This window comes from Gobio gobio (genome assembly GCF_949357685.1).
Source record: "Gobio gobio genome assembly, chromosome: 24".
NCBI classification, from domain to species: Eukaryota; Metazoa; Chordata; class Actinopteri; order Cypriniformes; family Gobionidae; genus Gobio; species Gobio gobio.
In genome coordinates this window covers 37,239,458-37,300,863 of record NC_137120.1, presented here as the reverse complement: position 1 = coordinate 37,300,863, position 61,406 = coordinate 37,239,458, and the positions used below count along the sequence as shown (strand labels likewise).

General features: G+C 44.5%; 1 protein-coding gene and 2 long non-coding RNA genes across 4 annotated transcripts; all 3 read right to left on the bottom strand.

The window, feature by feature from the left end:
- Nucleotides 1-11,868: 11,868 nt before the first annotated feature.
- On the bottom strand, nucleotides 11,869-16,138 carry LOC307120451. Its single transcript, XR_013815797.1, has 3 exons — nucleotides 16,036-16,138; nucleotides 14,702-15,248; nucleotides 11,869-14,546 (listed from the first exon to the last, which is right to left on the bottom strand). It is a non-coding gene; the product is annotated as an uncharacterized lncRNA (long non-coding RNA).
- A 5,421-nt stretch (nucleotides 16,139-21,559) lies between these two features.
- LOC307121019 lies at nucleotides 21,560-25,641 on the bottom strand. 2 transcript variants are annotated; one of them, XR_013815917.1, is made up of 5 exons: nucleotides 25,560-25,641; nucleotides 24,720-24,845; nucleotides 23,824-23,930; nucleotides 23,360-23,505; nucleotides 21,560-23,200 (listed from the first exon to the last, which is right to left on the bottom strand). It is a non-coding gene; the product is annotated as an uncharacterized lncRNA (long non-coding RNA). The 2 variants fall into 2 exon arrangements; XR_013815918.1 differs by lacking the exon at nucleotides 25,560-25,641 and having other exon boundaries at nucleotides 24,720-24,868.
- Nucleotides 25,642-36,226: 10,585 nt separating this feature from the next.
- Nucleotides 36,227-44,992, bottom strand: LOC307120581 (uncharacterized protein). The gene is made up of 6 exons (XM_079807685.1): nucleotides 44,842-44,992; nucleotides 42,423-42,511; nucleotides 38,920-39,084; nucleotides 38,688-38,788; nucleotides 38,440-38,591; nucleotides 36,227-37,866 (listed from the first exon to the last, which is right to left on the bottom strand). The coding sequence occupies exons 2-5, from the start codon at nucleotides 42,463-42,465 to the stop codon at nucleotides 38,583-38,585; spliced, it is 318 nt and encodes a 105-aa protein (XP_079663811.1). The 5' UTR covers nucleotides 42,466-42,511; nucleotides 44,842-44,992; the 3' UTR covers nucleotides 36,227-37,866; nucleotides 38,440-38,582.
- Nucleotides 44,993-61,406: the final 16,414 nt, after the last annotated feature.

Here is a 61,406-nt window from a genome sequence, read left to right as displayed (position 1 = left end):
ACATCGGGTTCTCCACCCCGGTGGAAGAAGCTGCAGCGCGGGCTTCCACACGGGAAGGGAGAATATCTGAACTGTCAGCCGAAGACTGGGAAGATGCCACAGCAGTCCCAAGTCTCACTGACATGTCAATCTGTGAGCCCCATGATCTGCACCGCCACGCTGCCTTAACAGACGCAGGACCAGAACCACGGGGCTCGCAAGCCTAGCTGGCCTGATTGAATACAGCCAGCCGAGAGCGCAGAAATCTAAGCGGCAGCTTATCGCACTCGCTGAAGGCAGCCCCCTTGAGGGCTGCCCGAGCATGCTGCACACCCAGACACTGCACGCACAATTGATGTGTGTCCATGCCTGTAATAAAACGAGGACACGAGTGCACACATGGGTTGGCCAGGCTCCCAGGAACTGCATCAGCGGGGTCATTCGGACCACAGACGTACCCCGGGTGGGGCAGCGGGATGGGGGTGTCAATTCTTTACTTTAACCACATTAGGGTGCTGCTGACCTGGGTGCCAGCAGCGGAACAAAAGATTCTCCCCCGGCCCTCCACCCTGCTGCCATCTCCCGGAAAGAACTGCCTATTCCTGAACTGTCCGCGTCAGGAGTGCCACTTAGCCTGGCGTTTTTTTGTGGGCTGCTGGGCTGGAGCAGACTGGGGCACTTTCCTGCGGCGTCCTCCACGGCACGGCCCAGGTGAAGGCTGCTGCTGGGGCTGCGCGGGAGGGGCAGGAGCCGAAGGAGGGCACCCTCATTGGCGAGCAGACTGAGTTAACTGTGCCGGCGGCTGGGTGAAGGCAGCAGCTGGCCGCCAGGTCAGTGTGTGCTTGATAGCCTCAGTCTGCTTCTGGGCGGCTGAGAACTGTTGGGCAAAGCTCTCGACCGCGCTGCAGAATAGCCCATCCTGGGATATGGGGGCGTCCGAAAACCGTGTCCACTCAGTGTCCCGCATATCGGCCAGGTTGAGCCAGAGGTGTCTCTCCTGGACCACAGCAGCGGACATCACCTGGCCCAGGGAGAGTGCTGCCACCTTTGTCGCCCGGAGAGCGAGGTCGGTGGCGGCACACAGCTTATTTCTGAGTCCTGGGTCAGCTCCACCCTCGTGCATGTCGCACAGCATCCTGGCCTGGTAGGCCTGAAGGGTAGCCATGGCATGCAAAGAGGCGGCGGCCTGCCCCGCAGCTCTGTAGGATTTCGCCACCAAGGTGATTGTGAACCTACAGGCCTAGGAGGGGTGCTTTGGGTCACCACGCCAGGTTGAAGCACTCCGTGGACACAGTTGCATTGCAAAAGAATGTTCCCCAGTGTACCCTTTGGCCGCGGCCCTGTCGAGGACAACGGGGACTTCCAGGACCGCGTAACCTCCTCATGCACCTCCGGGAAGAAAGGTATTGGGGGCATGGCCTGACGGGTGTCACGCGGCACTCCCAAAAACCAATCGTCCAGCCGCGGGCGCTCAGGTCGGGGTGGAGGGTTCCACTCCAACCCGAGACTCGCGGCTGCCCGAGAAAGCATGGCTGTCAACTCCGGGTCCGACTGGGGCAATGCTACCGCACCCGAGGGTGGCAGCACAGCCAAATCATCATCCTCGGAGGACTCCAGCCCACCTTGAGATGCGGCGTTCGGCATCTCTTCGTCTTTTGCTGCGCCAAACGAAACAGTCGGGACAGCAGGAGCCAGCCCTGATGTTTCAGCCTGAACGCAAGGCGGGTGCGGTGCGCTAGAGGAGGGGTGGCCCGAGGCATGAGCGTCAGGGCTTTGTTCCACACCGTCACCTCAGGTCACCCTGGCCACCAGCCAAAGTGCCGCCTCTCGTGGAGACCGCAGATTGGGGCGTGGCTGAGGGAACTCTCGCTCCAGGACGGAGTTCAGTGAGTCTCGACCGTAGCACCGAGATGGGCATGTTCCCGCAGTGGGAACATGACTCATCCACAAGCGCTGCCTGAGCGTGCTAAAAGCCCAAGCATGTCAGGCAGTGATTGTGCCCATCAGAAGGCGGCAGAGACTGACCGCTCCCAGAAGCACACAGCCGAGACATCCTGAAAAAGACGTGCCACGTGTGAGCTCTTTTAGGAGAAGAAGCTTCGCAATCGATGCCGAAGCGCCCAGGGAAACCCATACCAGCTGGATGCAGACCACTGCACAGATCAGCAGGCAGGAAGTATGCGATCACTGGAACGCACCGTCACACCAACACCGAGTGGAAAGCTGATCATCTTGAAGAAGCTAACAATAAGAATAAGGCTTGAGGAGTGAAGGGTAGATGCTCTTGGCTCCGAAGCAGAAACATAATGCGCTATTGCCAGCGTACTTCCTTATATACCCACGCGGTGGGGCGGAGTTACGCATACAAATTCCGCATGCCCATGGCATTGGCATTGCCATTGGGCGTTTTCTAAGATCTTGAAGATGATAGGCTTCTAGGCGAAACTCCCATTCGGCAGTCACTGACGTAACTCGGAGTGACTGAACGAAAGGGAACGTTTAGTTTGGTGTTGATTTGTATGTGCTCTTGCAAACTGGATGCTCCGACCTCAAACCAGTAGAGGTGTGCCCATGTAGATGAGCTCATAAATCTGCATTTTGAGTGGCGTGGCGTCAACTTAGCGTCTTTCGGCAAGTGGCGTTATTTCAACACGTGGTGGCGTGAGACGTTAACTTAATACCTGACATCACTTATTTAATGCTGTTTTAATATTAATACGGCGATGAAAAGCATGCAAATTCTGACCCATTTGCCTTTCGATAGACAGAAGCTGCTTTCAATTTCCAATACTCACGTGTGCTTGGTGAAGAGCGCTTGCGCATGTGGCTGTGCGCGAGTTTGACTCCGTGTAGTGGACTACACATTTTATGTTACCTGTAACTCAGCTAATGTGTTATTCCTCTTACACAGAAGTGCGTTGAAACCTTTTACACTAATGTGTTATAGTTACACAACTGTCAGATATGTGTTACATGTGACTGTAGTCTGTGTATATTTGCCAGAGTTACTTCCTCTGTTTGGATGAACACTGAAACGTATCGTTAACTAGTTTGTTGTTTGTTTTGTTACCTGGATGTTTTAGACATCATGAATCTACACAGACAAGCTCTTATTGAGAATTAACAGAGGTTTAGATGTTGATTTTTCATTAAATGTTTTATTTAAGGTAACCAGAATCGTGATAGTGGCACCTTTATTTGAGCTTTTGACCCTTTACTTGTTTTTTAATTTCTCTCTGGTTGCTATAACTGTATTTTAATAAAATGCGTTCGTTATGGCTAGAGAAAATATGATCAGATGTTTCTTGATGTCATATTCAGCAAGTACTGATCGGATCAAGTTTTTGAGTATATGGATGGTGTGCATTTATTTTATTTTATGTGCTGTTAGTTATAATGGTCTTGTGAAAGTACATCATGATACCCAGCAGTGCAGAATTATTTCTTAAAAAAAAAAAATGTTTTCAGAAAGTTTTGAGCTGCAACAGAAATTAGTCAAACACAGACATCAAGAAATGATGTTTCATTAACAAAGTTCGGGAGGAGCACGTTCAAATGATCTATCCAATCATAATGTCATTCAAAACAGCTGTCAGCAATCAGTAATCAACATGTCTACCCAATCAGCACAAGTGGAGGATCATATAAAGGTTTTCAGCATCCCTCCACCACCCCGTCTTCCTCACACTCACCTGGTTACTTTCCTAACCAGAGATACGGGGGGAGTACTCTGGGTTCGGGCCAAATACTGAGCTCAGAGCCCTCTCCTCGGACAGCACGCCAAATACGCATTCCATTTATTCTATCTGACTTATTTTTAAGTGTGAACTTGTGAATCAGCACATGAATCTCAACAATGGTGACAAACGAAAAGCTTCATGCCGCAATGCATGCTGTGTGTTATGTTTTAACGCATCTCTTTTTACAGTGTATCCAGAGTTACATTTTAAAACACATTGTGTGTTAAAAATCTACACGTGTCAAAATACCATCAACACACTCTATGTGTTGTTTTTTAACACATCTCTTTTTAGTCGACTCACCCTGGCACCGTTACATCATCCAACTTTCCTTTCATAACTTTCTTCGTTATTCATAATATTGTTATTACTATCTTGAAATATTTGATGGGATTTGTAACTTGAAATTGTTCAATTGTTTGTTTAAACAAAATGTAAACTTTAACCACCTTCATGCTAGCTTTTTAGTGGTACCAAAAAGAAGAAAAAAAAAGTACAAAAGCATTTCCAAAACAAGTCAATATCTGTGGCACATGAAAATTTTCCTGAATCACATCATAAAATCTTAAATAACAATAACAACTTACCTGAAGCTAGTTTGAATTCACTTCGATGTGAGCAACTTTCAGAGTCTGCTGCACAGAGTCTATACTGTACATTCACCAAATTTTTTTCTCTTGAAAAACAAACATTCCTTCCAAACTGCTCCTCCTTATTTTATGAAAATGTAGCTGTTTATTCTTGCTCTGAAATTTATAAATGTGGGTCTGTAGTGCAAGAGGATGTGGCAGGGAATCGTACTTGGTTACTAACGTAACCTCTGTGCCCTTAGATAGCGAACGCGTACTGCGTCGTTTGTATTATTAATTAATATAGATTAATAATAAGACAAGATGCAATGCGGAAAACTCCTTTTTCTCCGATTCTGAAGACTGTATAAAATCACGCAGTGTGAACTAGGGGTGGGAGAAAAGGTCGATGCATCGCGATTCGTTATCTAACGATTCAGAATCGATTCTCAAAAATGCAGAATCGATTCTGTGTTCAATTCAAACGCCCACTTCACCACTGCGTGAGCGGTCACTGGCCAAACACAAAAACCCGTTGATAGGCGAACGTTTGAATGCTAGTGAATTGGCTTCGTTTAAGATAAAATGGACAAACTACGACGGCACAGGGGCGTCGCAACCGTGTGGTCACTTTTCCCGGTGAGAGGGTTTAACACCTGTTTTATGCAGTTTTTCCGCAGTTTTGCACAAATGCCTTACAGCAGTCGCTCCTCCGTTTCTCTGGCCGCTCTGTGTCTGCACTCGCTGCGGCTGCCTCCCCATTTCAAAAATGTATTTTGCTTATTAAATGCAAAGTTTTTCATTTCAAAAGAATTTCTAAACTAAGTTCATATTTCCAACAAACGAAATTCTGAGCCAAAATAACGAAGTGGTGCTCAAGTAGGCTATAAGGCGCTTTCCTTGCCATTAATGCTTAATAACACTCCTATCCCGGTGGCCGGGATATACATAAACCTATCAACATCCGTGGCATCATTTTTGGATGACTTATCGAATATTGCTGAACTACTGCACAATGTTTCAAACGAATGGAAAATTCTGAACAAAGACTTCGTTTTGGTGAGTGATTCGTTAAATGTCTCTAACGTGACTGTTGCAGCTCGGCAAGTTTTCTCATGTGAGATGTTATGCGCACACACTGAATTTGGCTTCTCATCGAACGTTAAAGTTGTTTTTCTTCTGCATTAGCCTATGTTTTAAAGATTTTTTTGTGCCTCTAACCAAAGTAAAAATTTTTTTGTTTTAAATACATTTTTGGTTAAAAATGTTCTAAAGAAACTGAAAAATTGTCACACTTAGTTGCAAATTGAGAACTGTTTATTCTTAATGATTGTTCTTTGCAATTGTATGGCTTACTATGTTTCATTAGAGCTTGTTAATCTTGAATATAACTTTGTTAATAAAATAAAAGTATTGAAAGAAATCTTCATAATAATTTTTAATATGGCAATACTGTCAAACAGATATTCTAACTATAAACAAAAAACATATTAGCTCCAATTTTGGTTAAAATGTAAAGTTCATGTATTTGCACAGCAGGATAATTAGTTACCAAAAATGTATGTTAAGGATCGTTTTGGGAATCGGATCGTTTATCCCAGAATCGGAATCGGATTGAATCGTTAAGTGCCTTAAGATTCCCACCCCTAGTGTGAACTACACGGCCATTGGTTTGTGAAGTTAAAGAAAACAAACCAATGATGGCGCGGAACGGCCGCAAGCTGAATGCGGTAGGTTCATGCAGAAAGGACCTGCGATTGTAGCGCAGGGACATCCAGATTTTTAAACCTGACAAATGTGGACGGTGAGGCCCAGCCGGCCGCTGCACAGATGTCGGCAATGTAAACGGCACAGGACCACGCCCACAAGGAGGCCATACCTCTCGTGGAATACACTCTCACACCTAAGGGGCATTGAAGGCCTAAGGAGGAGTAAGCGAGTGCTATAGCGTCAACTATCCATCTAGAAAGTCTGGGCTTCGTTACCGGAAGACCTTTTGTGCGGCCACCAAAGTTCTGCCTTGGTGGAGGCGGAACGGAGGCGGAACGGTCTATATAAGACTTCAGGGCTCTGACAGGACAGAGTAGGTTCAGCTCCTGTTCAAGGTGGATGGAGAAAGAGTCGAGAGAACGACCATCTGTGCCCTAAATGGGGTAGATAGGACTTTCGGGACATATCCATGTCTTGGTTTCAGAATGACTTTAGAGTCGTTAGGCCCGAACTCAAGATACAAGGGGCTCACAGGGGCTCAATCGATGCCAAGGCTAGCAGCAAGGTGGTTTTCAGCGACAGGGGTCGAAGGTCGGCAGTCTGGATTGGTTCAAAGGGAGGGCTTTTAAGGTCCCTAAGAACCACAGAAAGGTCCCAAGTAGTAACCGTGAGGGGACGAGGAGGATTCAACCTTCTGGAACCCTTAAGGAAGCGAAAAAGAAGGTTGTTTCTTCCTATCGACTGCCCCGCTATAGGAACGTGGGAAGCTGCTATAGCTGCAACGTAGACTTTAAGGGTAGAGGGACTACGGCCTCTATCCATTAAGTCTTGAAGGAATGATAATATCTGAGATATGTCACAAGTCAGTGGGTCCTTGCCCCGGGTTGTACACTAGGTGGCAAAGGCGGCCCATTTCAGAGAGTAGAGACGTCTTGTAGACAGAGCTCTGGCTTGAGAGATAGTGTTTAAGACATTCACCTGGGATGGGCTTGCTTTTTGTTTTTTATTAACAACAAAAAAGATTCTGTTTTTGACAAATATAAAGGCCCTTTCACTAGCCTGACAAGCCAGACCCACATCAAGATGTTGGGTCTGGGAACTCACCATTGGCAGGGCTCAATCCGAGGGGCGGGATAAATGGTTGTCTTTCCAATTCCCTTTGCACGCAATAGGATAGCGCCACAACCAACCAGAGCAACGAAGAAGGTGAAGCGGAGCTAGTTGATAGATTAAACTTTCGACGTATCCGGTCGGCAAAACTCCGAACACATTTTCCTTTTTTAAGAATGACCTCAGTGCCGTTCTGTTCTTTTCTCAAAGAAAAGCTGAACTCCAAGTCTTCCAGAGCCGCGCAGCCAAAGCTGATTCGATAGACCGCTCTTCGCCAGCTTCTTTGTTTTCAATTAGCATGCAACTCTGCCGTCATTATGTTATGCCCGCCAACCGACTTTATACATGATGTGATTGGTCTGATTAGAGTTTGGTTTTTCAAGCTCGCAAGCCAACGGAGAATTGCTAGACGCCCTGGCTGCAAATGACATTTGCTGCTGCTAGGGTGCGTCTAGATTTCTAGGCTACCCTTTCACACCAAAAGTGAAATGAATAAGCCTTAGGCGGAAGGAAATGCAAATTAATCCCTGTATAGTAGAGGGCGCAGTTAAAAAAAAACTTCCAGTGTTCTGCCATTCTGGATTAAAGAAGAATAGTTCAACACTTACTTCAGCAATAAAAATGTAAAGAAAAAAAATGTGATGTTTATCTAAAGTAATTTTTGCTTACTCCTCCATGAACTGCCACCTTAACGTGGTGGAGGGGTTTGAGTACCCGAATGACCCTAGGAGCTACGTTGTCCGGGGCTATATGCCCCTGGTAGGGTCTCCCAAGGCAAACAGGTCCTAGGTGACGGGTCAGACTAAGAGCAGTTCAAAAACCCTTATGATGCCAAATAAAAGGAGGACCGTGACGTCGCCCGGTATGGCGCAGCCGGGGCCCCACCCTGGAGCCAGGCCTGGGGTTGGGGCTCGTATGCGAGCGCCTGGTGGCCGGGCCTTCCCCCACGGGGTCCGGCCGGGCTCAGCCCAAAGGAGCGACGTGGGGACACCTTCCCGTGGGCCCACCACTCACGGGAGGGACCGTAAGGGGCCGGTGCAAAGTGAATCGGGCAGCAGTCGAAGGCGGGGGCCTAGACGACCCGATCCCTGGACACGGAAACTAGCTCTTGGGACATGGAATGTCACCTCACTGGCGGGGAAAGAGCCTGAGCTTGTGCGTGAGGTTGAGAGGTTCCGACTAGAGATAGTCGGAATCACCTCCACGCACGGCTTGGGCTCTGGAACCACACTTCTCGAGAGGGGATGGACTCTTCACCACTCTGGAGTTGCCCATGGGGAGAGGCGGCGGGCTGGTGTGGGTTTGCTTATAGCCCCCCAGCTCTGCCGCCATGTGTTGGAGTTTACCCCGGTGAACGAGAGGGTCGTTTCCCTGCGGCTTCGGCTCGGGGATAGGTCTCTCACTGTTGTGTGTGCCTACGGGCCAAACAGCAGTGCAGAGTACCCGACCTTCTTGGAGTCTCTGGGAGGGGTGCTGGAGTGTGCTCCGACTGGGGACTCCGTCGTTCTACTGGGGGACTTCAACGCCCACGTGGGCAATGACAGTGAAACCTGGAGGGGCGTGATTGGGAGGAACGGCCCCCCTGATCTGAACCCGAGTGGTGTTCAGTTATTGGACTTCTGTGCTAGTTACAGTTTGTCCATAACGAACACCATGTTCAAGCATAAGGGTGTCCATCAGTGCACATGGCACCAGGACACCCTAGGTCGTAGGTCAATGATCGACTTCGTGGTCGTTTCATCTGACCTGCGGCCGTATGTCTTGGACACTCGGGTGAAGAGAGGGGCGGAGCTGTCAACTGATCACCACCTGGTGGTGAGTTGGATCCGATGGCGGGGGAGGAAGCTGGATAGACTCGGTAGACCCAAACATACTGTGAGGGTCTGCTGGGAACGTTTGGCCGAGTCTCCTGTCAGAGAGATCTTCAACTCCTGCCTCCGGCAGAGCTTCGACCGGATCCCGAGGGAGGGTGGAGATATTGAGTCCGAGTGGACCATGTTCTCCACCTCCATTGTCAAAGCGGCTGCTCGGAGCTGTGGACGCAAGGTCTCCGGTGCCTGTCGAGGCGGCAATCCCCGAACCCGGTGGTGGACACCGGAAGTAAGGGGTGCCGTCAAGCTGAAGAAGGAGTCCTATCGGGTCTGGCTGGCTTGTGGGACTCCTGAGGCAGCTGACAGGTACCGGCAGGCTAAACGGACTGCAACCCGGGTGGTGGTGGAGTCAAAAACTCGGGCCTGGGAGGAGTTCGGTGAGGCCATGGAAAAGGACTATCGGCTGGCCTCGAAGAGATTCTGGCAAACCGTCCGGCGCCTCAGGAGGGGGAAGCAGTGCCCTACCAGCGCTGTTTACAGTGGCGATGGGCGGCTGTTGACCTCAACTGGGGATGTTGTCGGACGGTGGAAGGAATACTTCGAGGATCTCCTCAATCCCGCCGTCACGTCTTCCATTGAGGAAGCAGAGGCTGGGGGCTCAGAGGAGGACTCGTCCATCACCCAAGCTGAAGTCACCGAGGTGGTCAAGAAACTCCTCGGTGGCAAGGCACCGGGGGTGGATGAGATCCGCCCTGAGTACCTCAAGTCTCTGGATGTTGTGGGGCTGTCTTGGCTGACACGCCTCTGCAGCATCGCGTGGCGGTCGGGGACAGTGCCTCTGGGATGGCAGACCGGGGTGGTGGTTCCTCTTTTTAAAAAGGGGGACCGGAGGGTGTGTTCCAACTATAGGGGGATCACACTTCTCAGCCTCCCCGGGAAAGTCTATGCCAGGGTACTGGAGAGGAGAATTCGGCCGATAGTGGAACCTCGGATTCAGGAGGAACAGTGTGGTTTTCGTCCAGGTCGTGGAACACTGGACCAGCTCTATACCCTCTACAGGGTGCTGGAGGGTTCATGGGAGTTTGCCCAACCAGTCCACATTTGTTTTGTGGATTTGGAGAAGGCATTCGACTGTGTCCCTCGCGGCGTCCTGTGGAGGGTGCTGGGGGAATATGGTCTATGGAATATGGTCCTTTGCTGAGGGCTGTCCGGTCCCTGTATGACCGAAGCAGGAGTTTGGTCCGCATTGCCGGCAGTAAGTCAGACTTGTTCCCGGTGCATGTTGGACTCCGGCAGGGCTGCCCTTTGTCGCCGGTTCTGTTCATAATTTTTATGGACAGAATTTCTAGGCGCAGCCAAGGGCCGGAGGGTGTCAGGTTTGGGGACCACACGGTTTCGTCTCTGCTCTTTGCGGATGACGTTGTCGTGTTGGCCCCTTCTAACCAGGACCTTCAGCATGCACTGGGACGGTTTGCAGCCGAGTGTGAAGCGGCTGGGATGGGGATCAGCACCTCCAAATCCGAGGCCATGGTCCTCAGTCGGAAAAGGGTGGCTTGCCCACTTCAGGTTGGTGGAGAGTTCCTGCCCCAAGTGGAGGAGTTCAAGTATCTAGGGGTCTTGTTCACGAGTGAGGGGAGGAAGGAACGGGAGATTGACAGACGGATCGGTGCAGCTTCTGCAGTAATGCGGTCGATGTACCGGTCTGTCGTGGTGAAGAAAGAGCTAAGCCGTAAGGCGAAGCTCTCGATTTACCGGTCAATCTACGTTCCTACTCTCACCTATGGTCATGAGCTTTGGGTCATGACCGAAAGGACAAGATCCCGGATACAGGCGGCCGAAATGAGTTTTCTCCGCAGGGTGGCTGGGCGCTCCCTTAGAGATAGGGTGAGAAGCTCAGTCACTCGGGAGGAACTCGGAGTAGAGCCGCTGCTCCTCCACATCGAGAGGGGACAGCTGAGGTGGCTCGGGCATCTGTTCCGGATGCCTCCTGAACGCCTTCCCGGGAAGGTGTTTCGGGCATGTCCAACCGGGAGGAGGCCCCGGGGAAGACCAAGGACACGCTGGAGGGACTATGTCTCCCGGCTGGCCTTGGAACGCCTCGGTGTCCCCCCGGAAGAGCTAGAAGAAGTGTCTAGGGAGAGGGAAGTCTGGGCATCTCTGCTTAGACTGCTGCCCCCGCGACCCGGCCCCGGATAAGCGGAAGAAGATGGATGGATGGATGGAATTTTTGCTTATTAGTATGGTTGAAGTGGATCATCGAAGGTCAGCAGCAAAGACCATTGGTTAATGAAGTGAGATTAAATACATAAAGTATATTTGTGCAATTTAATATTTTTAATTATTGCAGGTTTGCGTAATATTCTAAGATTGCATTTTACTGTTTTTATTAATTTTGAGGAATACTGAATCTGTTTTTGTGCAAGTGAGATGAGTAAATGCCTGCTCACATTTATTCTAAAACTACAATCAGCGCACACAAACGCCTCCGCACTTACTCACGATTTCTCTCAACATGTGAACAGGAGAGCTGTCAGCCAATAAATGGAAAAACTAAGTAACTTGTGTTACTTATTTGAAAAAGTAACTCAGATATTATGTTGTAAATTTAAAAGCAATGTGTTACGCTACTTTAAAAAAAGTAACACTGATGAACGGCCAAAACGCATCAAATGTTGAAAATGGTGTCAAACAGGCAAACAGAGCTCTATCTCCGACCAGAAAACTTTCCCAAAACATAAGATAAAATATAATTTATCTCAGTAAGAGGTTCAGACAATATTTGTCATTATTCTCTAGTGATTAAAGATGAAGTGTAAAGTAAATTCTTTAAGTACGAATTGGTCATGTAGGCAACAGGCCTGAGTGACTCCAGTTATCAGCTGTCAGCTAGAAGAGTAAATATAGGTTTTAACAGGTGTTCTCACAGACACACAAAGAGAGAGCACATTTCAGTGAACAGACATATCATTTTATTACTAGTACATCTCATAAGCTTGATTAAGTCATTCAAATCAGTTGATATTTAGAAGGATAAATACTGAATAATAACTTGATTAACAACCACTCAAAGGATATACATTGAAGTGGCAGTGATTTCAAGAATCCATCCTGTCACCAAAACATTCTTTGGGTAACCAAAAATGGTTCTTCTATGGGTGTGTTCACACTTGTTTCGCTTGGTTTGTTTGTTCCGGATTTAAAAAACAAACAAACAATAAAACAACAATTTCTAGTCCTCGTAGCGTTCGCATTGGCATTTTAACACTGAACCTTAAGGTATGGAAATATGTTCACAACCTGATTGGTCAGCTTTTACTACGTGTATTTCACGACACAACTTACTGAACATCCAAAACAATGCTGTGTGCTACATTTGATGATATTTTGACCAGCTGAGAACTCGTGAAGATCTTTTAAAGGTCCCATGGCATGGCATTTTTCTATTATTTTATAATGTTTCCTGAGGTGTACTTATATTGTTAGTATGATTTTTACATCATAAAATGTCATAATTTAGAAATAAAAGGCATTTTTTCAATACTAATGTTTGCCCTGTGGCTGAATGCCCTGCTTCAAGAGGCGTGTCTGCTGTGAGACTTCAGTAAAAACGCCCACTGTTGTGATTGGCTGACATCTTTGCATTTGAAATGAGCGGAGGGGGCGTGGTTTAACGAGGTCTACGAGGCACGAACTGCTGCCAGAGAGATGGGTGGACCGGAGTTCACTTCACATCAGTTCTGTCAGTCTCAGTTCAGTGAACTGTTTTAGTTACAGCATATACTTCAGGTTATTAGTCTATTTCTAGTCGGAGGGGCTGTCACTCATGTCAGAAAGTTAGTAACTTTAGTAAATTATGGATCAGCGCTGACTCGAGACGCGAACCGTTTAGAACGATTCAGTCCGATTTGGTGAACTGGTTCGGTTCACTAAAAAGAACCAATTCAAAAGAATGATTGGTTCGCAAACCGGACATCACGGAGACGGAGCGATTGCTAACAAAGTTATTTATAGTAACTACTGAGTTATGAGAGCGTTGTCAGTCAGCGCGAGTATATTGTGTATCTGAGAGTTCTGAATAAACACGAGTCCCAGTCACGCCGAGTCCGTCTTCATCATTATTACCAACTTTGTAACACATGCAAAGTACCATTACAGCTGTCAAGATGAACGAATTACGAGTAAGTGTTGATAGCATTATTTTTAGATATGTTCCTATCAAGCGTCAGTGACGCGCATTGAGTACACAGCGCAAACAAAGACACAACAGCAGTAATCGAATGTAATCCAGTTTATTGTGGGGATAGCTGGCTAGCCTAGCCGGATATGCTCACGCTTACCCCCCTTCTGCTTAATCTCACGCCGCGTTTGGAGCCTCCGCTGTGGGCCAGATGCAGCCCGAGCTTCGTGTGCGTGAAGTTTATTTCTAAAGATGTTACTCTGCTGATGTTGAGCAGAAACTCACGACTGTATGCACATTTTAGAACAGATAGACGCGACGAGGACGTACAAAAACACTGACTCACAAGATAGAAAACACGAAAACACCGCTCTGTCTGGAGAGAGAGAAGCCGCTGCGTGTGCACGAATAATAAATAATTAGTTACACATCAGAAATCACTGATCACAGATCAGAAGGAACTGAAAAAAGACAAATGTTTTCATTTGTACATCCAAACACTGAGCAACTGCCAGCATTCACTCGTTCACAGCCCATGATCTCTCGAGCGTTTGCATGGGCGTGCCAGATTCTCTGGGTGGAGGAAAGAGAGGTAACCGTTCCTGCTTGGACGTCAAACCAGGAGACTTCAGGATTGGCTCGTCTGGCCTGACATTTTCTCAAAGGCAGAGAAAGACAGCCACAACTCGGGTTTACACCGATCAACATTTCTATCCATTTGGGGACAATATTCAGGCTAGGGGAACTCATATTAATGTTGAAAATCCTCATAAAATGAAAATGTCATGCCATGGGACCTTTAAAATGTGTAAAGGAGTCAAAACAACGGTAGGAATCCCTCCGTCACACACACAAATGAAGATCTGCTGCGAGGAAACGCGGTTCTATCCTTTTTAGGGTCGCATCTTGTGAAATCATGTCCCGTTTTTGGTTTATGTCTTTTGATTAATTTTACATTCAAAACACCCCAGAGTTTGTTTGGAAGTGGACCGAAACCCATCTTTTCAGGGGTCTCGGCCCGCTTTTTTGATGCGCAACAGGGTTCAGATGGCAGCGTTCACTCTTATTAAAATGAACCACACTAACAGAGCAATCGCACCATGGTTTGTTTTAATCCAACCAAACATGCCAAGTGTGAACACACCCTAAGGCATTCCTGCGAAAAACACCCTTGGAACCTTTATTTTTAAGAGTGTACATCCCTCCAAAATTCAGCTATTTATACGTTTTTAGAAAAAGCCATGAGTGGGTGAGTAGTGATGGAGACGGAGGGGCTGCTGCACTCGACATCATCCTGTCTATGTCCTCCACCGCGTCTCACTTTTCGTCCGCAGAACAACAACAGTCGACTTGGGAAGTGGTCACATTTCCCACTAATACAGCTGTCGTAAATAGTCACAACGACAAGCGACAAGGCACTGAAGACAAAGATCAAGACAAAACCTAAATACTGAAAGAAAGAAAAACACATTCGTTGAATTTGTATACATCAGATATAATTTGTCATTTTCCCTTTCCGACATATTGTGAGGTCAAGGACTAATTTAATATTTCCTTTATGATATGACAGTAACAGAATAAGCTCATCCAGTATATGATATTTACCCGAGATTGATGAATATATTTGCGAGTCAATTCTTGTAGCTCCATCTCCCTTCGTGTCCCTTCAGTGGGTTTACACCACTGTAATGTTAGCGCCTCATCAAAAACAGAAACTCCCTCCCAGTCTGTCATGGCACAGGCAACATAATCTCCATGAAGTAACAAGAAGAAAATCCACATTGCAGGTGGAATCAGACAAAATATGAAAGTTTTAGCACAGCTCGTCCGTGTATCATCTTCCACTCCTATAGGGCAATGAAACCACCCATATCTAAGAGGCCTTAGAAGGTGGAACATTATGACAAAAAAAATAAAAGAAGGTCCAATGAAGATGGACACTGCTAGCACTGTATTCTGATCATTTCTGCACGTGCATGGTAATTTGAATATAAAAATGATATACAAAAATGTGATTAAATAAACGGTCAACACAAAAGAGCCTAAAACAGCACAGCGTTTCAGAAACATTTCACTGCGTTTCTCTTGAAATATCTTGAAGGAAGGAAGTTTGATGAAGCTTTTGGCTGCTTCTTTCACTATCGACAGATTCCTTCAAAAGAAGAAGATGAGAATTATTAATCATATCAGGAGAATGAAGCATATGGTCTTGAACATTTCAATAGAACATTTCCCTCTTAAAAATACAGATCATGTATTTGCATTGATGGTTCCATGATGAAACGTTAACATTCATAGAGCTTTTCCATTGCACTAAAGGTTTTTTATATCAGAAAAAGTTCTTGACACTAAGAAAAAAATGTTCTTTGACTGGTAGGTTCTTTACCAAACTATGGCATTGCAATGAAAACCTCCTTTTGGAACTTTTTAAAGTGTACAGAACACAAATTAATAAGGTCTAATCTATAAGACGATATCCCAAATATCAAAGCTAAAATATGCCATTCCCACACCTAAAATATTTTTTTTTACAGTCACTGTTATGCAAAATGAAAACCTATACATTGCAGTCATCACAAAACTTAACATAGCACAGTTTTATTATTAGTAGACTATAAAACATTTCTATACAAGCCCCTCAGTCAAATATAATTTATGCAATGTGTCAAACCGTTAACCCAACTCGCTTGGGACTTATCTCAAAGTATTTGAGGGGATTTTTGACTTGTAATGTAATTGTACAATTGTTTGTTTAAACATAATGTAAACTTTCTACACCCTCATGCTAGCGTTTTAGTGTTACCTCAGAGAGCATAATAAAAAAACATACAAAAGCATTTCTAAGGCAAGTCGATACCTGTGGCACATGACAAGACAAAATGACTTTATGAATTTGACTTTTCCTGAATCGCATCATAAAATCTCAAATAATAACTTACCTGAAGCTAGTTTGAATTCTCTTCAATGTAAGTAACTTTCAGAGTCTGCTGTAGTGCTCTATACTGTACGTTTACCACGTTCTCTTCTCTTTGGAGAAACCACACATTTCTTCCAAACTGCTCCTCCTTTAAGTAGAACAGACAGTGCTTCAGGTTACACAAGCCCGCATGCGCACAAGTGTTTTGCAGGACCATTGGCACATGGGCATGAAAACTTTACATCCATCAATTCCTACAATACATTTACAGTAAATCTCAGTGGAACAGACGTTATAATATTTTTAGTAACACAAGGTCCCATTTGTTAATGTCAGCTGATGCATTAAGTAACATTTACTAACAATGAGCAATACATTTGTTACAGTATTAATTTGTTAGAGTTCATTAATAAACACACAACTCTCCATTGTTAGTTCGTGGTATCTCAGGTCAATAAAAGGGATAGTTCACCCAAAATTGAAAATTCTGTCTTCATTTACTCACCCTCAAGTTGTTCCACACCTGTATGAGTTTCTTTGTTCTGCTGAAGAGTGTTTGTAACCAAGAAGATAGAGCAACCATTGGCTACCATAGTAGGGAAAAAATACTGCTCTATCTGCTTGGTTACAAACATTCTTCAAAATATCTTCTTTTGTGTTCAGCAGAACAAAGAAACTCATACAGGTTTGGAACAACTTGAGGATGAGTAAATGATGAAAGAAATTAAATTTTTGGGTGAACTATCCCTTTAATTAATATTAACAGACACAGTCAACTGTTAGTAAAACAAATGTAAACGTTCACCATCCTCAACCTTTGAGAGCATAAAAAAACAACGTATGAAAATATTTCCGATTCAAGACAATACCTACAACCAGTTTGAACTCATTTCAATGTGAGCAACTTTCAGAGTCTGCAGCTCACAGCTCTATACGTGTAGCTGCATGTTCTCTTTTTTGTTGAAAATATTAAAAAACACATTCCTTACAAACTGCTCATCCTTACATTTCGCAGCATTTATATCTGTCGGAAATGATCTAAAAGCGGACATTGAGCTGAGTCTGAGCCTACACGTATCCCATCACAAGGAATGGGTGCTAGCATCAGTGACAGGTGAAGTACAGACAGCGGGTTGTTCATGTGTTAGGGCCAGGACACTGTTGTAGTCATGCAGAAGCACATTTGTAGAAGGTCAGTAAAGTAAGGACAATTAAGGACACGGAAATTGTATTGTTTATTGCATTGTGATATTATTAATTAACTAATAAATGTACTAAAATAAAATGTTTAGTGTGTGTCATTCATGTTGCAAATGTTGCTTCACAGTAACCTTCACTTAACCCTTGTGGCACCATCTGATAATTTTTTAAAAAAAATTATCATTTTGAAACCTTGCCAATGATCCGAAAAACACTTAGCCTCTTCACTAACTAGCACACAAAATACCATTGGTATACTACTTGCACCGCCTCACCGGAAGTTGTACCCACATTCTTTTTTACAGTACCGCCCCACCGAAACAGGTGGATACAAATCATTTTTAATTGAAAATGTTTTTTTCAGGTTTATACATCCAAATTGAATAGCCAATTTAAGTTGGGAAACAATATGTGGTATTTATAATGTCACCCTTACTGTTTATCTAACAGTTTAAATGTACATAAAAATAGATGGATTTTAGGAAGGCGGTCCCTCATAAAGGTTCATCATATTTGGGGGTGCTTGGCGTCATAAAGTTTGAAAACCCCTGCCTTAAGCAACCTCTGAAGGTATAGTTCGGGGAACACGCCTAGAAATGCTATACCTGTAGTTAAGTTATACCTTTAGAGTCTTCGTAGCGCGCTAAGAGACAACGTTATTGGGAAATGCAGCCCTGGTCATTAGCAGGTCTTAACAATAGGTAAATACAACCTTAGATGTACAACAACAAATTACATATTACACCATGTAATTTTTTTATGTGTATTCACAAAATATACGGATTGGCTGAACACACGAAAACGCATGGGTGTCGTTTTCAGATAATCACTTTGTGACGTGGTTTTAAAAAAATAGCGGCCAGATCCATCTGGAGGAAACGCAGATACGATACAACATTTTACGAATACAGCCAAACACACCCTATGATTCAATTGCTTGCAGAGCCACACATGAAGGAATCATTCCCATTCTTCTGTATAAGGTTGCTTCAGGTCTGTGGGCATTTGTTTATGAACAACTTGTTGTCTGTGGTCTGAATGCTCCAGACTAGCAAACTGCCAAAACGTCTTCTTTTATAGTGGTGATAACACTTTCTAATGATCAATTAATCAAAGACATTTGATTAACAGCTACTTACCCTCTTAATTCCTTTAGAAGCAGTAAGGGTGTACTTAGATTGTCACCCATGGCTTTTCAATTTTGGCTTAATTTTTGTTAAATAAATAATGACATATGTTGTTGTTCACCTGAGGTTGTATTTACCTAATTTTAAAACCTGCCATGGACCAGCTGTATTTTTATTATGTGATGATACATAAAACTACAGACAGTGTAATTTCCTTTTTACATGACTGTACAAGCAGCAGACATTACACAATACTGCAGTAACACTTTAGAATACTGTTGCGTCATTAATGAATAACAGCACAGAAACAAATGAGTAATAGACCACATCCTGCCCTTAGACATTTGGACAATGGACATATTACACATATGGACTGAGATCATCCGTAGGGGAATCACAACACATGGGCACCTAAGGGCTGACCTTCTGGGCATACACACAAGTGCTAGACCTAGTGTTGGATGCCTTTACCACGTCTGACAGCCTGACTCCATGCAGGGTTCACCATGTGGGGAACTCACCTGTGTAGCAGATAGCGCACGTATCCCGACCTTGGAGGGGAGTAGCTCTGCAAGCGAGACACCAAGCGAGTCCCCAGAGTTACTGGCTACTTGTGGCGAGTACACGGAAGGACACAGGCTCTTCTCTGAGATTATAAAACCTTGTGTTAGGTGTCGCCCAGCCCACAGCTCTACATATGTCTGTCAGCGAGGCACCTCAGTATGGATTGAGCCCTCAACCCAAGGGGGCACGGCTGGTCTTGGGCCTGATATGCCAGGAGTATGGCGTCCACTATCCAGTGGGCCAACCTCTGCGTGGAGTCAGCTTTTTCCTTCAGCAAGGGCTGGTTCTGCCTCCTCAAGGGGACCACCAAGGTGAGGTCCCAAGAGGGTACATGGCAAGGGTTGGAAGGATTTAACCTTCTCACATCCCTCAGGAACCTAATGATCAGGTCGTGGTTTCCCATGCACTTACCATTTACTGCATCACAATGTGCGGCGATAGCGGCAACATACACTCTCAGGGTGGAGGGAGAAAGCCTTCGCTCCAACCCTTCTTGCAGGAAGGAAAGGAGAGCTCTGATTGGACACTTTTGGGGGTCTTCTCAGTGAGAAGAGCACCATTCAATGAACAGGCTCCACTTCTCTCGTTGAAGTGATAGTGTCTACCACTGCAGTGCACCATACGTGGAGATTCCAGAGGTTTGGGCAAGGGTGCCATAGGATGCCCTGTCTCTGAGAAAGCAGGTCCTTCCTCAGAGGAATCAGCTAGGGAGGGGCTGTCGCAAGGAGCATTAGTTCTGGGAACCAGGTCCGGTTTGGCCAGTACAGCGCAACTAACAAGACCTGCTCCTTGTCCTCCCTGACCATGCATAATGTCTGTGTGAGAAGGCTCACTTGGGGAAACACATACTTGAATAGGCCAGTGCATACGTGCCGAGAATGCGTCTACAAATCAGCTGGACTGCCTGTCGACTGCACAATTGAGCTTGCCCAGAATGTGAACAGAGCAAAGTGACCTTAAATGCTTCTGACTCCAGAGGAGGAGATGGCAGGTAAGTTGCGACATGAGACCAGGTCCAGGGTGGTTGATGTACACAACGGCCACAGTGTTGCCTGTCTGGACCAGCACATGCTTGCCCTGTAGCAGTGATTTGAAGCGGCATAGAGCAAGTCATACTGCTAGAAACTCGAGGCAGTCGAGGTCCTGTCCAGGAGCCAGAGGATGCATGCCCGTTGCACATGGCCCCGCAGCAGGTGGTGGAGGCATCTGCTGAGACAACAACATGCGCATGAACTGTCTGTGTCGAGGGAGAATCAAGACATGAAAGTATCTTGGTGTTGAATGCATTCGAAAATGCATCTCTGCATCAACATTTTGAACAGGAGCTTGAATACAATGAAGAATGGGCTGTAAAACACTGACCTCATGTCGGCTGGAGGTCCTGGCTCTATCACGTCATTCGCCAGTAGGACTGCGATCTCTGCAGCAAGGACAGGAGCATCCTCGCAATGAGTATTGCAATATAGAACATTCAACTGTACCGGTTCTAAAACCATTTATCACCACCATGATGGCAACCCCCCAAAAAAAACCAACATAACAGAAACTCTTCTAAATTAGCAAAGCTAAACATTAAAACACTAGTAAATATCTCCCACTTAACATTAATCTTGCACACATTTTTTTTTATTATATTACATTATATAACACTTCATTTTTAGCATTTTCTCTTCCTTTCAAGTGTCATGGCAAAGCATGCTGGGAAATAGAAATCCCAGACCAGTTTCAGTTAAATTTAAGTTGTGGGAACAATGGGTGTGTCAACTGCCAAGCTAATTCCACACCAGTTATCGCAGTTCCCGACAATTCTCCCTTCGCCACGAGTTTGATTAACAGGCGATCTGACCAATTACATTGCCGAATGGTAAATGGTAAATGGACTGCATTTATATAGCGCTTTTAACAGACCTACGGCCATCCAAAGCGCTTTACATTTTGCCTCACATTCACCCATTCACACACTCATTCATACACCGACGGCGGTGTCAGCCATGCAAGGCGCCATCCAGCTCGTCGGGAGCAGCTGGGGTTAGGTGTCTTGCTCATGGACACCTCGACACTTGGTCAGGTGGAACCGGGGATCGAACCACCAACCTTCCGGTTTGTAGACAACCTACATGAACCACTGAGAATCGCCCGGTTTGTCCGACAAAGCAGTCAGGAGAGTTAGTAGATTAACATCGGTGGATTTGAACTTGAAAAACAGTGTTTACTGACGTCTTTCAGCGGTTGAAACAACATATCTTTTAGTGTTCATTCATGTTAATTTGATGCTTATCAATGAACTAGAAGGAAGAGATAATCGGTTCACGAGCAGCTTTAACTGAGGCGCTACAGCGATCACGACACATTAAAGAGCCACAAAACGCTATTTGTGGTTTACATTTATTAAAAAATGACAACATTTTTAAGTTGAGACTTTGTTTCATATCAAAAGTAACTTGCTCTGTCCTGGTTGTCGGCGTGTTGTCAGCGTCCTCTTTGCTCCGCGATGTACTTTCCATACAGCCAACAATAATTATGTACACCACAGACCATGAGGAATCTCTAACATCCATGAAACCTTTCCTTTGCACAAATTAATTTTTTTTTTAGGGGACTTTACAGTTAAGACCCATGGAACAGATATGGTGAATAAAGACCAGGAGTCGGATATATAATCAATTGAAGAACATTTTACTGAAGAATAGTTTGCAGTTTCATCAGCAGAAGAAGCTTCAAAACTCAAGAAGTAAGGAGTTTGTAGGCCACTCTGCTGTACACACTCAATACAGCAGGAATTACAGAGGTCACTACATCATCACGTCAGTTGAATGATTCTGATTGGTTAAGGCATAGATCAATTAGAACATTTCCACATATGGGCTGTGAGTCAGAAGAATATCTCCACTGATTATCTGGATGACAGTTGGTCACTTCGCCTCTATACGTGCCAGTTGTTAACCTCAGAATGTCCTGTAACAAAAGAGTGCTGAGACACACACACCGATACACAGCTTGCCCATTTGGTCGATCTCTAGGAAACTTCCCCAAAACATACTGGTAAGATACATTTTTCTCAGTAAGAGGTTCAGACGGTATTCGTCCTTATTCTCTAGTGATTAAAGATGAAGTGTAAAGTAAATTCTTTAACTTTGAATTGGTCACAAAGAGAGAGCATGTTTTAGTGGACAGACATGTAATTTTATAACTAGTAAATCTCATTAGATTGACAAAGTCATTCAGATCATTTGATTTTTAGAAGGAGAAATACTGATTAATAACTTGATTAACAACCACTTAAAGGATATACATTGAAGCAGCAGAAAAAGGTTCTTTGAGGAACCAAAAAAATGGTTCTGCTATGGGTGTGTTCACACTTGTAGTTCGGCTCGCTTGTTTTGTTTGGTCCGGATCGAAAAACAATTATTGTCCTGGTCCTCTTAGCGTTCACATTGGCATTTTAACACCGACCCTTAAGATATTGAACCTTAAGGCATGGGGATATGTTGGTTGGCTTTTATTACGTGTGTTTCGTGTCAGAACTTACCGAAAATCCGAAACAATGCTGTGTGCTGCATGGGCCTACATAAGATGGTATTTTGACCATCTGAGAACTTGGGAAGAGTTTATAAAATGTGTAAAGGAGTCAAAACGGTTTCAGGAATCCCTCCGTCACAAACACAAATGAAGATCTGCTGCGAGGAGACACGGTTCTGATGCCTGTACTGAACTGTGATGGGCAAAAACAGGTATGCTTGAGCATTCTGTCCTTTTTAGGGTTGCATCTTATGACATCGTGTCCCGTTTTTTGGTTCGTTTTTTTGGTCTGTGTTGCATTCATATTTCATTCAAACCGCACCAGACTTTGTTTGGAGGCCCATCTTTTCAGGGGTCTTGGTCCACTTGACTGGTGTACAACAGGGTTCAGATGGCAGCGTTCATACTTATTCAAATGAGCCGCACCAACAGAGTAATCGCACCAGGGTTTGTTTTAATCAAGTGTGAACACACCCCAAGGCATTCCTGCGAAAAACACCCTTGGAACCTTTATTTTTCAGAGTGTACATCCCTCCAAATTTCAGCTGGTTATTCGTTTTTAGAAAAAGCCAAAAGTGGGTGGGTAGTGATGGAGGAGGTGGGGCTGCTGCACTCGACATCATCCTGTCTATTTTCTCCGCGTCTCACTTTTCGTCCGCAGAACAACAACAGTCGACTTGGGCAGTGGTCACATTTCCCACTAATGCAGCTGTCGTAAATAGTCACAACGACAAGCGACAAGGCACTGAAGACAAAGATCAAGACAAAACCTAAATGCTGAAAGATAGAAATAAATTAGTTGAATTTGTATACATGGGATATAATTTGTGTCATTTTCCCTTTCCGACATATTGTGACACAGGTCAAGGACTAATTTAATATTTCCTTCATGATATGACAGTAACAGAATAAGCTCATACAGTATTTGATATTTACCCGAGATTGATGAATATATTTGCGAGTCAATTCTTGTAGTGCCATCTCACTTCGTGTCCCTTCAGTGGGTTTACACCACTGTAATGTTAGCGCCTCATCAAAAACAGAAACTCCCTCCCAGTCCGTCATGGCACAGGCAACATAATCTCCATGAAGTAACAAGAAGAAAATCCACATTACAGGTGGAATCAGACAAAACATGAAAGTTTTGGCAAAGCTCTTCTGAGTATCATCTTCCACTCTTTCAGGGCAATAAAACCAGCCATATCTAACAGGCCTTAGAAGGTGGAACATTATGACAAAAAAAATAAAAGAAGGTCCAATGAAGATGGACCCTGTAATCGCTACATTCTGTTCATTTCTGCACGGGCATGTGAATTGATAAACCACTGCATACAAAACTGTGATTAACCAAATGGTCAAAACAAAGGCTAAAGCAGCACAACGGATCTGGGACATTTTACTTTGTTTCCCTTGAAATAACATATTCTGAGGGAAGTTTGATGATGCTTTTGGCTGCTTCTGCAGCTTTTAATCCGGTTCAAAAGCTCTCCGTAGTCTCGACAGATTCCTTTAAATGAAGAAGATGAGAATTATTAATCATATCAGGAGAATGAAGCATATGGTCTTAAACATATCAATAGAACATTTTACTCTTAAAAAAACAGATTATGTATTTGCATTGATGGTTCCATGATGAAACGTTAACATTCATAGAGCCTTTCCATTGCACTAAAGGTTCTTTATATCAGAAAAAGTTTTTTTGACTAAGAAAAAACTGTTCTTTGACTGGTTAGGTTCTTTACCAAACTATGGCATTGCAATGAAAACCTCATTTTGGAACTTTTTAAAGTGTACAGAACACAAATTAATAAGGTCTAATCTATAAGACGATATCCCAAATATTTAAGCTAAAAATGCCATTCCCACACCTAAAATATATATATTTTTTTACAGTCACTGTTATGCAAAATGAAAACCTATACATCGTAGTCATCACAAAACTTAACATAGCACAGTTTTATCATTAGTAGACTATAAAACATTTCTATACAAGCCCCTCAGTCAAATATAATTTATGCAATGTGTCAAACCGTTAACCCAACTCACTTGGGACTTCTCAAAGTATTTGATGGGACTTTTGACTTGTAATGTAATTGTACAATTGTTTGTTTAAACATAATGTAAACTTTCTACACCCTCATGCTAGCGTTTTAGTGCTTCCTCAGAGAGCATAATAAAAAAACATACAAAAGCATTTCTAAGGCAAGTCGATACCTGTGGCACATGACAAGACAAAATGACTTTATGAATTTGACTTTTCCTGAAACGCATCATAAAATCTCATATAACAACTTACCTGAAACTAGTTTGAATTCTCTTCGATGTAAGTAACTTTCAGAGTCTGCTGCAGTGCTCTATACTGTACGTTTACCACGTTCTCTTCTCTTTGGAGAAACCACACATTTCTTCCAAACTGCTCCTCCTTTAAGTAGAACAGACAGTGCTTCAGGTTACACAAGCCATCATGCGCACATGTGTTTTGCAGGACCATTGGCACATGGGCATGAAAACTTTACATCCATCAATTCCTACAATACATTTACAGTAAATCTCAGTGGAACAGACGTTATAATATTTTTAGTAACACAAGGTCCCATTTGTTAATGTCAGCTGATGCATTAAGTAACATTTACTATCAATGAGCAATACATTTGTTACAGTATTAATTTGTTAGAGTTCATTAATAAACACACAACTGTCCATTGTTAGTTCATGGTATCTCAGGTCCATTAAAAGGATAGTTCACCCAAAAATTAAAATTCTGTCTTCATTTACTCACCCTCAAGTTGTTCCACACCTGTATGAGTTTCTTTGTTCTGCTGAACACAAAAGAAGATATTTTGAAGAGTAACCAAGCATATAGAGCAACCATTGACTACCATAGTAGGGGAAAAAATACTATGGTAGTCAATGGTTGCTCTATCTGCTTGGTTACAAACATTCTTCAAAATATCTTCTTTTGTATTCAGCAGAACAAAGAAACTCATACAGGTTTGGATCAACTTGAGGGTGAGTAAATGATGAAAGAAATTACATTTTTGGGTGAACTATCCCTTTAATTAATATTAACAGACACAGTCAACTGTTAGTAAAACAAATGTAAATTTTCACCATCCTCAACTTGTTAATTGCCTACCTTTGAGAGCATAAAAACCAACGTATGAAAACATTTCCGATTCAAGACAATAACTGCAATCAGTTTGAATTCTTTTCAATGTGAGCAACTTTCAGAGTCTTCAGCTCACAGCTCTATACGTGTAGCTGCATGTTCTCTTTTTTGTTGAAAATATTAAAAAACACATTCCTTACAAACTGCTCATCCTTACTTTTTGCAGCATTTATCAACAGGTTTCAGGTTACACAAGCCCCCAAATGTTGGAGTGATTCTACGCCACTTTTCATGGGCATGAAAATTTGACATCCATCAATGCTTACAATACATATACAGGAAATCTCAGCGAAACAGACGTTATAATATTTTTAGTAATGCTTTACAATAAGGTCCCATTCAGTTCATGCATTAACTAATATTTACTAACAATGAGCAATACATTTGTTACAGTACTTATTTGTTAGAGTTCATTAATAAACACACAACTGTTCATTGTTAATTCATGGTATCTCAGGTCCATTGATTAATATTAACAGACACAGTCATGTGAAAAAGAAAGGACACCTTTTAGATTTGTATGGTTTTATGTATCAGTAATATAACCAAAATCATCTGGGCTGGATTTCCCGAAAACCTTCTTAACACTACGTCGTTCTTAAGTTATACCTTAAGGTGTATCTTAACATTAATACGTGTTTCCCGAAACTATCTTAGTTAAGTATGCCTTCTGTAAGTCATATTTTTGTAGGGTTGGTCTGGACCACTCTTAGCTATACTTTATCACTATTGACTGTTCATTCCGATAATGGCCACTGATCCTTTACATCCCAGTCTATAAGAATATAATTCTGCTAATTTAAGTGTTTTCATGCAAAGAATACAATTGTCATTACACTGATGGTTGTTAGCTTTTTTGTATTATATTATCCAAAGGTACATCAGCTTGCAAACAATTATGGAGTCTATTTAAAGGGAATGATTGTGGAGAGGAGTTTGGTCAAACTATATGGCAGTGATACAGTGAATAGGCCTAGTTGTGCTAAATAAAAGATGGAGCCGTCCGCGGAGCAATTTCTATGTGCACTATTTCATCCGTGAAAACCTTAGTCCCCTGGCTACCATGTCAGAATCTGCAATTCAAAATAAATTTTAATTCAGCAGCTTTTAGATCTTGTTGGTCTGACTTTGTCAAGACAAACCCGACGGAGCTTAGCCCTGAAATTCATCAGCTGCTATCACTCTTCTGTCTTTTTTCTCCGCTATAGGAGCTGTTGATTATGTTTTGCGTGTTGCGCTTTTATTGAGATCATACAATAAAATAAATTAGTGATTTACACCAATAATATGATGTGGGCAATTAACCCTGCTTGTGAAGTAAATGAAGACTATGGCAAAATATATTATGATAGTATAAATGGTAGCTTATACTGCCAGTTAGTGTAGCAGGTTGATTCATGATTCGTTTGGACATGAGAGGATGCGGATTCGCACAATCATTTCAAAATTATATAAAATATCCATGGTTGGATTTAGTTTGCAATTTGGATTATATTTATAAGATCTCACGAGTCCTGATAAATGCAATTTCAACTATTTCTGAAGAGCTTCTATTATAAAGAATCCGCTTTAACTTTAGCGGGATCGGGACGAATCTCTCCCTCGGCTATGACGAAACCCAGAAACGAAACCGACTCCTTGTGGAACTCGCACTTCTCCGCCTTAACAAAGAGCTGATTCTCTAACAACCGTTGTAAAACCTGGCGAACATGCTGGGTGTGTATCTGCATTGAGGGAGAAAAGATGAGAATGTCATCGAGATACACAAAGACAAATTTGTTAATCATGTCACCCAGCACTTCATTGACCATGGTTTGGAAGACAGCCGGTGCGTTACAAAGGCAGAACGGAAGAACGCAGTATTCCCAGTGCCCTGATGGTGTATTAAAAGCTGTCTTCCACTCATCGCCCTCTTTGATACGTACCAAGTGATAAGCGTTGTGCAGATCTAACTTGGTAAACACGTGCGCTCCCTGTAATAACTCGAACGCTGATGACATTAAAGGCAAGGGGTACTTATTCTTAACAGTAATGTCATTCAGCCCTCTATAATCAATGCATGGACGAAGAGACCCGTCCTTCTTTTTGACAAAGAAAAATCCAGCGCCAGCTGGAGACGAGGAGCGGCGAATGAGACCGGCATTAAGAGATTCATTAATGTACTTATCCATAGCTTCTCTCTCTGGTTTAGATAGGGAAAATATGCGACCCTTAGGCGGAGAAGTGTCTTAGAGAATTTTGATCTCGCAATCGTACGACCGGTGAGGAGGTAGGGAAGCAGTCCGGGCCTTACTGAACACCCGATACAGATCAGAGTACTCCACCGGAACTCCCGAGAGATCAACATCCGGAACCTGAAAAGTAGAACACACAACAGGAGAAGAAGCAGGACCGAGACATGAAACATGACATGAAGACTTCCAAGATAACACAACACCGTTCTGCCAATCAACGTGAGGATTATGTTTGGTCAGCCAGTCATGCCCTAAGATGACCGGCGATTGAGACTGTTCTAATAAAAATAATTCGATCTCCTCACGATGATTGCCAGAGACGAACAAACTCACAGGGGGTGTGCGATGGATGATAACAGCCATATGCTGTCCCTTTAAAGTCCAGGCGGAGAGAGAGGAAGACAGAGGAATAAAAGGAATATCCCACGATTTGGCCAAACCGGCATCCAGAAAACTTGCCTCCGCACCAGAATCCAGCAACGCCTGTGACTGAAAAGACAGTTTATAATTAATGATTACAGGAAGTGTGGTGCAGCTTACGAGAGACATTACTGACGACACGCCCACCGAAACTCCCGAAGTCATCGGCGGGCAGTACCCTTTTAGCAGACACGCAGCGGCGATATGCCCCGCCTTACCGCAATACAAGCACAAACCACAGGACAGACGACGATGTCTTTCAGTGGCGGTAAGACGAAGCTTGCCCAGTTGCATAGGCTCCTCCGTCTGGAGAGAAGAAGGTGCGGTCAATTCGTCCGGCTCAGAGATGGCGAGATGACGAAACGACCGGCGGATGTCTCGTTGACGTGTGCGGGTCTCGACTCTCAACGCCAGGTCGATCGCCGTCTCTGGAGATGTTGGAGGATCCCATGCAGCGATCTCTTCCAGAATGGCAGGATTAAAACACTCGAGGAATTGAGCCCGTAGTGCAGCGTCATTCCAGCTGCTGGTGATGGCTAGCGTCTTGAAAGCGATGGCATAATCTGTGATGGAAGAGGTTCGTTGCAGTAGTCTTACCAGCTCGGCGGCTGCTATATCCCCACGAAGCGACCGATCAAATAAATTCAGCATCTCCGTCTCGAGAGCCTCAAACGAAGTCGTGCACGGAGCCTTGGCCCCCCATACGGCCATTCCCCACTGTCTCGCCCTTCCGTGAGAAGTGTCAAAACATATGCCACCTTTGATGTTGAAGCAGCGAAAAGCCGTGGCTGAAGGGCGAAGAGAAGGGCACACTGCTGCGGGAAGGCCCGACAGGGGTTGAGGTCGCCGTCGAAGGATGGAGGTGTCGCCGCGTGTGGCTCACGGTCTGCAGGTGCATCTTCAACAGGTGCAGAAGGGAAACGCCCTCTGACCGGGGAAACAATCTGGTCCACCCGGGTACTGAGCTCCGTAAATTGTTCTGACAGGGCACGGAAATCTCTGGCAGCTACACTCAACAGAGATGAATGCTGTTCAATGACTGCTCCCTGTTGATGAAGTGCGGCGTACACCGAATCCGAACTCGCTGACTCCATCTTTGGCGTGCTCATTCTGTCACAATGAGTCTCGGAGTCAAATGCAAGTTCACAATGTTTATTAGAAGGATAAAGAGAGCTCTAGAAAAGGTCAGTCCACTGAAGAAAGACCACACGCGGCGTCCATCGACGCAATCCACTCTAGTGGGTAACCGGAGAGAAATCCTCAAACGACAGAAGACTGACGAAAAGACCCAAGCACTGGACAGAAGGCAAAACAGCGCCCGGCAGAGAAAGCAGTTCGTTGGAACCTGGATGAGACTTGAACTCGCCTAAAAACGAAGCGCACCAGTCACACCGGAAAGGCAGGGCAGAGTTCTCTCGAGGACAAGTTCTCGTACATCCACAGGCGTGTGAATTCCGGGCATTGACAAGCCTCCAGATGCCTGCGACCGAACCTGAGAATCGCTGAAGAGAGAAACAGAAACAGGAACCTCCGACTGGACTGACAGAGTGACTGAGACCAACTAAGACAATAAGCACGCGACGAGAGACAGGACAACGTGCTATAAAAAGAGAATAACTGATGAGACACGACAAGTGAACAATTAGCGAAACGAGTGGGAGGAGCCAGTGAACCCGTGAGGAACCACCACCAACAGGTAAGAAAATACATACACACACACACGATCACCCAGGAGTCCTGACACCGCCCCACCGAAACAGGTGGATACAAATAATTTTTAATTGAAAATGTTTTTTTCAGGTTTATACATCCAACTTGAATAGCCAATTTAAGTTGTGAAACAATATGTGGTATTTATAATGTCAGCCTTTCTATTTATCTAACAGTTTACATTTTTTTTTGTACATAAAAATAGATGGATTTTAGGAAGGCGGTCCCTCATAAAGGTTCATCATATTTGGGGGTCCTTGGCATCATAAAGTTTGAAACCCCTGCCTTAAGCAACCTCCGAAGGTATAGTTCGGGGAACACGCCTAGAAATGCTATACCTGTAGTTAAGTTATACCTTTAGAGTCTTCGTAGCGCGCTAAGAGACAACGTTACTGGGAAATGCAGCCCTGGTCATTAGCAGGTCTTAACAATAGGTAAATACAACCTTAGATGAACAACAACAAATGACATATTACACTGTGTCATTATTTAATGTGTATTCACAAAATTTACGGATTGGCTGAACACACAAAAACGCATGGGGTGTCGTTTTCAGATTTATCCAGTTTGTGACCCGGTTTTAAAAAAGTAGTGGTTTCAGGCTCCCAAAACGCCAGATCCTTCTGGACGAAACGCAGATACGATACAACATTTTACGTACGCAGCTAAACACATCTCCCTAAGTACACCCTATGATTCAATTGCTTGCAGAGCCACACATGAAGGAATCATTCCCATTCTTCTTTATAACGTTGCTTCAGGTCTGTGGGCATTTGTTTATGAACAACTTGCTGTCTGTGGTCTGAATGCTCTAGACTAGCAAACTGCCAAAACGTCTTCTTTTATAGTGGTGATAACACTTTCTGATGATCAATTAATCAAAGACATTTGATTAACAGCTACTTACCCTCTTACTTCCTTTAAAAGCAGTAAGAGTGTACTTAGATTGTCACCCATGGCTTTTCTATTTTGGCCTAGTTTTTGTTAAATAAATAATGACATATCTTATTGTTCATCTGAGGTTATATTTACCTAATTTTAAGACCTGCCAAGGACCAGCTGTATTTTTATTATGTGATGATTCATAAAACTACAGACAGTGTCATTTCTTTTTTACATGACTGTACAAGCACCAGACATTACACAATACTGCAGTAACACTTTAGAATACTGTTGCGTCATTAATGAATAACAGCACAGAAACAAATGAGTAATAGACCACATCCTGCCCTTAGACATATGGACAATGGACATATTACACATATGGACTGGGATCATCCGTAGGGGAATCACAACACATGGGCACCTAAGGGCTGACCTTCTGGGCATACACACAAGTGCTAGACCTAGTGTTGGATGCCTTTACCACGTCTGACTGCCTGACTCCATGCAGGGTTCACCATGTGGGGAACTCACCTGTGTAACAGATAGCGCACATATCCCGAACTTGGAGGGGAGTAGTTCTGCAAGCGAGACACCAAGTGGGTCCCCAGAGTTACTGGCTACTTGTGGCAAGTACACGGAAGGACACAGGCTCTTCTCTGAGATTGTAAAACCTGGCAAATGTGTTAGGTGTCACCTAGCCCACAGCTCTACAAATGTCTGTTAGAGAGGCACCTCAGAGTGGATTGAGCCCTCAACCTTAAGGGGGCACGGCTGGTCTTGGGCCTGATATGCCAGGAGTATGGCGTCCACTATCCAGTGGGCCAACCTCTGTGTGGAGTCAGCTTTTCCCTTCAGTAAGGGCTGGGTCTGCCTCCTCCAGGGGCAGCGCTTGCAGGTTCACCACCAAGGAGAGGTCCCAAGAGGGTACATGGTGAGGGTTGGAAGGATTTAACCTTCTCACATCCCTCAGGAACCTAATGATCAGGTCATGGTTTCCCATGGACTTACCATTTACTGCATCACAATGTGCGGCGAAGGAGAAAGGAAGGAAAGGAGAGCTCTGACAGGGCACTTTTGGGGGCACTTCTCAGTGAGAAGAGCCCCATTCAATGAACAGGCTCCACTTCAGAGCATAGGTGTGCCTTGTAGAGGGCGCTCTTGTTGAAGTGATAGTGTCTACTACTGCAGTGCACCATACGTGTAGATTCCAGAGGTTTGGGCGCGGGTGCCATAGGATGCCCTGTCTCTGAGAAAGCTGCTCCTTGTCCTCCCTGACCATGCATAGTGTCTTGTGTGAGAAGGCTCACTTGGGGAAACACATACTTTAAAAGGCCAGTGCATACGTGCCGAGAATGCGTCTACAAATCAGCTGGACCGCCTGTCGACTGCACAATTGAGCTTGCCCAGAATGTGAACAGAGCAAAGCGACCTTGATGCTTCTGACTCCAGAGGAGGAGATGGCAGGTAAGTTGCGACATGAGACCAGGACCAGGGTGGTTGATGTACACAACGGCCACAGTGTTGCCTGTCTGGACCAGCACATGCTTGCCCTGTAGCAGTGATTTGAAGCGGCATAGAGCAAGTCATACTGCTAGAAACTCGAGGCAGTCGAGGTCCTGTCCAGGAGCCAGAGGATGCATGCCCGTTGCACATGGCCCCGCAGCAGGTGGTGGAGGCATCTGCTGAGACAACAACATGCGCATGAACTGTCTGTGTCGAGGGAGAATCAAGACATGAAAGTATCTTGGCGTTGAATGCAATAGAAAATGCATCTCTGCATCAACATTTTGAACAGGAGCTTGAATACAATGAAGAATGGGCTGTAAAACACTGACCTCATATCGGCTGGAGGTCCTGGCTCTATCACGTCCTTCGCCATTAGGACTGCGATCTCTGCAGCAAGGACAGGAGCATCCTCGCAATGAGTACTGCAATATAGAACATTCAACTGTACCGGTTCTGAAACCATTTATCACCACCATGATGGCAACCCCCCCCCCCCCCCAAAAAAAAACAACATAACAGAAACTCTTCTAAATTAGCAAAGCTAAACATTAAAACACTACTAAATATCTCCCACTTAACATTAATCTTTCACAAAAAATGATATTATATAACACTTAATTTTTTTGCATTTTCTCTTCCTTTTAAGTGGCATGGCAAAGCATGCTGGGAAATAGAAATCCCAGACCAGTTTCAGTTAAATTTAAGTTGTGGAAACAATGGGTGTGTCAACTGCCAAGCTAATTCCACACCAGTTATCGCAGTTCCCGACAATTCCCACTTCGCCACGAGTTTGATTGACAGTCGATCTGACCAATCACATCCCCGAATCTGCCGGTTTGTCCGACAAAGCAGTCAGGAGAGTTAGTAGATTAACATCAGTGGATTTGAACTTGAAAAACAGTGTTTACGGACGTCTTTCCGTGGTTGAAACAACATTTCTCTTAGTGTTCATTCATGTTAATTTGATGCTTATCAATGAACTAGAAGGAGGAGATGATCGGCTGTAACTGAGGCGCTACAGCGATCACGACACATTAAAGAGCCACAAAATGCTATTTGTGGTTTACATTTCTTAAAAAATGACAACATTTTTAAGTTGAGACTTTGATTCATATCAAAAGTAACTTGCTCTGTCCTGTCTGTCGGCGTGTTGTCAGTGTCCTCTTTGCTCCGCGATGTATTTTCTCTACCTGAGAACGTGTGTGTGGCGTGAGAGCGCCATGGCTTGTTGGACATAGCAACAGTAACTAAAGGGGGCGGGTCTTTGCGAACGGTCAATTATCTGTGCTGCCTGCACATTCAACAGTTGTTAACTAGAAAATTTCACTGCAATTTACAGTGCCGTTAACTGAGGAAAAACACACTTTCCATACAGCCAACAATAATGATGTACACCACAGACCATGAAGAATCTCTAACATCCATAGAACCTTTCCTTTGCACAAGTAAATTTTTTTAGGGGACATTACAGTTAAGACCCATGGAACAGATACGGTGAATAAAGACCAGGAGTCTGATATAGGCCTACAATCAATTGAAGACAATTTTACTGAAGAATAGTTTGCAGTTTCATCAGCAGAAGAAGCTTCAACACTCAAGAAGTAAGGAGTTTGTAGGCCACTCTGTTGTACACACTCAATACAGCAGGAAATACAGAGGTCACTACATCATCACGTCAGTTTGAATGATTCTGATTGGTTAAGGCATAGATCAATTAGAACATTTCCACATATGGGCTGTGAGTCAGAAGAATATCTCCACTGATTATCTGGATGACAGTTGGTCACTTCGCCTCTATACGTGCCAGTTGTTAACCTCAGAATGTCCTGTAACAAAAGAGTGCTGAGACACACACACCGATACACAGCTTGCACATTTGGTCGAGCTCTAGGAAACTTCCCCAAAACATACTGGTAAGATACATTTTTCTCAGTAAGAGGTTCAGACAGTATTCGTCCTTATTCTCTAGTGATTAAAAATGAAGTGTAAAGTAAATTCTTTAACTTCGAATTGGTCACAAAGAGAGAGCATGTTTTAGTGGACAGACATGTAATTTTATAACTAGTAAATCTCATTAGATTAACAAAGTGGTTAACAACCACTTAAAGGATATACATTGAAGCAGCAGCAAAAGGTTCTTTGAGGAACCAAAAATGGTTCTGCTATGGGTGTGTTCACACTTGTAGTTCGGTTCGTTTGGTTTGTTTGGTCCGGATCAGAAAACAATTATTGTCCTGGTCCTCTTAGCGTTCACATTGGCATTTTAACAACGAACCTAATGATATTAAACCTTAAGGCATGGGGATATGTTGGTTGGCTTTTATTACGTGTGTTTTGAACTTTCCAAACATCCGAAATAATGCTGTGTGCTGCATGGGCCTAAATAAGATGGTATTTTGACCATCTGAGACCATCTGCTTATAAAATGTGTAAAGGAGTCAAAATGGTTTCAAGAATCCCTCCGTCACAAACACAAATGAAGATCTGCTGCGAGGAGACACTGTTCTGATGCCTGTACCGAACTGTGATGGGCAAAAACAGGTATGCTTGAGCATTCGGTCCTTTTTAGGGTTGCATCTTGTGACATCATGTCCGTTAGATTTTTTGGTCTGTGTTGCATTCATATTTCATTCAAACCGCACCAGACTTTGTTTGGAGGCCCATCTTTTCAGTGGTCTCGGTCCACTTGACTGGTGCACAACAGGGTTCAGATGGCAGCGTTCATACTTATTCAAATGAGCCGCACCAACAGAGTAATCGCACCAGGGTTTGTTTTAATCAAGTGTGAACACACCCCAAGGCATTCCTATGAAAAACACCCTTGGAACCTTTATTTTTAAGAGTGTACATCCCTCCAAATTTCAGTTGTTTATTCGTTTTTAGAAAAAGCCAAAAGTGGGAGAGTAGTGATGGAGACGGAGGGGCTGCTGCATTCTACATCATCCTGTCTATTTTCTCCGCTTCTCACTTTTCGTCCGCAGAACAACAACAGTCGACTTGGGCAGTGGTCACATTTCCCACTAATGCAGCTGTCGTAAATAGTCACAACGACAAGCGACAAGGCACTGAAGGCAAAGGCCAAGACAAAACCTAATTGCTGAAAGATAGAAATAAATTAGTTGAATTTGTATACATCGGATATAATTTGTGTCATTTTCCCTTTCCGACATATTGTGAGATTATTGTGATTATATTATTTTACTCTTTAATTGAAATACCTTATAATAAAACCCCATTGGAAAATTTTCAAAGGAACCAGCAGCGAAACCGCTACAGCATTCTGACATCATACCTGCACCACTCATCATGATCGTTTGCATACTGAACTGTAATTGGCCGTTTCTTTATACATTTAGTGGTTTTTACATTGCACAAATTTAACATTAACATTATTTTGCTGTATTGCAAGTGCTGGTATGCTAAATATGTCTTATTTTTACAGGAAGAAATGGTGCAAATGACCGTTCCAAACACTGCTTTTCTTTACTTTGTTTAAAACTAAAGCAATACTACATTACAGTAATTTTATGCAGTTTTGTTGATGCCAAGAGATACAAATCACTGTAAAGTACAGTTTTGAGTATGATTAACATTAGCTTATATTAAAAAAAGTAATAATAATAATAATAATAATGAGCAATAATGGCCTCATTAAATAAACTGACTGTCAAATAGAAAACATCATTCTGTCTGATGAGTTTGCACTATGTATTCTTTAAAGATCTCCTTCAGTGGGCCATGCTAAAAGCAATATATTCACCCTCAAACAAAAGAAAAATCCACAATGAAGGTGGAATCAGAAAGTATAATATAATAAAAATAGGAAGCAAGCAATGAAGATCATCAATCTTCAAATCATCAGTAACAGTGGACCTCTGTGGCTCTTTAGGATCTTTATTATTAACTATTTACAAGGATCTGTTTACATTGATAATAAAGCATGAGATAGGGAATAACAATGGGCTATTCATGCAAATTACATCAACTTCTTTCTTTCTAAGAACACCTCATTGGGAGAAATGCAGAGACATTCCATTGAACTAAATTCAATAACATTCATCAGAACTCATTTTGATTTTGTTTGTCCAACAAAAAGAAAGCCAAAAAACGATATATATGCACTAAATTGGTTACATAAGAATCATGCAGGAGTACATAAACATTGAATGAATACATCATCTATTTACATTTTCATTAAGCAGATACTTTTATCATTAGGAGTATCATCACCAGCAATTTATCATACAAAAACCCATAATAATCACACAAATGCAAGGCTGCTTTTTAGCCTTTTCAAGGGAAAGGTACTCAAACTAGAGCAGAAGTGAAATGCAGAATAGCAAATAAAAGCAAGAATTTTATCTTAGACTTTAAAGCATTTTCAGAATTTACGTAAGATCAATGTAAGCACTGAGATGTTTTATACATATTCATAAAGGACAGTTAAAACAACAAACAATTTTGGAAATAAAAAAAAACACCTTTAATTTCACTCTGGCTTAGTGATGTAATGCTGTTCTTGAAAATTAAATATCCTCTTAGAGGATCCACCAAACGTTTTTATTCGGTGTGGACTCCAATGATCTCATACTTTGAAAAGGCTGCAACTCTTCCCCCAAACTAAATGATGAACGCCTATGCACTTTTGAACAAACAAACTATCCGACACAATGGACTAACAACCAGGTACATTTCCTCGATGTTTGTAATATTAGAACTTTGAGATTCTATTTCTTCCCCCTTTTTTTTTTTTTTTTTTTTAAACTGTTCTGGGGTGGGTTGAGGGGAAGGGGAAAAATTGTAAAATCAAAAGGAAAATTGTACATTTTATCTGTCTGTAACATGTCACTGTTCTTCCTTTAATAACATCTATTTGAAAAAAACAAAACAAAAAAAACAACAACAAACAATTGTCTGAAAAAAAGAGAAATGAACACAATAAAAAAATCTCTCAGTTAAAGAAAAAAAAATTCACAAACAGGAAATTAATCTTTGGAAGAGAGCATAAATGCACCCAAACTCTATTAATAATATTAATACTTTCTATTTTGTATTGGTCATTTATCAAATAAAAAATCAGTACAAAAATAGTCCAAATTACTTTTATGCTGTATTCCAAGTGCTCTGATGGCACGCTTTGTGTGAGGAAGAGAGTGAATTTGTATCTGTTATTTATCGAAAAATGTTCCGCTGATCCCCTCAGTCATGTTGGAAATGTGTTCCTATGGTCATATGTTCCTCATATGTTCCTATGGTGTCTTGTCCTTGAGATTTTCCTTTGTCGTTTTTTCTTTTAGAACACTTTTCGTTGACGTTGTAGCCTGTGTGCTTAAGAGACTTGTATCCTCATTTGCGTTTTCAATGGTTTTCAACTGTATGCTGTCAGTGCGTTGCTCAGGCTGTTCCTCAATATCTTGCTGTTTATGATCTTTATTTCTGCTCCCAGATTTGCTGCAGTCCACACTCAAAACGAAAATTCCGAGGATGCAGAATAAAATAGCCAGAACATAACCTATAATCTTGATAAAATAAACAAAAGACATTTAAATAAACAATTTATATGCAATTATTTCATTTTCATATGTTCAGTATATTTGCAATTGCATGCAACTATTAGATTCACAACGCTAGTAGTTTGTGTAGCTGTTGTTTTAGTCGGTGTGTTGTGGGTTTTAATTTGATTTAATATAATTTGTTTTTTTGCAAAGGACAAAGGATGCAGCAGATTACTGTGATCTATTGTACTTTACTATGTCTGTACAGCATCTCTGTGATCTAGACATAAATATGGTTATAACATAATTCTACACAACATAACACAGATTTCTATTTTAAATATGATTACATTAAAGTCGCGCTGATAAAAGTGAGTTGATTATTATTATTTATTTTATTTTTATTTTTTTGCTGGCGGTCTTGAAATTTGGATGATTACCTTAACTGAAATGCAATGCAAACATACTAAACATTAAGCATAATACATTTTTTTTTTTTTTAGCTTTCTTTAAGAAATTCAGAAACAAAGCATGAAACAGGATAATGCAGTCTGTCACATATAAGGGAAAATAAGGTAAAAATCCTATGAAGCTTACCTTTGATTTATGAATCAACTCTTGTGTTCTGTTGAAACATTCAGTCTCATTTTTCCCTAGGGTTATTTTGTTAGGTTTGCACCAATTCAAACAATTTGGATGAAGTTCTTTATGACAGGCATATTGTCCATCCCAGTCTGTTTCTAGACATGCTAAATAATCACCATCAATGAAAAATAAACATATCCACACAAGACCTGGAATAAAACAAACTAAAAAATCAACACAATGAAAATAATTTTCCTCACACTCATTATGTTCAGACTGAGATGTTCCACTGTTGTCTTGTCCTTGAGATGTTCCACTGTTGTTTTTTCCTTTAGAACAGTCACATTTATATTGACAAGGCCTTAAGAATATGAACATTATAAGGAAAGCAATGAGAAAAGGAACACATAAGATGACAGATGGCAGAAATGTATTCCTCTCAACTTTACAGGGGCATGAAAATTTTAAATCCACAATTGCCTGCAAACCCACCAACAAAAAGATCATTGGAACTGAGGTCACAATATTCAGTTTGGACAGCGGGCCTACAAATTGTCTTAAAAACTGGAAAGGCATCTTCTGAGGTCTGTGCACAGCACGGTAATTTAATCTGATGAGCTTTTTGGTTTCTCTTGTTTGGAATGTCTTTGGTCTGGTCTGCAAGATTCACAAAAAAGAGAAAGAGAAAAAAAAGAGAAAGGTAAATCTTCAAATGTCAGAAAACAAGGGGACAAGTTCAGTTTACTATTTTTTATCTTAAGTCTGAGTCAAGCCCTAAGCTGGAGTCCAAGTCAAGTCTGACACTTGTAACACTGGAGTCAGAGTCGAGTGTCGATTCTTTTGTCTATGGTTTCAGTTTCAATCTCTCGAGCAGAAGACAGAACAGAGACTGTGTCTGAAATTGCCCCCTATGCCCTTATAAAGGCCTCTAGGCAATTTAAGATTGAACATTAGTCTGGGGAGTCTGCTCTGTTTTTTCTACTGCACAAGAGGGTGATCAACGAGTAGTTCAAATGACTCTGTACGCAATTGGATAGTCCTTCAACCAATCAGAGAACAAGAGGCGTGATCAACGGGCAACAACCCATCGCTTCTCTATCCGTCATCGTGTTAAACCCGCCAATAGCGCGCCGGGTGGATAAGCCAGTCTGTGATTGGACATTTTGAGCTCTGACTCTGTGCTGGTTTGTATTGGCCGCCTCCAGTTTTTTCTTTGTTTTTCCTCCAGCTAACGCCGTGACGTAATTGTGACGTTGGCGCAAAAAGGGTCTATTACCCAACGTTGAACAATAAAAAAAAAAATTATAATAAGACGGGGCAAATCAACTCTTGACATATTATTATGGTACATGTACATCAAAATGCAAGTGCACATCAGTTCATATGTGTGTGTATGTGTGTGGGCATGTTTTTGTGAAATATCAGGACACAAATGTGTATAATGACATGGGTATGACATAGGTATTACAAAAAGAGGGTGAAATATGAGGACGTTCCCCATGTCCAAACTTTTCAAAAGTCTTATAAATCATACAGAATGATTTTTTTTTGTCACAGAAAGTAAACTTTGCAGTTTCCCGTGATGGGTAGGTTTAGGGGTAGGGGCAGTTTATGTGTGTGTGTGTGTGTGTGTGTGTGTGTGTGTGTGTGTGTGTGTGTGTGTGTGTGTGTGTGTGTGTGTGTGTGTGTGTGATGGGTAGGTTTATGGGTAGGGGCAGTTTATGTGTGTGTGTGTGTGTGTGTGTGTGTGTGTGTGTGTGTGTGTGTGTGTGTGTGTGTGTGTGTGTGTGTGTGTGTGTGTGTATATGATGGGTAGGTTTAGGTGTAGGGGCAGTGTAGGGGAATAGAAAATACGGTTTGTACGGTATAAAAACCATTACGCCTATGGAATGTCCCCACATTTCACAAAAACCCTCCTGCGAGTGTGTGAGTGTGTGTGAGAGTGAAGTTTTAGAGTGTCACCCCTTCACTTTTGTGAGCTTTTCCTGCATTATGACTGAATTATTGAATGGAATTCACATATTCTCAAATCTATGCTCTGTATTACAGACACAGTGGTTCATAGGTGTGTGTGTGTGTGTGTGTGTGTGTGTGTGTGTGTGTGTGTTTAAGTGTGCGTGTTTAAGTGTGCGTGTGTGCGTCTGTGTGTGAGTGGATGTGTCAAAATCACACTCTTGATATTTTAGATTGTCACCCCTTTATTGCTGTGTACTTTTTCAGCATTGTAGCCCATTTGTAGATTCACAGAATGTTTGTGTTTTGTCGATTTCCCAATCATTTCCTATGGTTCCTAAGAGCACAAGTTTTTTTACGACCACTTAGCATTCTCGAATCATGCCCTTAATTTTTGTGTGTGTTCACTTTCGTAATGTTATAAAAGTCACCAAGTTTCATATCATTCTGATGAAGCTGTAATTTTTAGAAATTCAAAACAGAAAATTGTCCAGTCAGAAATGACCGAAGAGCACCTCAGGGTCGGGAGGAGCACATTCAGATAATTAACCTAATTAATATTCTGGGTTCAGGCAAAAATTCAGAGCTCGGATCCCTCCCCCGGACAGCACGCCAAATACACATAACCTTTACTCTATTTAATTTGATGCAGGTGTGAACTCGTGAATTATTAAAGGAATATACGAAAATCCATTACCCAATGCATGCACAGGCACCAATGTTTTTGTGAACAAAGAAAAACATCATGATCATAATAAACTAATAATAAACTATAATTCATGATGATGTATGTAACAGGTCAAAATTTAACTGACTAAAAAAGGGGGAAAAAAAGATTCTAATTTGCAATTATTATAATTCCAACAAAAATCCTGAAAAGATGCAACAACATGTTAATCAAATTCATTGCAATTTAAAATAAAAAATAATATGAATATTTTTATGAATTAAAATGACTAAACACTGAGAGTGACACACTCAGTCTGAGACAGAAACTGCATGTGATGTCATTAAGACGAGACACAGGCGCAGCGAGAGACACGCTTTGCTGATTGTGAGAGAAGTACACAGACAAATCTGAGGTAAATATTTAAATCATCCTTTAATATACACAAAAAATATGACGTATTATATGTTGTAGTCCATGTGTGTAAATATTGGGTCACTTTTAGAGTGGTGAATGTTGATTTTGGTGCCACTGATTGCTGACTGAGAACCCCTATAAAATCCGATGCGGATGGTAAATGCATGTGGATTTGGATTTGAAATCATGGGCCACAGTAACCTGACAAGCCAGACCCACATCAAGATGTTGGGTCTGGAAACTCACCATTGGCAGGGCTCAATCCGAGGGGCGGGATCAACGGTTGTCTTTCAAATTCCCTCTGCACGCAATAGGATAGTGCTACAACCAACCAGAGCAAAGAAGGTGAAGCTGAGCTAACCTTAGTTGATAGACTTTCGCCGTATCCGGTAGGCAAAACTTCGAACATATCTTCTTTTCTTAAGAATAACTTCAGTACCGTTCTTTGTTCTTTTCTCAAAGAAAAGCTTAACTCCAAGTCTTCCAGAGTCGCGGCCAAAGCCGATTCAAAAGACCGCTGCTCAGCTTCTTTGTTTACGAGTAGCACGCAGAACCTCCGCAACTCTGCTGTGACGTGCCATCATTATGTTAAGCCCGCCCACCGACTCTACACACGCTGTGATTGGCCTGACCAGAGTTTGGTTTTTCCAGCTCTCAGATCTACCGAGAGTTGCTAGACTACACTCGCGGCAAAATTAATTTTCTGCCACTAGGGTACGTCTAGATTTCTAGGCTAGGGTCACAGGGTTTTTTATCCCCATAATGCATGGCATTTAGCTAAATGTAAATTAGAGACATAATCAATAAGGTTCAGGGATTGCAGTACTGTACAACAGAAAACATTTGATCTAAAACTATGATCACATTCACATGAGTGTTAACTTGTGTTGGCTGAATTTTGACCAAAAAATATGTTTAAACTCAAATTATGTAGTGGTGACCATGCTGTTTTACTTACCCTTGTTGTACAGGAAGGGGTGACAGGAAGTGGTTTTCAGCATACAGTAAGTAATTCAGCATAAACCTTGAGGTTACAGTGAACCAGAGCTGCACAAAAAAAGTGACAAAAATTTAAATTGTAGCTGATAATTTCTTAAAAATAGAAAAATGTAGCTGGCCAACAAGTGTAATCACTTTTTCTAAAAATGTACAAAAGTAAAGAAGTGGTCCCAACAGAGATTTGCCCCACTGGAAATGTTTTTTAATTCAATTGGTGAAGGTGCTTTTATCTTATCCTGCACTAAAATATATAATTTTAGTTGGTCATGTTCAACGTTACGTCGACATCACCGACGTAATTGGATCTCGCCTGAGCCAAATCACCTTTGAGTGTAAACTAAATAACAGTATCCATTCTCCTTTGTGCTTCAGCACTATAAAGAGAGCTAAATTTTCCCTAAAAGAGCAAACACGGGTGTGACACTGTCTTTTTAAAGATATCCTTCCACCTGTGTGTTTCTCGATACAGTTGTTCCTTTCCTCATCTGACAGCCACGATTGCTGCCAATGTCTGGGCATAAGCATGTTGAGACAGCTTTCCTGGGTGGTACATGATCTTGCATGAGAACATGACCACATCGGCATGCCGATCGCTACTCTTCTTTCTTTGAAAAGATTGAGTCCTCTCTGCTTGATAGTTTGGGAGATTGAGGATCAAAGCAAGAGTTTATGTGCAGGGCAACATCCCTGTGGATCTTCTGCTCAGCATGTTGTGTGCTGTTGGCCATGATGGCTGACCGTGATCGCCACAGCGCAGGCCCTCGGCTAGATGATGTCCACCTCTGTGGTCTAGAAGCATCTCTGACTAATCCTTGTTGAGGTGTGAGACCTTGATGAGAGTGTCACCTCGATGCTCTCATCTTGTAAGGTGGCCTCTCCATCGACACTCTCAAGGACTGTGCCAGTCAGTGACGTCAACATAACATTGAACGCGTCTCGATTACTTATGTAACCCTCATTCCCTTTAGGAGGGAACAGAGATGTTACATCCCATCGCTACAATTGCTATACCACTGTAGTCACTAGCTTGGCTCCTCAACGAAAAAACAAAGGTTGCATCTGCTTCTCTATTTAGACCTGTGCTGTGGGGCGGAACGAAAGACGCAAATCTCGCCCACCAATTGGCTCGTTTAGTTTACACTCAAAGGCGATTGGGCTCTTAGGTGAGATCTCACTACATCCGTGACATCAACGTAACATTTCTGTTCCCTCCTTCAGGGTATGAGGGTTACATAAGCCGCGTCTCCACCACAGGAACTTCAAAACTGTGATGAGAACTGACTGCTGCTGAAACAGGAGGTTGCATGACCCTTTAAGTGATTAAATAATTGATAATTGACCATTAGTGATGAACACCTGATGATAATGAGCAAATTCACTGAAGGAAAGAGAAACACAAGAACTACAACTGACTTCAGCCACAGCCTTGGATGAAATCAACTGAGGATAAACAAACATTATATCTATGAATATATCAGCAGAGGAGGATTAAACAACTCAATAAACAGCATTACCAGCTTCACACATTACTAACCACAATCCCTTTTGGTTTTCCAACAATTCCAAGTCATTTATGTTTAATGAAAATGTTCAGTGTTTGCTTTATTTTGGCCTCTTGACCCTTTCCTGTTTTTTTTTTTTAGCTTACATTGTTTTCCTGATTTAACTGTGTGTTTATAAATCACATTTGTTATGGCAAGAAAAGCCAAGAGAAAATGTGATCAGGTGATGTTGCTTGTTTATTGCTGGGGTCTAATGCTATTATGCATTCTGACTTATTTTCACTGTTAAAGAGTTGGATTATCATGCTAAACATGTCCAAATAAAATAAAAATACTGTGTAATGTACCCTTTAAAGTGTACAGAACAAAAATGAATAAGGTGAATCTAAGTCTAATCTATCAAAATAGCCCAAATGACAATATCCCGAATATCAAAGCTAAAATATGCCATTCCCACACCTAAAATATATATATGTATTTTGCTAAATGAAAACCTATACATCATAGTCATCACAAAACTTAAGATAGCACAGTTTTATCATTAGTAGAATATAAAACATTTCAATACAAGAACTTCAGTCAAATATAATTTATGCAATGTGTCAAACCGTTAACCAAACTCACTTGGGACTTATCTCAAAGTATTTGATGGGATTTTTGACTTGTAATGTGTTTGTCCAATTGTTTGTTTAAACAATAGGTAAACTTTCACCACCCTCATGTTAGCGTTTTATTGCTACCTCAGAGAGCATAATAAAAAAACTTAAAAAAGCATTTCTTCGGCAAGTCGATACCTGTGGCACATGACAAGACAGCAAGACTTTATGAATTTGACTTTTCCTTAATCGCATCATAAAGTCTTGAATAACAACTTACCCGAAGCTAGTTTGAATTCTCTTCGATGTAAGTAACTTTCAGAGTCTGCTGCAGTGCTCTATACTGTATGTTTACCACGTTCTCTTCTCTTTGGAGAAACCACACATTTCTTTCAAACTGTTCCTCCTTTAAGCAGAACAGACAGTGCTTCAGGTTACACAAGCCCGCATGCGCACAAGTGTTTTGTAGGACCATTGGCACGTGGGCATGAAAACTTTACATCCATCAATTCCTACAGTACATTTACAGTAAATCTCAGTGGAACAGACGTTATAATATTTTTAGTAACCCAAGGTCCCATTTGTTAATGTCAGTCAATGCATTAAGTAACATTTACTAACAATGAGCAATCCATTTGTTACAGTATTAATTTGTTAGAATTCATTAATAAACACACAACTGTTCATTGTTAGTTCATAATGTCTCAGGTCTGTTTATTAATATTAACAGACACAGTCAACTGTTAGCAAAACAAATGTAAACTTTCACCATCCTCAACTTGTTAGTTGTCTACCTTAGAGAGCATAAAAAAACAACGTATGAAAACATTACACAATAACACAATATCTGTGGCACATGAATGAAGACAAAATGACTTGCTGAACGTTTTACTTTCTTGAATCACACCATAAAATCAAGAATAACAGCCAGTTTGAATTCATTTCAATGTGAGCAACTTTCAGAGTCTGCAGCTCACAGCTCTATTCGTGTAGCTGCATGTTCTCTTTTTTTGTTGAAAATATTAAACCACACATACTTGTTGGCAGGCCTGACACAGGCCTGATGTTGGATTGATTCTATGCCACTTTTTATGACCAGGAAAACGTCTCGGTTACGTATGTAACCCTCGTTCCCTGAAGGAGGGAACGGAGACGTACGTCGGAACTGACCGACGAATTGGGATCTGTTTTCAGAGACCGACCTACCTAGAGTAATTAAAAACGAGCCATTGAACATTGGCATGCGATCACGCATTCCACGCACCGCCCTGCGTTGCGGGTATAAATAAGGAAGTGGAAGTGCCGCATACCGTTTTCAACTGAGGAGCCGAGAAAAGTGGCTCGGGCCTTCAGCTGAAGCACAGCACCTGGCGACGGGACGTACGTCTCCGTTCCCTCCTTCAGGGAACGAGGGTTACATACGTAACCGAGACGTTCCCTTTCAGTCGGTCACGTTCGACGTATGTCGGAACTGACCGACGAATTGGGATCCCTACCAACACACCAGGAGGCTGGCCACAGGGACAGCCCGAAGGGCAAGACTTTGTACTGATATGCCCCTCGAACGCAAAGCGCAGGAACGGTCTGTGTCGAGGAAGGATAGAGACATGAAAGTACGCGTCCTTCAGGTCGATTGCTGCGAACCAATCTTGGGGACGGATGCATTGGAAAATGCGTTTCTGCGTTAACATTTTGAACGGAAGCTTGTGCAGGGCCCGATTCAGAATGCGCAGGTCCAAGATTGGCCTTAACCCACCCCCTTTCTTGGGTACAATGAAGTAGGGGCTGTAGAACCCCGACCTCATATCGGCAGGAGGAACCGGCTCGACCGCGCCCTTCGCCAGCAGGACATCGATCTCGGACCGCAAGACATGGGCATCGCTGCTCCACACGGAGGTGAAGAGGATGCCCCTGTACTTGGGAGGCCGGCGTGCGAATTGAATCGCATAGCCGAGTCTGATGGTACGGATGAGCCAGCGAGACGGCCTGGGGAGAGCTAGCCAGGCCCCCAGAGACCAAACTAGCGGGACCAATGGCACCACAGACGTACCCGGGGTGAGGCAGCGAGGTGGAGTATTCAGACCCGACTCGGGAGGCCCGGAGGCGGACCGGAGTGTTACCTGAATACTCCAGGTGGGGCAGAGAGTGGGTGAGAAGGCCCGGGGGCGTCCTCGGTGCCCACTCTGCTGCCCCCTGGCGAGGGGTGAGAGGGAAGGAAAGGAGTGGCAAGGCCCGGGGGCGTCGCGCACTGCCAACCTGTCCCTCTCGGGGCTCAGGGAGGGAGGAAACTGCTCTTTTATTAAGAATGTGGGTACCGCTGGACCCCGGAGGGCCAGCGGCAGGATGTTCTTGGTACCAGTCTGGACGGAGGAGGACCGGGGGGGGAGGGGTGCGGACACCACCTCCCCTGGAGCAGCTCCTCTTCTCCCTGGGCTCCCCGTGTCAGGGCCACTTGCCCTTGCGCTTGCCCGCCGACTTAGCAGGCCCCGACACGGGTTGGGTGGCACCCTTACGACTGGCACCCTGCTTCCCCAATGGTGAAGGCTGCTGCTTGGGTTCAGCGCTGTAGGGCGCTGTCCACGACTTCGTGAGCTCCTGATGCACTTCCGGAAAGAAAGGTACTGGGGCGGGGTGCTGAGAACCAGCATGGTCCGTCCCGAGATACCAATCATCCAGCCGCGAGGGTTCGGGACACGGTGGAGGATTCCACTCGAGCCCGACACTCGCGGTGGCCCGGGAAAGCATAGCCGTGAGCTCTGGATCAGACACGGGCAACGCTGCCACACCCGAGGGGGGCAACGCAGCCGAATCCTCATCTCCAGAATCCATTAGCTCGTCCCCCGATGCAGCTATCGATAGCATGTCCTCAGCAGGAGCCCCGAAAGAAACGGGTGGCCCCCCATGGGAAGGACCACCGCGATCTTCCGGGAACTGCACCGGCGCAGCGGAGGGGGGAGAGGCCCGAGGAGCCTGTTGACTCGGCGGGGGTGCCCTAACCGTCACCCTCAGATCTCCACCAAAGGCATCAGCCAAAGTAGCAGCCCTCTGCTTTGCAGCGGGAGGACCACTAGATCGGGGGATGCGCAATGGGACTCCACCCCTTCTGAGGTATTGGAGCCTAGACCGTAGCACTGCGATGGTCATGTCCGCGCAGTGCGAACATGAGTCATCCACGAAAGCCGCCTCTGTGTGCTGAACGCCCAAACACGAGAGACAGCGATCATGTCCGTCAACTGGGGACAGAAACCGACGGCATCCAGAAACACACGGTTTGAATGACATCTTGAAAAAGACGCAGGGTCAAACTGTGTTGCTCTTTTAGTGAGAGAAGAGAAAGAAACCGCTCCGACAGTGCCGAGGCACACAGGGGAAATGGCCGCGGCTCACAGCGGTTCAAAGATGCAAGCCCGCTGTGAGCACTCAAGGAAAAAAACGCCCAGCGAGCTGTGGAAACAGCTGTTTGTTTTCTTCAGAGCTCGCGACCACCGATGCAAGGCACCGTCACACCGACACTGGAACCGGAACAGGTAGGACTTTTTCTTCTCGCTCGTTAGAAAGGAAATACTCTTCGTAAGAACACCAGGAATGCTGAATGCTCGGCTCCGAAGTTGAAAGCGGTATGCGGCACTTCCACTTCCTTATTTATACCCGCAACGCGGGGCGGAGCGTGGAATGCGTGATCACATGCCAATGTTCATTGGCTCGTTTTTAATTACTCGAAGTAGGTCGGTCTCTGAAAACAGATCCCAATTCGTCGGTCAGTTCCGACGTACGTCGAACGTTACCGACTGAAAGGGAACTTTACATCCATCAATGCTTACAATACATTTAAAGGAAATCTCAGTGGAACAGACAGAAGCGTAGCGTCAGTGCTTGCATCAGCTGACTGTCAGCTGATCACGTCTACATATAGGAATACGACGTCTATCACAGCATGGATATATAAGCTCCTTCAGTATTATCAGCAGCTATTGCGTTCTCCAGAGCTCATTTACCCTCCTCCATCCCCAGCTCCTCCTCTCGTCCAGCCAGGATTTGGTATTCTGATTCCCCTTGAATCCTTTAATTTATCATAGTCGTATTTGATTTGCGATATGTAACACTGAAGACCTGACATGGACTACAGGGCAACACAATAATTGGGACAGATGAAGGAAAAGATGAAGTTCAGATTTCATCTGTTCATATTCCCTGGGAATTAATATCAAATGTCCAGGCTATATGAATTCCACTTACTGCAATAACAAACAACCACAGAAAGAGAGAAGACATGCAAAATAATTTTTAAAGGGATAGTTCACCCAAAAATGAACATTAACCCATGATTTACTCACCCTCAAGTCATCCTAGGTGTATTTGACATTCTTCTTTCAGACGAATAAAATCGGAATTCAATTTAAAAAGTCCTGGCTAATCTAAGCACTATAATGGCATTGACTCGAAGGATCATTTTTGATCCACACGGCTCTGGGGGGTTAATAAAGGCCTCCTGAAGTGAAGTGGCGCGTTTGTGTAAGAAAAATATCCATATTTAAAACTTTATAGACTAAAATAGCTAACTTCCGGCGGATTGCCGCACATCGATTTATGACGTAAGAGTAACCCTTGAACCCTTGACACATGCGTATTGACGAACGCAGAAGCACAGAGGATAGACTAAAACAAAACATAGCGTCGGGGGTTACTCTTTTAGCGCAAGTCGACTCGCGTACGGCTGACCGCCAGAAGTTCGCTATTTTCGTCTATAAAGTTTTAAATATGGATATTTTTCTTACACAAACGTGCCACTTCGCTTCAGAAGGCCTTTATACCCCACGGAGCCGTGTGGAGCATCCAACTTGTTCTTGTCTTCCGTGTGTGCCTCCACGACGCATGCGCGAGAATATGACGTAGCGCCGGGCTTCGGGAATCCATGAAATGCACACTTTAGTCCCATTTTGAGAACTACGCCGAGACCTAAAGCACGATCAATGTAGAATTCAACAGCTTAGATACGCGCGTCTTCCTCTGCTTGTAAACAAATCGCTTCTGGGTCATGTGTCCGAATGCCGGATCTGCGTCATATTCTCACGCATGCGTCGTGGAGGCACACACGGAAGACAAGAACAAGTTGGATAAAGGTGTTATTTAGATTTTTTTTTGCGCACAAAAACTATTGTCGTCGCATCGTAAAATTATTGTAGAGTCACTGTGGTGAGATGGACTTTGTAACGACGTTTTAAGCGCCTTTTATGGGTCTTGGGAGTGTAAATGTACTGAATGCCAATGGAGGACTATCTGAAGCCTTTCTCAGCCATCAGCTTTCAACAAAAATATCTTCATTTGTGTTCCGAATATGAACGGAGGTCTGACGGGTGTCGAACGACATGAGGTAATTAATGACAGAATTTTCATTTTTGGGTGAACTAACCCTTTAAAGAACCATCTCAACTGTTAAATAACAGACATAAGATTAAAATAATATTGGATTTGTCTTATTTTAAATAAACACAAAAAACAGAGATGAAAAATAAACTTAAGAAATGTACTTTTGCTATGGTTAAATACATGTTCAGTAATATCTTCCAGAGATTTTTTTAATTTTGGTGCTATTTTTTCTCTAAATAATTTTGATATGGCAACTAGTAAATACCCTAAGTTTCGTCATCCTGGCATGTGTGGAAAGGGTTAAAACATGCACGTTACAATTAACGTCTCGGTTACGTATGGTAACCCTCGTTCCCTGAAGGAGGGAACGGAGACGTACGTCGGTAATAACCGACGAATTGGGATCACTTCAGAGAGCCCCTATCAGCTTCGAGAACTTAAGAACAGGCCAATGAACAATTGGCGTGCGAGATTTGCATCTCGCGCTCCGCCCCGCGCCGCGGGTATAAACAGGAAGCGAGAGCATCGCACTGACGTTTTTCACTGAGGAGCCGAACTAGAGACCGGCCAGGCAGTGATGGAAGGAACTGTGGCGACGGGACGTACGTCTCCGTTCCCTCCTTCAGGGAACGAGGGTTACCATACGTAACCGAGACGTTCCCTTTCAGTCGGTCACTACGACGTACGTCGGTAATAACCGACGAATTGGGATCCCTATGGAAAACGCCACAGTTACTACCACTTCCAGCGCCCAGCGAGAGCCCCTCAGACCCCGTTCTGAAGCGGGCGGGAAGATTCACGCCAGAAGAGTCATACTGCTGTTCCGCAAGACCCATTCAGCAGACTTGATTGGATAACGCTGGGAAAGCGTGCCCGAAGGATGCTGCGGGAGCCACATCATGCCCGGAGGGAGTTAACATGTGGAGAGAACACGTATGGGCTGGCCGTGGGCAGCACAACATACGGAAGTCCCAGGGGAGGCCCTGGCCTAATGCAGGCGGGGGACGACACCGTACTGAGACGGCAGAGAACTCTGCCAAGGGAAAGACACGAGCTCACCGTAGGGAGCTGTACCGTGGAAAATACACGTATGGGACCGCCGTAGGGGTCACGACATACGGAACCCAGCCTGACACAAGTTCCACCAATGCATACGAGTGCCAGACCTGGCGTCGGACGCTCCGCAACATCCGACTGCCGAGGGGTGCGGAGGACTCAACAGGGTTCGCCAATCCTGGGGAACTCGACTGGAGAAAATAAGCGCACGTATCCGTTCCAGGGGAAGGGAATGGCGCAGCAAGCCGACACTAGAACGGGCACTTCAGTGAAGCTGACTATGGGAAGCGAGCACACGAGAAGCCACCGGCTCTACACGCAGGCTATAAAACCTAGCGAACGTGTTGGGTGTCACCCAGCCCGCAGCTCTACAAATGTCTGTCAGCGAGGCGCCACGAGCCAGCGCCCAGGAAGAAGCTACACCCCTGGTGGAGTGAGCTCTAACCCCGAGCGGGCAGGGCACGTCTTGGGATTCATACGCCAAGACGATGGCATCCACTATCCAGTGGGCCATCCTCTGCTTGGAGACAGCCTTTCCCTTCTGCTGTCCTCCGTAACAGACGAAGAGCTGCTCTGAGGTCCTGAAGCTTTGCGTTCTGTCCACGTAAGTCCGGAGAGCACGAACGGGACAGAGCAAAGCTAGGGCTGGGTCTGCCTCCTCCGAAGGCAGCGCTTGCAGGCTCACCACTTGGTCCCGGAAGGGAGTAGTGGGAACCTTGGGCACATATCCAGGCCGGGGTCTCAGTGTCACCTGAGAATCACCCGGCCCGAATTCCAGGCACGATTCGTCGACCGAAAATGCCTGCAGGTCCCCTACCCTCTTAACTGAGGCCAATGCAATCAGGAGGATTGTCTTTAAAGACAAGATCTTAAGCTCTACTGACTGTAAAGGCTCGAAGGGCGCCCTCTGCAGTGCGGTCAGCACCAGAGTCAAGTCCCAAGAGGGTATAGAAGAAGGGCGAGGAGGATTTAGTCTCCTCGCTCCCCTTAGGAACCTGACGATCAGATCATGCTTGCCTAAGGACTCACCATTAATGAGGTCATGGCTTGCGGCGATGGCGGCAACATATACCTTGAGGGTGGAGGGAGACAGCCTTTTCTCCAACCCGTCTTGAAGAAAAGATAGCACAGATCCGATCGAACATTTCCGGGGGTCTTCTCGGTGAGAAGAGCACCAGTCGACGAACAGGTTCCACTTCAACGCATATAGCCGTCTCGTAGAGGGGGCTCTGGCGGAAGCGATGGTGTCGACTACCGCTTGCGGTAGGTCACCTAGAACCTCCGCGTCCCGTCCAGGGACCAGACATGGAGTTTCCAGAGGTCTGGACGCGGGTGCCATAGGGTGCCCCGTCTCTGAGACAGAAGGTCCTGCCTCAGAGGAATGGGCCAAGGAGGTGCTGTCGCGAGGAGCACTAGTTCCGGGAACCACGTCCTGTTGGGCCAGTACGGAGCTACCAAGAGGAGTTGCTCCTCGTCCTCCCTGACCTTGCACAGAGTCTGTGCAAGAAGGCTCACTGGGGGAAACGCATATTTGCGCAGAGCCCGGGGCCAGCTGTGTGCCAGTGCATCCGTGCCGAGGGTCCCCTCGGACAGGGAATAGAACAACTGGCAGTGGGTCGTGTCGTGGGCGGCAAACAGATCGATCTGTGCGGCCCCAAAGCGACTCCAAATCAGCTGGACCACCTGGGGGTGGAGTCGCCACTCTCCGGGAAGCACTGGCAACCGTGACAGCTCGTCGGCCGCATGATTGAGCAGGCCCGGAATGTGGATAGCACGAAGGGACCTCAGATGCTTCTGACTCCACAGGAGGAGATGGCGGGCGAGTTGGGACAAACGGCGGGAACGTAGACCACCTTGTTTGTTGATGTACGCAACGGCCGTCGTGCTGTCCGCCCGGACCAGAACGTGCTTGTCTTTGAGCGACCCTTTGAGGCGGCTGAGAGCAAGACGAACTGCCAACAACTCTAGGCAATTGATATGCCATTGCAGTTGGGGCCCCGTCCACAGACCCGATACTGCAAGCCCGTTGTACGTGGCACCCCAACCCGTGGGTGAGGCATCCGTGGAGACAACATGATGCCTGGACACTTGTTCTAGAGGCACTCCTGCCCGTAGAAATGAAGGGTCCGACCACGGGGTGAGGGTTTGGCGGCATCTCGGCGTCACTTGGACACGGAGGGACCCGCTGTGCCACGCCCATCTTGGGACTCGGTCGTGTAGCCAGTGCTGAAGCGGTCTCATATGGAGCAGCCCTAGCGGCGTTACTGCGGCTGCCGCTGCCATATGCCCCAGGAGCCTCTGAAAATGAAAACGCTGTACTGCGTTTGAGCGTACTCAAGCAGCTCAGCACCGACTGGACGCGCTCCTCTGTGAGGCGCGCAGTCATGGCGACCGAGTCGATCTCCATCCCGAGAAAAGAGATCCTCTGTACGGGACAGAGTTTGCTCTTCTCCCAGTTGACCCGAAGACCCAACTGGCTGAGGTGCCGAAGCACCATGTCCCTGTGTTCGCACAACTGCTCCCGCGACTGGGCAAGAATCAGCCAGTCGTCGAGATAGTTGAGGATGCGAACACCACGCTCTCTCATGGGAGCAATGGCCGCCTCCGCGACTTTCGTGAAGACACGGGGCGACAGGGACAGCCCGAAGGGCAGGACTTTGTACTGGTACGCTCGTCCGTCGAAAGCAAAGCGTGGAAACGGTCTGTGTCGAGGGAGAATCGAGACATGAAAGTACGCGTCCTTCAGGTCGATCGCTGCAAACCAATCCTGGGGACGGATGCATCTGAAGATGCGTTTCTGGGTTAACATTCGGAACGGCATCCTGTGGAGGGAGCAGTTCAGGTAACGCAGGTCCAGGATCGGTCGTAACCCGCCACCTTTCTTGGGTACAATGAAGTACGGGCTGTAGAACCCGGACTTCATATCGGCTGGAGGGACCGGCTCTATCGCGTCCTTCGCCAATAGGACAGCGATCTCCGCCTGAAGCACGGGGGCGCCCTCCTTCGGTATAGATGTGAAGTGGACACCCCTGAACTTCGGGGGACGCCGGGCGAACTGAATCGCATAGCCGAGTCTGATGGTGCGGATGATTCAGCGAGACGGGCTGGGGAGCGCTAGCCAGGCCCCCAGAGACCGAGCAAGCGGGATCATCGGCACCACGGACGTACCCGGAGCGGGGCAGCGCAGCGGAACGCAGGGGCCCCAGGACGACATGGGAGTGGTCCGTGCAGGGGTCTGGGTCTGACACACGACCTGCATCCGCTGAGGGGACGGGCGAGCGTGGAGAGGCACTTTGTGTGCGTCCGCACAACCGACGCCCCCTGTTGGCGAGGAGAGAGGTGTCTGAGGGGTACGAGGCATGGTAGCGTTGCATACCGCCAGACGCGCTCTCTTGGCACCCTGAGATGTTAGAAACTGCTCTTTCATTGAGAATTTGGGGCCAGTGGCGGAATAGAAATAAAAATGGGGTTCCCCCGGCCCTCCACCGGGGGAAGGAGTGGTGCTGCAGCCATCTCCTGAAGAGCAGTTTCCTCTATCTCTGGGCGGCCCGTCTCAGGGTCTCTTCCGACGGCGCTTGCCACCTGGCTTGGCAGCGGCCTGAGCGGGCTGGACGTTCTTCCCGCGACCGGCTCCACGCCCACGGCCGGTGGAAGGCTGCTGCTGGGCTGGGGCGGGAGCGGGGGCGGCCGCAGGAGGACGTCCTCGGCGACGGGCAGGCGGAGGTGCTGCAGCCGGCGGCTGGGTGGAGGCAGCAGCGGGCCGCCGGTGCAGGATGTGTTTGATGGCCTCCGTCTGCTTCTGGGCGGCCGAGAATTGCTGGGCGAAATTCTCGACCGCGTCGCCGAACAACCCGGCCGACGATATGGGGGAGTCCAGGAACCGGTTCTTGTCAGTCTCCCTCATGTCGGCCAGGTTGAGCCAGAGATGCCGTTCCTGGACCACTAAGGTGGACATTGCCTGACCCACGGAACGGGCGGTAACTTTCGTCGCCCGGAGGGCGAGGTCCGTCGCCGCCCGGAGCTCCCGGAGGAGCTCTGGGTCAGACCTACCCTCGTGCATGTCCATGAGTGCCTGGGCCTGGTGCACCTGAAGCAACGCCATGGCATGCAAGGCAGACGCGGCCTGTCCGCAGGACCCGTAGGCCTTCGCAGTCAGACTGGACGAAAACCTACAGGCTTTGGACGGGAGACGAGGATCACCACGCCACTCGGAGGCGGTCGCCGGACGCAGCTGCATCGCGACGGCGCGTTCGACCGGCGGGATCCTCTCGCAACCCTTGGCCTGTCCACCGTCAAGGGTAGTGAGGAGGGAGGAGCCTCCAGGTCTGTTTCTGGCACTGAAGGGTGTCGTCCACGACCTGGAAAGCTCCTCATGCACCTCCGGGAAGAATGGCACTGGGGCGGGATGCTGAGAACCAGCGCGACCCCCCCCCCGAGAAACCAATCATCCAACCTAGAAGGTTCGGGACGTGGTGGAGGGTTCCACACAAGCCCGACCTTTTCGGCGGCCCGGGAGAGCATAGCCGTCAACTCAGGGTCCGACTCAGCCGTTGCCACTCTCCCAGAGGGAGGCAGTACAGCTGAATCCTCATCCTCTGAGGACTGGAACTCCCCCTCCGATGCTGCGATAGACATCTGCTCGTCCGCGGGCGCTCCGAAAGAGATGACTGGGCGCCCGTGGGCGGGACCAGCGATCTCTTCCGGTGGCGCCACCGGCAGCGGTGCTTGTGAGGGTTCAGGGACCTGCGTAGGGACACTAGGCGGGTTTGTCCTGAACGTAATCCTCAGATCACCCCGGCCATCCGTCGAAGTAGGTCTATCCTGGTTAGGGATAGCTCTAGATCGAGGTATGGGGAGGGGGACTCCGCCTTCCCGGAGGTAGGTGAGTCTCGACCTAAGCACCGCAATAGTCATGTTCCCGCAGTGAGAACGCGAGCTATTCACAAACGCTGCCTCAGCGTGCTGTAAGCCCAAGCACGTGATGCAGTGAGTGTGGCCGTCAGCGGGCGAGAGGGAACGACCGCATCCAGAAACGCACGGGTGGAATGACATCTTGAAAAAGACGCAGTGTCACACCCGTGTTGCTCTTTTTGTGAGGAAACGCTCTTTTAAGAGAGTGCTGAAGCACCCAGGGAAACCGCGGCAACACACAGGGGATAGTGCAGCCTGTGTTTGCACTCACAGAATGGAACGCCCACCGATACCAGCAGATTGCTGTGATAACAGCAGTTTGTTCCTCTTGCAGCTTGAGTTCGCGGTCCCGCTGGAAAGCGCCGTCACACCAACACACGAATCCTCTTCTCTCTGTTCTAGTAGAAATTCTCTTCGCTGAATAAACAGGAAGTAGTCTGTAAACTTAAAACGCCGGTTCGGCTCCGAAGTGAATGACGTCAGTGCGATGCTCTCGCTTCCTGTTTATACCCGCGGCGCGGGGCGGAGAGCGAGATGCAAATCTCGCACGCCAATTGTTCATTGGCCTGTTCTTAAGTTCTCGAAGCTGATAGGGGCTCTCTGAAGTGATCCCAATTCGTCGGTTATTACCGACGTACGTCGTAGTGACCGACTGAAAGGGAACCCCGTATTAGGTTGTGCCCCGCACTCTCCTACTTCTTTTGACTCTTACGCGTATGGTGTTGGATGCATGCGCAGAAATGTAAAAAAATTAGCTTGTGCAACCTGCGCGTACAAGTGACATTTGGGAAGTAGAGAGCAAGCTAATTATACATTATGGCATTCAAATATCAAGAAAAGCTCATATAGTACATGATATTTACCTGAGATTCATGAACATATCTTCGAACCAAATGTCGTAGCTCTGTCTCATTCTGGAAGCTTACGACAGGTTTACACCAAGACCTTTTGAGCTCCTCATCAAAAACATAAACGCCCTTCCATCAAGTAACAAGATGACGATCCACATTACAGGAGGAATCAGACAAGATCCAAAAGCTTTGGGACAGTTCTGCTGAGTATCATCATTTGCTCCTGCACCACAAATGCACACATGTTTAAAAGGCCTTAAGATGACATACATTAAAGCAAAAAACAAAGAGCCGGTCCAGTGAACATGGACACTGTTAGATTTACATTCTGCTCAACTTTGCATTGTCGTCCATTAACGCCTGAAGTTTAATTAACAACAAGCTCAATGAGAATGAGCCGAAAACTGGATTTTTTAAAATAAATTTATGTGTTTTCCTTACAAAATCTTGTGGCCACTCCATCTTCTAAGAGACGTTTGATGATGCTTTTGTCTGTCTCTTGTAGTCTGCGGAAATGTCTGGAAACCATTTTTTTAAGATCTTTAAATTAGGGCCGTGCACAGGGGGGTGGCCCGGTGGCTAGAGCCAACACTCTTCTACCCTCATTGGCTGAGGTGCCCCTTTTGCCCCCCTTCCCGGCCTCACCCCCAGATGAGTCCCATAACACCGATCTTCAATCCACATTACAGACAGTTGTTGATCAGCAGAATTAGTAATTTGGTAGTTTGTTTTTGTATTTCTGTCAATAATGTTTTGCTCCTGGTCTTACAGTGCTAACAACTTGTGCAAAATATGCACATTCCTGGAAGATAAATAATTGTCTAATCAAACTATTGTACAGGTCTTATCTAATAGACTATAAATAACACCATATTTGCTGTTGTCGGCACACTTTGTAGACAAAAGACGCCTTCACAAAAAGAAGTGAGAAAGAGCAAAGGGAGGCTAATGCCCGTTCAATATTGCAAATATGGATTCAAAGCTCCAGCCAACCAGCAGGTAAATCATCATATAGAAAATTTAGCAGACAGTTTGTCACACTTTAACGCCTGTAAAATATATTTCCCATTATAATCAATTACATCATATTTACAGTAATGTATTAAGAGCATATTATTATTATTATTATTATACATAATTAAAAAAGGTAATATACTATAAATATTCATTTAAAACGTGCTTTTCACTACTCCCATAGTGTATGATTGCAGAAAGAAATATAGGCCTATTTGTATTGAACATTGCTGGAGCAACATATTTTGTGTGAAACTAAATCATAAAAGTGTTGTTTTTTGTTTTTTTTTGCTTGATGACGCCACGTTTGAGCGCAGAATTTTGGGACACGTGGTCTTCACCTCACAGCCGGTGGGAAAGAATCGGGATAGGACTCGGGCAGAAATCATGTTCATGGATGTGATTATTAACGTTACTGTAGTGTGAAGCAGAGCAGGAGCGATTGTTAATACGAAGAGCGCAACACAAGCCTTGCGAACTGTGGGACCTTTATTATGGCATAGTCGCCGGCTGGACTTTTATTATGCCACAGTCGCCATTTCCGCTTTTCCAGTCATGAGTATGAGGTAACGCAGCTCTGTTTATCATATTGGACACATCTGAGTGTGTTGAAAATGATGTGATGATGTTACTCTGTGCGTTCTCTCTGCGGCTGCTATGACACTTGTTCACACTGCAGTGAGAGTAAAGCGTTTCTGCAAAATAAAACCAAGGGGAACGCAGATATGACGCAATCGACAGGCGACTCCCTCACACGTCCTGGTTCCTTGGTTAAAATAGCAATTTTCTCACGATTTACAAATAGTTGGAAACATTTGGGATATTGTAAGTACTCAAGTGAACAAAATATATAACACTGGCTTAGTGGTTTTTGGATATTTTACTGAAAAAAATGTACATAGGGCACCTTTAAGGGGGGTAAAACCAGCATTGGGCAAACGGCACACAGTATTGATACAAATATTTTAGTTAAAATAATATGTTTTTAATAATGTCGAAGTTAATACTTGTTCAAAACAATCACTTTAGCAAAGTTTGAACTATTTTCTGTTTATTTTGTTAAATAAAAGAATTTATTATTGTTCAGTAAATATACTTTCTTTAAAATGTTAATGTAAAAATATATTTAAAATGATTTAAAGTAAAGATTCTAAAAGCATTGAATGAGATCCCATAATAATTATACAAAGCTTTACAGTAGTAACAAATAAATATGATATTTTATTATATGATATGATTATTATAATATTTTTTAAAATATTATGGTTTTATTATAAATATAGTAATAGGTGGATACCTAACTTAATATTTCTCATTTGAATCTAACAGTGTCATGCAAAAGAAAAGTCAGCCGGCTGTTTATTATCATGTTAATTATTGATTTTACCCCAAAAACCATACTTTTACATATTCTGCCATTGTTGAAAACCTGTTGCTTTATTTACTTGAAACAAAACTGATAATCATTAACAAAGACCTTTGTCTCAAAACATATTCAATAATTTTTGCAATTCTCATTTGCTACATAAATCTTTTTTTTTTTTTTTTTTTTAAACAACAACATTAAATATTAGATCAAATTAGTGCAGAATCAACTTTTTGGAAGAGTAATTACAACAACATAAAATTGATATAGCACTAAAGCCTAACAAATGTATTTACAACATGATTGTAAAATGTTTGTTATTCATTAAGATGATACTCAACCTCATTTTAGTGCCCCTTGTTTTTGGTTTGGACCACTGCCCCTCAAAATGACTGTGCATTTTGCACCTGCTCATCAGCACTCCCTATATCAGCAGTCACCAGCCTCACCTTGTCAGATCTCTGTAATGTTTAGTGTGTGTTGCGTCTGCAGTTTGCCTGTCTAAGTAAGATTAGTATTAAAACCTGTTATTGAACTTCATTCATAGTCGTCATCTGTCTGCCTACAACCAGAAGTTGAAGAAGATTGGACCGCCCAAAATGGATGATAGGGCCAGAATTACCGTCCTGTCTCAGGAGAGGCAAAACCTCTTTTAATTTATTAAAACTTGTGTTGCCTTGGCATCACCAGCACGCTCGACAACGAGACCCTGAAGGCTGCCATCGCATAATCCAGGTGGATGCTGTACATTGGTGGTGGTTGAGGAGATTCTCCCCTTCTAAAGTGCAGAGAAAAGCGCTATATAAATGTAACAAATAATTATTGTTATTTAATCAATAAAAAAATAGTTTACTATTAACTAGTAAACCACTCTGTTTGTCTTTTCACAAATGGACTTTGGTTACAGTGCAACATTTTCTCATGTATGTATTTTTTTTTTTATAATTTAAATGGTGGCTATCACAAAAACTTGAATGATTTATTCAAACATTTATAAAATATTGAAGAACCTAACATTTAATTTTTTTTCTGCATTTTTTCTAGCTGACTATCAAGTTTATGGTCACTGAATAAGATTTTTCTAAGGTAAATATGATGTTACGTGACATTGTTCACAAGCTGTTTTATTGACGTCTTTCCAGTTGAAACCCTGATTACATGAGACATGATACAGATTTCAATAAGTTCTGCTGTATCTTTTAACATACTTCAGATGTTCATTCATGTTTATTTCGCTCTGTAACTTGGTTGTTAAAAGGGAGAATCGATTATATTCGAGAAATCAATATTTTGTACCCAGCCTTACTGGTGACATTGGTGATTTTGTGGTCAAAATGACAGCGCTGCCGACGGCTTCCATAACCCAAACAAAGCTTGTTGACGGACGCGCTCTTGCTCTCACTCGGGTTGATGTGCGCACGGCCGCACGTGCTCGTCCGGGAGAAGTGCCCATAAGGAATTCTGTTCTCATTCTGACCAGGGCCATACCTGAAAAAATTTGGAACATAAATACTCTGTCATACGTCCAACTCATTTTTTAAACTTTGGCGGTGTTTAGCATGAGAATCCAACTCTTTAACAGTGTAATAACAGTGACAGTTATTACACAGTTATTACACTGTATTTAACAGTGATAATCCATCTTGGATTATCATCCAAGATGGCGCCGCGGATGGCTGCCTCGGTGTGGAGCTCTCCAGTTGTTTTGCTGTTTTTGTTAGTTTGTCCTGTTTTATGTCTGTCAGAAACTGTAAGTTTCACAAGAGACGAACTGCTGAACATTCGGCAGTGCACACCACCTAATTTGCAACCTGTTTTTGATTTTTCTGACGTTTTGCTGGATATTGTAGTCAGCGGAGCAGCAGCGTTGTTTGGGTACTGTAAGAAACGCAAGCGTGGGAAGCGAGCCGGTGCGCTCGTTAAGCTTAGACAGCGCGGCTTCAGAGCGCCGTTACCAAGCATTCATCTGGCGAATCTCCGCTCTCTACCAAACAAAATGGACGAACTTCTCCTGCTTTCAAGCAAAAACAAGGACTTTACAAACTCTACTGCTCTGTGTTTCACGGAAACCTGGCTGAACGAAGCCATTCCGGACAGCGCGTTACATCTACCGGACTTTCAGCTGTTCAGAGCGGATCGCGATACGGAGTTAACAGGGAAAACGCGCGGCGGTGGGACATGCTTTTACATCAACAGAAGGTGGTGTACGGATGTAACTGTGTTAAAGAAGATGTGCTGTCCTGATGTGGAAGTGATGTTCATTAACTGTAAGCCGTTTTA

What these genes read in the sequence shown, in the direction of transcription:
- LOC307120581 (XM_079807685.1), bottom strand. Translation starts at nt 42,465, where the DNA reads ATGCTGAAAACCACTTCCTGTCACCCCTTCCTGTACAACAAGG. An exon ending in CCCCTTCCTGTACAACAAGG is followed by an intron (nt 39,085 to 42,422) that starts GTAAGTAAAACA and finishes TGAATCTTGCAG; the next exon opens with ACCAGACCAAAGACATTCCA. An exon ending in TTCCAATGATCTTTTTGTTG is followed by an intron (nt 38,789 to 38,919) that starts GTGGGTTTGCAG and finishes CATATTCTTAAG; the next exon opens with GCCTTGTCAATATAAATGTG.